This window comes from Schistocerca americana, chromosome 2 (genome assembly GCF_021461395.2).
Source record: "Schistocerca americana isolate TAMUIC-IGC-003095 chromosome 2, iqSchAmer2.1, whole genome shotgun sequence".
Classification (NCBI taxonomy): domain Eukaryota; kingdom Metazoa; phylum Arthropoda; class Insecta; order Orthoptera; family Acrididae; genus Schistocerca; species Schistocerca americana.
The window spans coordinates 653,424,033-653,496,121 of NC_060120.1; positions in this window are offsets into that span (position 1 = coordinate 653,424,033).

The following is a 72,089-nucleotide window of genomic DNA, read 5'->3' on the forward strand; positions in this document are numbered from 1 at the left end:
AGCTCAACTTCGACATCCAAATAACCCCAGTCTCCTCGCTGTCCCCCCACCTTGAAAGGTGGCTACACTGTGCCACTGCGCCAGAGATTGCGCCAAAGAGTACTATTAAGCCGCCTCCACAGTGCGTGTTAGGAGTTCGTGGTTGTCAGTGGTTGTCGAGAGTTCGTGGAAGTCAGTGCTTGTTGAGAGCTCGTTGTAGTCAGTCGTACCGAGATGTGCTAGTGGGCACTGCTTGTCGTGAAGTCGGAGTGAGATGTGGTAGTAAAGAGTGTTGTTTCATGTTTTATGCAGTTATTTGATGGGAGAGATAGTAGATGTTATTGTAATGAGTGCATTTCGTCAATATATATGAAGGTAAAAATTACAATGTTCTTTTATTAATTGTGTGTCTGAAATAATGCGTCACTACAGGTTCAGTCAACAAAGCATCTGGCTTGTGTTCTTGTATTAGAGTGAATTCTGGTTTTCTTGCGTAATTATAGTTTTTCTAAATTTCTTTTGTCACGTCAGCATAGTTGATATTTAAAAATTCTTGTCTTGTTGGAAAAGAACCGTGCCAGATGTGGACGTTGAGTCACACTCCCACATACAGAACAGTTACATTTGTGCTTGGATTTTGTAGGTTTTATAGTTGCTGGGGACTTAATTAATTAACTGTGTTTACGAAAATTTTCTTACATTGTTCTTTGCAGTCAGATAGCGTAATAATACTAGTCTGGGCCAACCGTTTACGAGAAACAGCGTAATCGGACAAACAGCTACAAAAATTAAAAACATTTTCAATCATGTATTTAATTAAGCCCCCATGCATGTGGCGACCCTGCCAGGATCGTCCCTTGGAATCTTCTGACTGTAAAAATAGTAGACTGTAGTATTGTTGTAGTAATTTTGAGTTTAGTGATTGTAGTCGGTATTGAGTGTGTAGATTTGGTAATTGTCATTCTTCTAATGGTATTTTTTTCTCAGAATTGAATTTGTTGTCTTGTCAACGGGTTTGACAATTTAGTGCAATTATTTCAATTGTTCGATTGATCGTGTTTGAGGGAGTCATTGCATTTGAATGGTATTGTTGGAGATAAAGAGTCATTGTGTGTAATTTTCGTACAGTGACGAATTTTTTGTATGTTTTGCAAATGATTACGCGATCGATGAAAAAGGGAAAAATGATGAATAGTGAGGACGAAATTGTTGACATGGCGAACTCGCCAACAGAGGAAAACAGTATGGTGGATAATGAGGTGGAAAACAATGTAATAAGTCGGGAAAATAGTCCGGAACCATTTCAAAATTTTTCTCAATCAGAAAATTCGCAGAATCTGAGATTAACGACAGAAGATTCTGGAATAGTATCGAACACAGATAGCCTTATGGCTATGCAGAAGGAAGTTAGTTTTGCGGGAAATGTTAGGGGCGAAAAGAATTCTGAACAATTTAATATGGAGCAGTTGATGAGTGCTATATTAAATTTGGGAGCACGTATGGAAACACGGTTAGACTCACAAATAGGAACAATTAAAACAGAGATGGGAACTTTACGATCTGAATTAAAAACTGATATGGGAACAATGGAAACACGGTTTGGATCTGAATTAAAAGCAGAGATTGGAACAATTAAAACAGAGATGGGAACTTTGGAAACACGGTTAGATTCAAGAATAGGGACATGTTTCAAAGATATGAAAGATGAATTAAAGAAAGAAATCAGAGAGGAAGTACAACCGATTTTGAATTCTCACAATAATAGATTAATTGCAGTAGAAATCAGACAAAGGGAACAGGATAGAGAACAGGAAGAAAGAGATCGCGTGATAGTACAGAATTTTTCAGAGTTAAATTTACAACGTGCAAAGGATAAGGAAGAAATATTTGAGAGAATCGAGGAATCCGTACCAAATGACAGAATAAATAATCTAACACGACAATATGAACAGTTAACTACCAAATGTGTCAATACTGAAACCCGAGTCGCGACACTTACGGAAGATGTAAACAAACAGAAAGAAAAAATAGGTGACTTATCGGAAAGAGTTGAGGAAATTTCAGATAAATTGACAAATCTTAGTTTACATGGGGACAGAGATTCGGATGATACAGCCCCATTACCATTTGCAGAAACCGAAGAGTATCAGAACATAAATAAGCATGTTGAGAATCAGGGAAAATTTAATGAACGCGTGAAAAGGGAATTTGAGGCATTACGGAAGCAAGTCAAGCAGATCGAAGGCGAAATTGTAGGAAAAGATAGCAGAAGAAATTTAGAATCACAGGTAGCAGAGGGGTTTGAAGAAAATAATTTGTTTCATTTACGGGATGCAACAAGAGAGCGCCAGGCGCGCGAACTTTACAATAATCGACATTCCGACCGGGACAGACGCGGTAGGTCTTTGTCGCCACGAGGCGAAAACTTTGATTATAAACACTTTTTGACTGTCCGGAAATTTAAGATCTTCCGCAATTCTAAGAATGACATACATCCATGTGCATGGCTAGATCAATTTATGTACGCACTTCCACCAAATTGGCCACTAAGTCACAAACTAGAATTCATGTGTGGATATTTAGAAAACGAACCGGCGACGCGGATGCGCGCACTCATTAGAGATTGCAATAATTTAAATGATTTTTATCATGCATTTCTATCGGCATATTGGTCCGAAAACACACAAGACAGAGTCAAACATAGTCTGATTATGCAGCGTAATTTTAAACAGTCTGAGTTCCGCACGCCGGCAGAGTACTTTGAAGATATGATTCGAAAGAATCAGTTCCTGTCCAACCCGTATAGCCCGACTGAATTAATTCGCATTTGTTTAACTAAGCTGCCACAATCTATAAGACAAATTGCTTTGGCCGGAAGATGTAAAGACGACATCGAGACTTTTAAGACTTTGTTGCAAGAACTTGAGTATGACAACGACGATGGGAGTTCTTGTAACTTTTTCAGTAACAGTATTTACAATAGACTTTCAGAGAAAAGAGATAGTGATCGGAACGGGCGTTATATGGGTAATTTTGAGAATGACAGACGTAACAGACACGACAATAGATACCAGCCCTATGACAATAACAGACGTTCTAACAGAAATTACACAGACAACTATAACAACGGTAATTCGTATCGGAATGATCAATCATACGGAAACAGTAATCGGTATTATCAAGACAGAAATTATTCAAACAGTAATAGAAATTCTTACTACAGAAATAACCAGGGTAGTAGATACAACAATAATTTCAGAAGTGACAGTCGAAATTATACAAGAAGTAGTTATGCAGACAGACAGGAAAACAGAAATTTTAATAACAGACACAGCCAAGAATTTGCATCCAACAGACAGGAGGGACCTAATTGGCATCCTCCACGTGACAGAACTTCAGAGAGACAAGTGCAAATCGTAGAAATTGATCCGCGAAATGACGCGAATACTCAAAGACGTGACGCAAACAATCGACAATGACTTGCAGCTTCGGCTTCTGGCAGCAATATAGACGGTTCAGAAAGTAATGACACTACGACTTTACACTACGTACGCCTGGAAGACATGAGAGACATTTTGTTAGATGAAAAGGAAAATAATGTAGACGCATTTTTACATCCTGTTATTGAAGTATGTGTGGGTAAGAATAAGTTTACTGCAGTTTTAGATTCTGGGAGCCCATTGAATGTCATTAGTGAATCAGTTTTTCGTATATGTGAAAGAACTATTGCCTGTCCTGTGTTACCTATTTCTAAAACTACAATTCGAGGTGCTATTTCTGGAAAAAGTGTGGAGGTCAAACAACAGACCAATTTAAATTTCATTTGTCAAGGATACGAATTTTCTGCTAATTTTATTATTGTTCCATTACTCAGTACACAAATTATATTAGGTATGGAGTTTCTTAACGCACATAAGGCAATTATGAACTTTAAAGAAGGAAGTGTAAATTTGACTGCTGCTGGAATGCCGAAATGTTTAAAATTTTTCGAGTGTTTAACAAGATCTGAGTCAGATACAAAATGTTTAAGGTTTCTTACTTCTGATGTTTTCGTTGAGCATTATGACGACAATGTGTTTATTCATGATAATGACAACAGATACAGAGACGCGATGGATGATATAATTAATAGCGAAGAATTAATTAACGAAAAGGTTAAGAAAGCTGAAGTGCCAGATGACGTTGCAAGAGAAGAGCTGCACCACATTTTAACTTCACATGCTACAGTGTTTAGTCATCACACAGGAACTATACAAGGCTTACAATATTTATTTAAATTAAAAGAACACACACCATTTCGCGGAAGAACGTACGCTATTCCTTTGGCTTACAGAGACAAGGTTAAGAATGAACTTCAGTACATGTTAGATCAGGGCATTATTGAGCCTGCAGTCAGTCCTTATACTAGCCCATTACACGTTGTTCTTAAAAAGGATGGGTCAATTCGTTTGGTTCTGGATTCCAGACAGATAAATAACATCATCATTCCTGAAACTGACCGCCCACAAAATTTAGATGAACTTCTTCAACATTTCCATGGAATTAAAGTCTTATCCACGATTGATATGCGCGCAAGTTTTTGGCAAATAGAACTCCACCCTGATTGTAGAAAATACACCGCCTTCTTAGCCTTTGGTAACTGTTACCAATTTCGGAAATTACCGTTTGGACTTACTGTATCTTCAGCAGCATTCATTCGTAGTTTAAATGAAATTTTACCTGTTTATCTTCGTGACAACATTACTTCTTATGTTGACGACATTCTTATTGCTAAACGTTCTTGGAGTGAGCAAAACAAAATTTTGGACTCATTGTTACGTATTTTTGCACGAGTTGGCATTACAGTGAACTTAGAAAAATCTGAATTTGGTCGTTCACAGGTGAAATCTCTCGGTCACATTATTTGTACAGAAGGTATTCTTCCTGATCAAAAAAAAATTAGACGCTATTCGTAATTATGCTGTTCCTACCACAAAACGAGAGGTTCGTAGTTTCCAAAATTTTTGTGGAATGATATACTTTCAAAAATAATTTTTGTGGAATGACATACTTTTGAGAAACTAACAGCTAGATGTAAACATGCGGAGAGTACAAGGATACCGCGCTGTGTTTTGGCGGCGGCATATACTCAAAGCAACAGTCAAGTCTGCGCGCCGCACAAAGCAGTCGTTGACCGCGAACAATTGCTTCCTACGTCACGCGCCTACAGCTGATCGAGCGCTCAGTGCGAATGCACTGACAGCTGTAAACAAATACACAGTTTAATTTCTCCGATTAAATTCAGTATAAAGCTATAGTGACTTGATGAATTATGTTATTAACATTCAGTATTTTTCAGGATACGGTTGTGTAAAATATTTAAGAACTTCAGGTAAATTCTGTGTGTCTCCGACGTTAAGACGACTTGCTATCGAGAAATTTTCAGGAAGAATGTAATTTCGAAGAAGAAACTAATTAACTAAACAAAAAAAAGGGTAACTATTAATTGAGTTCATTTTACAGGTAACCTATTTCCACTTAGGTACGTACTTTAGACGTAATTTGCTGCTTGCGATTACGTGACTCAGACTTTGTGCTAATTTCATGTTCTATGGATTTACTTGTGAAGCGACGTGCTTGTATACATTTACTGAATTTGACAATGATTATTAATGAACTGGGTTGTAACTTGTGTATATTATGCATCGCTTGGCTGCACTGCTATTTCACTAATGTCATATTTTTTAATTATGTGCCTGCTGTGCTTATTTATTTAAATTATAATTGTAACCTGATTAATTGTGCTGACTGTGATTATGTATGTAAGTTATACTTTGTGATTTATCTGCTTGCGCCTTCATGTTTACTTATTAAGATTACATATGAACATTTAATTGCTTAGGCTGAAATGATGCTAATGACTTGTTTATTACGTAAGATATATGTTTGCTGCTTTTTGTATGGATTACATATTTACACATTTCTGTTTTGTTGGCATAACTGCTCTTTAATTTGGTGTATAGAAATGCTGATATACTGTGTATAAACATAGAGTTTAGGTCACACTATGGTATTAATTATAGATTGTTCGCTTGGCAGAGCCTCGTTGTAAGAATTGTGCTGCATCCACTTGTTGACATTCTGTTCTCTACTGGTATATTTACTCGCTATTGCTTGTTTTGCTTACGCTCAGTGCCTTATATTTTTAAGATAGGAAAATGAACTGCTATAATTCGACGAACGACATTAGTACAAGAAAGTCATTGAAGTCACATGAGCTGAGGTTTTATGAAAGCTGTATAAATTTATGCTAATAAGAAGGAAGCTAACGACATGACATACCGAAACTAGGTTTAGACCATTGACAGTCATTACACTGCATTTTTCGTGAGCAATTGAAATAGGAAGTGACACTTGACACAAAAAATACTCCACATGTTTGCTTCTGCCATAATTCTTGAAGTGGTGTACACACTGTGAAATATTATGATCATTCACATTCCGTAATCGTACTTAATTACTGAGAGTTATTCGAACTAAGTCTGTTAGAGGTCAGGTATGCATTTCTTTTATTTAATGATGGACAAGGAACCAAAATGTATCTTATAATTTATAATGAGTAGAAAATTTGGGTCAGATGGATTACACAGAGGTTGTGTGTTGACAATGTGTCTTCGGATTGTATGAGATGATGAGGTTTGCATTAGGATTTTATCTGTACTTGTTCAAGGAGACTGACTAGAGGAAAGAGTTGTTATGGAAGTGAAATGATATTGGTGCTGAGGTTTATATGTAGCGACGTATTATTGAGGTATAGAGATTATATGAAGTTGAAGATTATTGGAGTTTTTGTGGACAAGAGATAAGGTAAATGATATTGATGATAAGAGTTATATGTATCGACGTATTGAAGAAGTATTAGTGACGTATTGAGATTATGTGATGCTGTTGATTATTGGAGTTTTGGTGGATAAGAGGAAAAGTAAGTGAGGAGCATATTTTTTTTGTTGGTCTTATGGAACAAGGAGGATGAAGAGAGCAGACTAGAACACTAAAATAGAAGGAAGATAGTCTATACACACACTTTGTTAAATCACTAAGCAGTATATACTTTTTTTTTTGGAGAGAGGAAGTAATTGCATATCGTGGCTCACTGACAGTTGTTCAACAACAGTACATTTTGATCTGGCTTGGCAAACATTGGTCTTGACATGATGACTATGACGTTGACTTAACCATAATTGACTGTTATACATTGCTGCCAGTACTACTTGATACACATGATGAACATCAGATTTTGACAGAATTTCATTTACACAATTAACACTATTCAGTTACACAGTAGTACTTAATGTGGATGAGGGATGAGTGAGTGTGTTTTGTGTGTTTTCCTTTACTAATCCTACCCACCTATCTCGTAAATATTATTTTATTTGTTTGTAGTGGCTTGCACTGACACCCATGAATATTATAGGTTTTCTGATATTTGAGTATTTGTAATAGTTAATATGAAAATTATCTGACATCATTTGTGTGTTTGTTATGATTTATATGTTACTGTAAAAGCATTTGTATGTGTATTCAAACTATTGTTCATGCCTGAACTGTCTGATTAGTGAAGATAAATATTCTGAACTGTTACCTGCACTTTTCAACATGATGTGTGACATTTGGTCGTGTTTAATTTCTGCTGATGAACTGTGTGATCAGTGATTGTAAAAAAAATCATGGACTGTTACCTGTACCTTTTCTACATGATTGGTGCCACTAGGACATGTTTAATTTGTGCTCATAAACTCTGATGAACAGTGTGATCAGTGCTAGTGAATTTGATGGAACTGCTTCTGCTGAGAGATGTGACTTTTTGCTGTCTGCACCTACTCAATATTGCTGGGTGCCACTGATGGACTGCTTGTACTGAAAAGATGTCCCCTGTTGCTGTGTGCACCTGATCAACATTGCTGATGCCACTAATGGACTGCTTCTACTGAAATGGTGTCACTTGTTGGTGTCTGCACCTGCTCAACATTGCTGGGTGCAACTGATGGACTGCTTCTACTGAAATGATGTCACTTGTTGGTGTCTGCACCTGCTCAACATTGCTGGGTGCAACTGATGGACTGCTTCTACTGAAATGATGTCACTTGCCGGTGTCTGCACCTGCTCAATATTGCTGGGTGCAACTGATGGACTGCTTCTACTGAAATAATGTCACTTGTTGCTGTCTGCACCTGCTCAACATTGCTGGGTGCAACTGATGGACTGCTTCTACTGAAATGGTGTCACTTGTTGGTGTCTGCACCTGCTCAACTTTACTGGGTGCAACTGATGGACTGTTTCTACTGAAATGGTGTCACTTGTTGGTGTCTGCACCTGCTCTCAACATTGCTGGGTGCAACTGATGGACTGTTTCTGCTGAAATGATGTTGCTTGCTGGTGTCTGCACCTGCTCAACATTGATGGGTGCAACTGATGAACTGTTTTTACTGAAATGAAGTCACTTGTTGGCGTCTGCACCTGCTTAACATTGCTGGGTGCATCTGATGGATTGCTTCTACTGAACTAATGTGACTTGTTGCTGGGTGTACCTGCTAAACTTTACTGGGTGCAACTGATGGACTGCTTTTACTGAAGAGATGTTACCTGTTGGTGTTCTTTTTTGTATAAACTAATCATTGAAAGCATTTTATGTGAACATTTGTATAAACTGATTTTTTGTATATTGTGTAAACTATTATGTAAAGTCACATGTATGAAAAGAAGTTGTATTGCTTACTGTATTTCATATATTAGGTTAGTAAAAGGTCAGTGCAAAGCCAAAATTTTTAACTAATTATGTGATATTTAGGTATTAATATTATCTTTTATTTTTGTCTGTATTTTTCTGGACGAATTTGGTGGTATTTTCACCACCAATGCTGGCAAAAATACCATCAAATTCTGGCCTGTGGAGGAGGGGCATATGAAAGGTGGCTACACTGTGCCACTGCGCCAGAGATTGCGCCAAAGAGTACTATTAAGCCGCCTCCACAGTGCGTGTTAGGAGTTCGTGGTTGTCAGTGGTTGTCGAGAGTTCGTGGAAGTCAGTGCTTGTTGAGAGCTCGTTGTAGTCAGTCGTACCGAGATGTGCTAGTGGGCACTGCTTGTCGTGAAGTCGGAGTGAGATGTGGTAGTAAAGAGTGTTGTTTCATGTTTTATGCAGTTATTTGATGGGAGAGATAGTAGATGTTATTGTAATGAGTGCATTTCGTCAATATATATGAAGGTAAAAATTACAATGTTCTTAATTGTGTGTCTGAAATAATGCGTCACTACAGGTTCAGTCAACAAAGCATCTGGCTTGTGTTCTTGTATTAGAGTGAATTCTGGTTTTCTTGCGTAATTATAGTTTTTCTAAATTTCTTTTGTCACGTCAGCATAGTTGATATTTAAAAATTCTTGTCTTGTTGGAAAAGAACCGTGCCAGATGTGGACGTTGAGTCACACTCCCACATACAGAACAGTTACATTTGTGCTTGGATTTTGTAGGTTTTATAGTTGCTGGGGACTTAATTAATTAACCGTGTTTACGAAAATTTTCTTACATTGTTCTTTGCAGTCAGATAGCGTAATAATACTAGTCTGGGCCAACCGTTTACGAGAAACAGCGTAATCGGACAAACAGCTACAAAAATTAAAAACATTTTCAATCATGTATTTAATTAAGCCCCCATGCAACCTTCACTGCTGCAATAACCAAGATTGGCTCGGAGATCACGTCAGAGAAGTGATTTCTGAACTCAATTCCTATCCTGCTTTAGACATCCTTACAGCTCGCCATATCTACAATTAGTCAGGTTCCACCTACCTCATGCAAGCCTTCACAGAGCCTCCCCCCCTCAATCATCTCTTTACAGAGGGAGCCCTGATTCACAGCTTCTGGCATAAAGTCGAACCCTCCCCAGCGCTACTATTCCTAAAAATGTCCTGTTTATAATGACCATATCACACCTGATTGTAAAAATCCTACCACCTGTCCTCCCACTTCTTCAAACAGTTCCCTAATCTCGCCTCCCCTATCATCTGCAACACTCGCAATGATGCCCATCCTATCTACTCTGTCAAGTGCAAGGCTAAATCCCCACATGTCAAACCAGAATTAACAGTACCTGTACATTCTACTGATTATCTTATCCATCCCAACAACTCACTCCACCCAACTCCCACTGTTGAAGAGATTTTCAGATTCCTCACTGTTGTCCTCCACAATATCCACCCCTTCCAATGACCATGTACCCTAAGTCAAATTTCTCTTGCCACTTGCTCTTTTCGCTGCCTCAACACCTAGGCCACCTATTCGTGAAATCAACTCCACTTCGTTTTCACCCATCTCAACACCCTAATTTAACCTCTCTACACCCTACCCACATGATCCACTCCCTAAGCTCCTATCATGGTGGGACAGCAATACAGCATCTTATACCAGGAACAATCCCCATTTTATGCATACCCTGCCTGAGCACAACATCAATACTTTCATCCTTAATTAAAATTCCTCCAACCGTATCACGCCATCCAAATTTCTTCCTATATCCCTTCCCCTGGCCAGAGATGGAGCTGCAGTCAGCCAGCTCAAAAATGTCCCTGCTCGGCCACAACCTTTACTCAATACTCCCACTGAACGCCTTATCCATAACCTCTTATTCAAAACCTTAAATGTTACCTTTGATACTAGCTACATACGACCTAATAATCTTATCCCCTATGATTATTTGGCAACGGCCTTGCCGCAGTGGATACACCGGTCCCCTGAGATCACCGCAACCGCAGTTAAGCGCTGTCGGGCGTGGTCGGCACTTGGATGGGTGACTACCCAGGCCGCCTTGCGCTTTTGCCATTGTTCGGGGTGCAATCAGCCTCGTGATGCCAATTGAGGAGCTACTCGACCGAATAATAGCGGCTTCGGTCAAGAATACCATCATAACGACTGGGAGAGCGGTGTGCTGACCTCACGCCCCTCCTATCTGCATCCTCCACCGAGGATGACACGGCGGTCGGATGGTCCCGGTAGGTCACTCGTGGCCTGAAAACGGAGTGGTATGATTACTTCATCCAAATCGACCATACCATTTCCGCCTTTGATTTTGTCACTGGCCTCAATAGTAATCCCCTGCAGAACTCAGGTTGTGATGTCACTTTACCAACTCCCTCAAAAGGGCATTATTCCCATTACACAGCACACCTGTCCTGGAAGCAAGACCACCCCAGAAGTCCTCCTCATATTTCCCAAACCTCTTGGACGCCTCACTGCAGAAGCTCTTGATCCAATTGTAAGTTACCACCTGCCTGTTCCCCTCACCATCTCCTACACTCAACCTCATCCCTATGCACCTCATCCCTCTCTCCATCAAAAAGTCGTCCATGACTACTCCTGTTCCAACGATATTGTTTACTAGACATCCATAGATTTCCACATAGGAAACCACCCTCTAGCCTTCCAGCAACCCTACGATATCTCCCATGCCACGGCCTTCCTGTAGCAGACTTCGTCAGATGCAATACCTGCCCACATCCCTATCAAGGTCCTATATCCTTATCACCCCACTCTCGCCCCACAAGCTCTACTCCCTCTCTGAGAATCCCATCGCCTACACCACTCCTTCCTATGGAATGGTGACTGGGATACACTCATTCGCCACTGGCATAAACAGAGAGACTTCAGCAACTTAGTAAATGCTAAAAACCGCCGGGATTGGTGCCAGACGTGCACTAGACTCAACGCTACACTTCCTCCCATCAATTCTTTCAGTTATTGGAAAGGTTTCCATCGACTCTCTGGCAGTAATCTCATACCTCATTACTCGATCTTCCACAACAACCACCTCTTACCTGACAAGCACAGTAATGCTGACCACTTTGTATCCTGTCTCTCCTGATGACCTCGTTTTGATTACTCCCCATTCCCTACCATCCATGATTGTACTAATACTGCTGTCTCATCCCTGGCTCCCAGCTTCCCATACTTGGACAACATACCACAAACAAACTTAAATACACCCTTCACAGCACAGGACATAAAACAAGTAATTCACAACAAACGCAACATATTCACTGGTCATAATAACATCATCTATCGACACCTTAAAGAATGTCCCCTCTCATTTCTCATCACCCTTGCAACCCTTTATATCTATTTTTTCTCCACAGGCTACTATCCTGAGCTGTGAAAACCTCCAAAATCCTACATTTCCTTAACCAGAGAAACCCCATAGTGATACCTGCCTCACTTGACTATTCAGCAAGGTCTTCAAATCTATCCTCTTCTGACGTATCCAACAACACCTGAACCAACACTGTCTCCTCCCATTAACCAGTATGGCTTTCATCACAATTTTTCCTCTGATGACCAGCTCCAAAGTGCATTATACAGTTTTAACTACTGCAAGATGACGAGCAAACTGCACTGGAACATAATGGTGCGGATTATTCATCGTAAGTACCCGAAACATCTTCCCTTTAATAGTAATAATTTGTTTACATCACTTAAAATCGTTGTGAGGCACAATTACAGTTAAAAAGACGTTGTCTCACATATTGCTTTCGTTGTAGGGCACCAGCGCCCTAAGGAAATTTCGTTAGGTGGGGAAACAAAAAGTGGAATCTAATGTAAAACGTGAACTAGCTGTCTGAAGATGAACCTTTCGGTTCGAAACCAGTGACAGCGCTGTTTAAATCAATAAACAGCATTGTAAATAGTGGCTGATTGCTGTAATCTTCTTTGTAAGAGTCAACCTATATTTTATACATAGCCAAGGGCTCAAAATATCAGTTTTTGACAAAATATCAGAAAGAGGATATTAATAGTAGACTGGCAGTGGCAAGGAAGGGTTTTCGCATACAGAGAAGTATGCTAGTATAGAACATAAATTTAATTAGTAGGAATTCGTTTCTGAAATTATTTGTCTATGATGAAGCTTTATCGAAAAGACGCTTGGATGATAAACAGTGCAGGCAGGAAGAGAATACAGGGCGTATCATGATTAATGGCTTAAATACACGCAGTTGAAAGTATACGATACTAGAAACGAAAACATCTTCGCTAAGTGAAACACATCTCTTCTACTGCAAGCTCTTTGCTTATTACATTTTGGGAGGAGGTGGCACAGACGAAAATAATGTCCCGTAAACATGGGCTCTGAAGTGCATACTTTAAGAGCTATAAACACATGGTCAATAGAAGATATGTGCTTCACGTACCGAATATGAAGTAGTGCTCGTAGCTCTGAAGGTACGCATTGTAGGGCCCATGTTTACTGCGACAGTTTTTCTTCTAGTATCGTGTACTTTCAGCTGCATGTGTTTACGCCATTATATATCCATCTTTCAGCTTCTGCAAAGCTGCTGATTAAACAAGTAGACGGGATGACTAATAAAGCGATACTGAATCTGATGTGGAGAAAAACAAACGTAAAAAAAGAGAAACGTTGATAGGAAAAGTTAAGTGAATAATGGAGGAGGAGCAGTTGAATGCAGCTCGCTCCACAAGAGACAGCATTTAGCAGTATTCGTAGGGATGTTCCGATATTGCTGATGTAAGTAAGAAACAATACTTCCGCTATGATAGTTATGATAACGGTTTCAAATGGTTCAAATGGCTCTAAGCACTATGGGACGTAACATCTGAGATCATCAGTCCCCTAGACTTAGAACTACTTAAACCCAACTAACCTAACGACATCACACACATCCATGCCCGAGGCAGCATTCGAACCTGCGACCGTAGCAGCAGCGCGGTTCCTGACTGAAGCGCCTAGAACCGCTCGGCCACATCAGCCGGCAATAACGGTATCCAAACCAAGAACTCAATAATTTCAAAGTTTCGTAAGAAATGTCGTAGCATCAATACCGTAACTATCGAATAAAGTTGGGTAAAATAATTGCCTCTCACTATTAGTTTTGTCGGCCACCTTAGCTGAGTAGTAAGCGCGTCTAACTATCATGCAGCGGGTCCGGGTTCGGTTCTTGGGCGTATCGGAGATTTTCTCTGCTCGGGACCCGGGTGTTGTGTTGTCCTCATCTACAGGCAAGTTGTCCTTTGTGGCGGCAAGTGGCAAGTGAAAAGATACGCGACCCGGCAGCCGAACATCGCAGCCGTCAACGCCATACGACCATTTTATTTACTACTATCTTCATGAAAACTAAAATGTATGCAGTATGTATTTATTAGAGAGTAAGCACACGTACATTAGTAACAATTACATACCACAAACAGGCTTGTCATACGTCTGGGATTAGTGTGGAATGTTCTGGCGTAACCACAAGCGCCGGACCAAAGAGGAAGAGCAAGATGAGAGAAGGCGGTGCGGCGACGTCAGGCAGTAGCCCGCTTACGAGGACCGCGCCGCGCCAGGAGCGACCTCTGCGGGATGATAAAAGCACCGCTCCTGCCAGCCTCGGCGGACATAAGTTCCAAAACGTGTGTGAAATCTTATGGGACTTAACTGCTAAGGTCATCAGTTCCTAAGCTTACACACTACTTAACCTAAATTATCCTAAGACAAACACACACCCATGCCCGAGGGAGGACTCGAACCTCCACCGGGACCAGCCGCACAGTCCATGACTGCAGCGCCTAGGACCGCTCGGTTAATCCCGTGCGGCGGCGGACATTAGTGTTCAGATCGGCTCCGTGTACAAACATTAGTGGACGGTTGTACACCGGGACTCGCAGAACAGGTTGTAGTGATCCGTATCAAGTGCTTACTATGACTTTGTCTATAGTGAAGATAATTTACTGTTTGCATGTCGCTTATTGTTTGCGACACTTGTTCTAAATCCAAAGTTAAGTATTGTAAATCTGCTTTATAGAAATAAAACTACTAATGTATTTGCTTGAATTGTTGCATAGCATTCCGAGAACGCAGCATCCCTTAGGCACCCTATACGAGACGAGTGGGCAAGATCCAACATGGGCAGTAGCCGTTTTTAGTGTTTGCCAGGACAATACCCAGGTTTGCAAAAATGCTCGGAGTTTGAGACTTTTATGACAGATGAGGATTTTCTAATTTTAGATCTGTATGTTCGAGACTACTTCTTTGAACATTCTCTTACTGCCGTGCCTATCTCCACCGACCCTCAGACAAGCGCTGACAACTTTTCTCTTACTGTTTTTCATTTGGCAGCGCAAAAGGGGCAATGTGTTTACGTTGTTTTCGTGTGCGAAATACCTCCTCTACACGTTTTTGATCATTTTATCTCTATTAATTTCTTCTCTCATCGTTTACTACGGATAAAAGAAAGTGTGTGCTTAATGTTAAGTTGCAACAAGAGTATAAACTTTTGAAAGTGTGTGATGATAGAACAATCTACATATTTATTGCACACAATGTACTGGAGAATTTTCTATTGAAGATAAAGGAAAGGATGATACTAAAGACCATGTGAAAGAAGTTAAACACGGAAGTGTTATTAATGCTGCTGCTTCATCATCAAACATAAGAGATTTTTTGAAAGCCGAAGATGGGACCAACAATTATTTCGAGTGTGCTACTAAAGAAGCTACACTTTCATAACACACTGCTAGACGCCAATATAATTAAAACAAACAAATCATCTCTGAAAATGTCATGTCTAGTGAAAAATGCAACTGAATAAATAAAGTTTAATGTTTCAATAAGCTGTTAAGATTTCTAAGTAATTTCAAAAACGTGTTTTGGATCGGACACAAAAAACAAAACAAACAAAAAATACGCTACACCCAACCACAAACGTATTAAATTTCAACAACATATAGCAGTAATATTATTTATGTACCTCCCACTTTGAAAAAGTGATTCGACTATTCATTTTATAGACGACCTTTCTGTTTGCATGTTTGTTGATTACTGGTTGTGTTGGCAAATCAGATGGCAGACTTCAGTTCATTGACTGGATACTAGCAAAATTCAATCAGTATGTAAACTACAGTAGATTACACTGCCTACCAAACACTTGTGTGAACCGTCCTAGAATATTGCTGAAGTACGTGGAATCCATATCAAACAGGACTAACAGAGGTTATTGAACATATGCAAAGAAATGCAATACGAATGCCTATAGAACTGTTTGTCCCACGAAGGGTGTCACTGAGATGCTGAAGAACCTGAATAGGCAGACACATGCAGGTAGACGCCAACTATACCGCAAAAGCCTGCTTTCAAAGTATCAAGAAACAGTATCAGGGGTGAGGAGGGCGGCGGGGGGGGGGGGGGGGGGACAATGAATATACTACAACCCAACCCCCCATACATCGCTCCCGTAAGGCCTGTGAAGACTAGGTGTTAGACTGATTACTGCTGCCATAAGACATTTAAGCAGTCGTTCTGCCCCCTCACAATACGCGAATGGCTGGGAATAAAGCTTACAGTGAGATGTACCCTGTGCCATGCACTTCACTCTGGTTCGAAGAGCGGGAATGTAGATGTATCTGATTTTATACTAAAAGAGGATGGAAGGCGAGAGTTTAATGTCCCGTCGACAAGATCAGGTTGGGTAGGGACTCGGCTCGGCTCTCTCGAAGGTAAGATTTGCCTCAGGCGATTTATAGAAACAACAAAAAACCTGGTCGTGGATGACTGGACAGGGATTTAAACTGGCGTCCTCTCTCTCATCATTCCAGCGTCTTATCACTGGGCCACCTGCTTCGGGTTTTGTACTCAACTTGCCTCATGAAAACATAGCATGATTTCCAAATTTCAACTTGTGTGCTGCACAAGTCTTTTTGCGTTAAAGGAAGCTCGAAAATACCTAAGCATTCGATGGCTTGTAATATTTTCGTAACGATAATTTTGTTTCGAACTTAACGAGGCAACGACATAATTTCAGGTACTGTAATCGATACCACACATTCCATCGAAGCATGAATTAGAACAGCGCGTGAAAGTGTCTGTGGAAGTGGAGATACTCTAGTTTTGTGAAGTCACAATTTGGAATTTCACATTCCAGAGTATTCCCAGGCATGAAAGGTAGAATCAGACACGTCAAAGGTTATCTTTGTGCGCAGGAACACGGCCACTGAGATAGAATATCGCTTTCTGTGTCTCAAACCGAACTTGAGAAACGCCCTAATGCCATACTGGATTACGTCATTTGCAGTGGCAGTCCACTGAGATAGAATATCGCTTTCTGTGTCTCAAACCGAACTTGAGAAACGCCCTAATGCCATACTGGATTACGTCATTTGCAGTGGCAGTCGGTATTTGGTGGTTTTTTATCGTAATTTATGTGCTAAGTGTTGTGGTCGGCAGGAGAGCCAACACCGAGCTACTAGAGGAGGCCGAAAGGCACGCGTTTTAGCTCACGCAGGCTGGCGTGAGGTCTGGAACAGGACAAGGAAATTAGAATTTAGAAAAACGGACGTAGCTGGTGGAATACTTAACTTTAATCCATTAATGATGAACGTCGGTTTTGACGGTACATGATTCACAATATCAATAGTAACTGATAATGGCGCCTTGCTAGGTCGTAGCAAATGACGTAGCTGAAGGCTATGCTAAACTATCGTCTCGGTAAATGAGAACGTAAGTAGGCAGTGAACCATCGCTAGCAAAGTCAGCTGTACAACTGGGGCGAGTGCTAGGAAGTCTCTCTAGACCTGCCGTGTGGCGGCGCTCGGTCTACAGTCACTGATAGTGGCGACACGCGGGTCCGACGTATACTAACGGACCGCGGCCGATTTAAAGGCTACCACCTAGCAAGTGTGGTGTCTGGCGGTGACACCACACTAAGAATATATGGTATTCGAACATTGAGGATCTCTCAAAGCGTCATTTTTGTCACTATTTGTTCTGATATAAAATGACGGTGGTTAAAGGCTTTCGTAAAAGCTACTTTTCGTATTATACACATGTGTGCTATGAAGGTATGTTGTTTCAATATCCGGCGCACTGAAGATTCAAAAAAAAACGTTGCGTTTTTGGTTCAGTTTGCTGCAATTAAATTTCAGTTAACGACACTTCAGTCGTGAAAGCCTTTAAAAATGATAAGATTAGTAATAGTCTGAAATACACAAGTTGCAACTGTTTCGCGACCTGCTTTTCGCTTTTTTTATACATCTTCAAGCTTTGTAAAAGACTCTGGGACTTCGTTATTAATCTCTAATATTCAGTGTTAAGTATACGCAAGAGCACTCTCCGTTCCAGAAAGGGTTTGTGGACTTACTAGGAGTCATACACCAATGAATTGAAAGATGGCTGTTTACTTCATTGTGTGACTCCGTCGCAAATCCCTATTTATTTTTTATTGAACCAAGAACTTTCCAGAGTGTGGGATTCATCCTGCCTTCACTTATACTATGTATGAATATTTACACTCACACGCGCCTATTCTTACACTAAATACAGAGAAGTTACCAGTAATATTGGAGTAAATAAATAGTTTTTAGGTGTTATCCACGACAGAGTTTTCGCTACTTGTAGTAGGAGATTTTGACCTTTCTTGTTCAATGTCATTTGATTTCACGAGTTCTAAAAATTATACTACTGAATAGAAGCAGTTTTTTATATGATGTGGAAGATTACTCTAAATTTGTATCATACAGTTCGTAATTTTGGCGTACTTAATCAGTGAACATTGAACGTCCGTTGATGCATTCTGTCACGTTTATGGGTATCGACATTTTATATTTATTTATATTACAGGCAGAACAACATGGATAGCATTCGGCCAAGGAAAAAAAAACATGAATCTTAATAGAGCTGACGTAAAAATATCGCACGTTACCCTTTCGTAAACAAACTGTGTGGACTGAGCGCGAGATTGTAATATTTCTGGCTTATTCAGCCATCATATTAGGCTCCAGGAAGCCATTCCCAGGGCAGTGGAGATGCAAGAAGCATAGAGATGACGCAATGTGGGATAAGGTACCGGTGACATATGTTAGATTCGGTACCATTCCCGTGAGAAAGACAGCCTGCATGATGCTGCTGCTCTGTGATTGGCTGCTGTGTTCGGCGGTAGGGCGCCAAAACGTTAAACTTTAGCTGCTATTATTAATTAAACCTGTCATCCATATTACTTCATTTTTTTAAAATAAACATCTCTCAACAGCCAGCTATCAATCAGTCATTTCAAAATTATTAAAATCAAAGTATTACTAAAACAAAAGACTGACGATATTACTGCCGATGCACTTCGGTAGCGTTCGGGTCACGCCTTGCTGGCTTGGCGCGCGAAGTCTTTCGGGCAGTCCGGCTCTCCAGTTCTGACCGTTCCAGTAGACAGACATGTTGTCTGTTATAGCAGTATTTGCTTCATGCAATTTTATTTACTACAGTTCCGGCCGTCGCTGGGTACAGACATGTTGTCTGTAATAGTAGTATTTGATTTATGTAATTTTATTCTCCAGTTCTGACGGTTCCAGTAGACAGACATGTTGTCTGTGGCAGGATGTATTTCATGTTATTTTAGCCAGATGTAATGAGTGTGGAAAGATATGTTCAATACGTTGTGATCAAGAATAGTTTCTCGTGTCTATATCAATAAAAACGCGAGTGGCATCCCAAATGAGTTATAGTCTATTCGTAGCATCAGTTCCTTGCGAAATTAAATTCAGCCTCAAGAAAAAGAATCCACGACCTGCGTGCTGTTTTCTGCGCTGGGGACATCATCATCATGAGGACAGCAGGTTAGTGAAGTGTACAAGAGCTTATGTATTCCACACAGGGCAGTGGAAACAACTAGGCACCTCACGTGTACTGCATGCACAGTACAAATGTGCTCAGTTGCACGTCATCTGCAGTATTGCAGGATTAAAATATTAACACTATCTCACTTTTATTCCTTTTTTCTTGCCGTAAGATGCAGCCATCAGCTGCCACTGGAGAACGTTAAGGTAGCAAATCGTGATGGGATGCACGTTCCGTCTGCTGTACCAGCCAAGAGAGAAACCACGTGTGGCGTGTTGCAGGACGAGAAACACGTCCCGTGTGAGCCCGGCGGCAGCGAGCAGCGCGCTGCGGTGACAGGCGCCAGAAGCGAGCGGCCGCACCAGAAGTGCAGCGCCGCGGCCACCTGTCTTCAGTCGTTGACGGCGGGAGGACCGGTTCCACGCTGCGGCCAGCCTCGGTCCAGTGCACGTGCCAACGCTCTGCAGCGTTCAAGGCCACTCGCGCAAATCACGCACCTGCGTACGTGCGTGTCTGCATGCTCGCGTTTCCTAGACGACGATGCACGTTCCGCTGATGGTGTTCCTCGGAATGCGTTCTCCGGCACGCACGCTGCTCACAGTGCCCTCCGTTCCCCTAGAATTTCAAGCGCGAAATGTCATCAGGCTGCTGCACACCGAATGTCAAATTTGGTGCTGAAGCTCCTGGGAACTGGAGTCACCGATAAAATGTTGTGACCTGCTAGTAATGTGTGGCGCACAAAGTCGTGCCGCATAGAGGTTCAAAATGGTTCAAATGGCTCTGAGCACGATGCGACTTAACTTCTGAGGTCATCAGTCGCCTAGAACTTAGAACTAATTAACCCTAACTAACCTCAGGACATCACACACATCCATGCCCGAGGCAGGATTCGAACCTGCGACCGTAGCGGTCGCTCGGCTCCAGACTGCAGCGCCTAGAACCGCACGGCCACAGAGGCCGGCCGCCGCATAGAGAGCCTGTATAGCGAGAGAGTGGCCAACCGGACGATACGGCGGCCATTTTTCTGCCAAACTGCGGGCGGGACTTTTGAATGGCCAGTAGTGGAGTAGTGGAGTACACACTCACCGAATCAAAAGCACAAGACAATAGGGCGAAATCATTCGTTAAATGCCTTTCTTTACAGCTATGATATACTCATAGTAGCCTACTATGTACTACACAGGAAAATTTGATACAATGGCTGTAAAAATTATTCGTTACTTGCATTTATCTCCTTTAAAGTTCGTTTACTAAACATATTGCAATGAAAGTAACGTAAATAAAAAAATAGTGTATAGCATTTGTTTTGTATCGGAAGTGCATAACGCTAAAGATTTGACGTACCTATATCACGTCAGACGAATGAAAGTCGTAAGCAGTTCTTTTGTTTACTCGTGACATGCAAAAAGTGTCAGACGTGTTAGTACTTCTTGTCACGTCTTCAAACTTTTTGCATGTCACAAGTAAACAACTGCTTACGACTTTCCTTCATATATATTTACTTGTGACATGCATATATATATATATATATATATATATATATACTCCTGGAAATGGAAAAGAGAACACATTGACACCGGTGTGTCAGACCCACCATACTTGCTCCGGACACTGCGAGAGGGCTGTACAAGCAATGATCACACGCACGGGACAGCGGACACACCAGGAACCGCGGTGTTGGCCGTCGAATGGCGCTAGCTGCGCAGCATTTGTGCACCGCCGCCTTCAGTGTCAGCCAGTTTGCCGTGGCATACGGAGCTCCATCGCAGTCTTTAACACTGGTAGCATGCCGCGACAGCGTGGACGTGAACCGTATGTGCAGTTGACGGACTTTGAGCGAGGGCGTATAGTGGGCATGCGGGAGGCCGGGTGGACGTACCGCCGAATTGCTCAACACGTGGGGCGTGACGTCTCCACAGTACATCGATGTTGTCGCCAGTGGTCGGCGGAAGGTGCACGTGCCCGTCGACCTGGGACCGGACCGCAGCGGCGCACAGATGCACGCCAAGACCGTAGGATCCTACGCAGTGCCGTAGGGGACCGCACCGCCACTTCCCAGCAAATTAGGGACACTGTTGCTCCTGGGGTATCGGCGAGGACCATTCCCAACCATCTCCATGAAGCTGGGCTACGGTCCCGCACACCGTTAGGCCGTCTTCCGCTCACGCCCCAACATCGTGCAGCCCGCCTCCAGTGGTGTCGCGACAGGCGTGAATGGAGGGACGAATGGAGACGTGTCGTCTTCAGCGATGAGAGTCGCTTCTGCCTTGGTGCCAATGATGGTCGTATGCGTGTTTGGCGCCTTGCAGGTGAGCGCCACAATCAGGACTGCATACGACCGAGGCACACAGGGCCAACACCCGGCATCATGGTGTGGGGAGCGATCTCCTACACTGGCCGTACACCACTGGTGATCGTCGAGGGGACACTGAATAGTGCACGGTACACCCAAACCGTCATCGAACCCATCGTTCTACCATTCCTAGACCGGCAAGGGAACTTGCTGTTCCAACAGGACAATGCACGTCCGCATGTATCCCGTGCCACCCAACGTGCTCTAGAAGGTGTAAGTCAACTACCCTGGCCAGCAAGATCTCCGGATCTGTCCCCCATTGAGCATGTTTGGGACTGGATGAAGCGTCGTCTCACGCGGTCTGCACGTCCAGCACGAACGCTGGTCCAACTGAGGCGCCAGGTGGAAATGGCATGGCAAGCCGTTCCACAGGACTACATCCAGCATCTCTACGATCGTCCCCATGGGAGAATAGCAGCCTGCATTGCTGCGAAAGGTGGATATACACTGTACTAGTGCCGACATTGTGCATGCTCTGTTGCCTGTGTCTATGTGCCTGTGGTTCTGTCAGTGTGATCATGTGATGTATCTGACCCCAGGAATGTGTCAATAAAGTTTCCCCTTCCTGGGACAATGAATTCACGGTGTTCTTATTTCAATTTCCAGGAGTGTATAAGAGAACTGAATAATATCTCAAATTCCGAAGACAGTATCTACTAAAGTAACAATACGGATTACCATTGTCCCTGGACTCACCCGTTATCCTGTACAGTCCCTCTTTCAGTCTGATCTTCCTCATTTCCCATTGTTCTAAGCCGACGCAGTCTCCTTCAGTATCATTTACCCAGAACTCGCTGTATCAGAATACGCATATTTTGTACACCTATAAATTGTTTTTATATCTGTAACTATCATTATTTTTGTCATTATTATTATTATTATTATTATTATTGTTATTATTATTATTATTATTATTATATTATCACTACTAGTGGCTGCACCTACAGTGGCCCAAGTACTGCCAGTAACAACTTCATCAGTTCATAGTCAGATTAACTTACTCACATCGGCACTTGAATCACACGTAGCATTTTAATAGTATAGCCATATCAAAATTGCTGTTTCTTAAATAACTGTGATGTAAAAAAGGTATTGTATATGCGTAACTCTGGTCCGATGAAAGAGAAGGCCTGAAGATCTGGTTAAATAAATTAATTAATTAAATAAGTAAATAGTAATAGTGTTTATGACTACTAGCTCTGCAGGTGCTGAAGAGATTGAAAGACTATTTCGTGGAATAAAGCCAGTTATTCAGTTCGTTAATGGGGACGAAAATTAAATTGTAATGGTGGACTGGAATTCGACAGTAAGAGAGGAAAAAAAACATAAATTGTACGAGAAAATGGAGAAACAAATGATAGCGGAAGCTATCTGGTAGATCAATGGTAACACTTGGTTTAAGAATGCTGAAAGAAAGCCATATATGTGGAAGAGACCTGGTGACTCCAGAAGGTTTCAGATTCATTACAAAATGATAAGACAGTGATTTCGAAACCACATTCTAACTGAAAAATATTGCCAGGGATACAAGTATTCCCTGACCATAGTTTATTGGCTATCAGCTACAGATTAAGTAGAAGAAATTACAGAAAGGTAAGAAATTAAGGATTGATTGAAAAATCCAGGAGCCGACGAAAGTTTCAAAGATAGCATTAGGGCAAAGACTGACGGAGAAAGAGGAAATAAATACGACAGATGACAACTGGGTAGGTCCGAGAGAAGAAATCCTGAAGACAGGAGAGCATCAAATAGGTAAAAAGACAAGATACCGTGGAAGTTCGCGGATAACGCAAGGTATATTGAAGTTCGTTGACTATATGAGAAATTATATAACTACAAAAAATGAAGCGTGCAAAATGGAATATATGTGTCTGGAACTACGGAACTAGCAGAAAGTACAAAATGGGAAAGCGGGAATGGGTAGACGAGAAATGCAGGATTGTACAAGCAAGTGCAACTATCACAAAGGCAGATACCGTCAATAGAAAAATAAAGCACACCTATGGTGAAATTAGCAGCAGCTTCATAAATATTAGAACCTCAAATAGCACGCCAGTACTAAGACAACAAGGGAAAGCTGAAAGCTAAAAGAGCTATATTATAGACCGGAGAGGTTATACTGGGATAAGAATCTGGCAGAGCAGTGAAAGATCGAAGGTGAAGGCCCCCGTAATAGATGTTACTGAGATCCTTGGGAGAACGTTACAAGACAAAACTATTCCACTTGTCGTAGAAGATATATGAGACATGGGAAATACCCCAACTAACAAGACAGGTGCCGACAGGTGTGAATTTTACTGAACTATCAACCTAATAAATAATGGTTGCAAAACACTGACTCTAATTAATTTATGAAAGAATTAAAAAAATAGTAGAAACCAACCTCGTAGAAGATCAGTTTGAGTTCTGGAGAAAAGGACGAGCAAGTGAACCAATACAGACCCTACGATTTATCTTGAATGATACACTGAACAAAGACTAACGTACATTTGTAGCATTCATAGATTTAAAGAAAGGTTTTGACATTTTTGACTGAAATACACTCTTTAATATTCTGAAAGTAAAAAAAAAGGAGCGTAAATTCACTTACAATATGTACAGAAGTCAGACAGCAGTTGCGAGAGTCAAAGGATATGAAAGGGAAGTAGTAGTTGAGAAGAGAGTGAGACTGGGTTGTAGCCTATCCCCAACGTTTCTCAATCTGTACATTAAGCAACCAGTAAGGAAACCAAGCAGAAATTAGGAAAGATAATTAAAGATCAGGAAGAAGAAATAGAAGCATTGTGGTTTGCCGCTGACATAACGATAAAGGACTTGGAAAATCAGCTGAACAGAATGGATAGACAGTTATTTGAAAAGAGTTTGTCTTCACAGCCTGTGTGGGTACGACATGTTTTCTCTGCGTCAGACAGTCCTCTCACAAATATGTCACAAACTTTATGACTAGATGTTTTCTGCAGTCTTAACTGAATTTCTAAGTGAACTACACCTGTCAGTACAGACTAACACCATTCTTCCTCCATGTATCCACACTTCAACACCTGACCTGCTGCCCAGGGGAAAATAAGCATTAATATGATTTTATCCGTATTTTGCAGCCTAAAACGTGACTGTATTCAAAACACTGGAGGTATGAATTAAACAACGCCTTCAGTCACAACTTTTTCGTGTTGTATTACCTTCACGATGCATTTCGGACCCTGTGGCTCCATCGTCAGGTGTAATTTGTTTTAATACATGTTTTATTTCTTCTCCTGAATAAGGTGAAGTGCATGTTCCACATCATCCAAGGAAAGCATTTTTTAACGTTTTAGTGCCGGCAAACATTCTTTTCTCCGTCGTTGTAGTACATGTCACTTCATTCAAGATGTACCATTGCACACAGGTACAAAAACATCTGTGAAGTGTTTATTAACATGTGTGTGCAAATGTACATCTTGAATGAAATGACATGTACTAAAACCACGGTTCTTCAAGCTTTGTAAGTATACTTTCGTGGCACTTTCAAGCGTCTGCCATTTCAAGTTTTTCGGAATCTCTGTGACGTTATCACCTGGGTGAAACAAATCTGTAACCATCGCCCTTCCTTGTATATGTGCAATATCTCCTGTATGTCCTCGCTGAAATGGGTCCCATGCACTTGAGTAATAATTTAATTTGCACGAACATTTTGTAAGCAATAAAATTTGGCATTGTCGAATTGGCGCACGTGATATATTGTGAAAAATATTTTCTTATTCACAATTGTCTTGGATGAACTTATAGCAGTTTATCAGTTTCGACTCTTGCAAAACTTCGTCAGAGCCAGTATCTTGTTGAGAAACTAACGTGTCAAATACTGACGTAGCGCCCATTAATTTCAAATGACCAAGATGGGCGCTAGATGGGTCAAATGGCTCTGACCACTATGGGACTTAACATCTGAGGTCATCAGTCCCCTAGACTTAGAACTACTTAAACATAAATAACCTAAGGACATCACACACTTCCTTGCCTGAGGCAGGATTCGAACCTGCGACCGTAGCAGCAGCGCGGTTCCTGACTGAAGCGCATAGAACAGCTCGGCCACAGTGGCCGGCGAGATGGGCACTAGATCAGTATATGACACGATACTGGTTCTGATAAATGAAAGTCGGAACGGATAAACTGTTATCCTTACAATACGGATAGTATGTTTGATAACATCCTTTGTTTGGAGATTCTAGTGTAAAAGCACGTATGTCAGTTAGAGGATAGCGTAACCGGTAGTTGGCTGGAGGCACAGCCATTACAGTGCCGAGAATGTGCCCTTTGTGTTAGACAGACGAGACGTGTGTGACGGCACGGCGCTGTCTTCTGGGAATGCTGTCAAGGTCACCCCACAGATTTACTGCACCAATTGGCTGTGGTGCTCCTCCAGCCTCCGTCAGGCTCTGGAAGCTAATTGGCTGAAAGGAATTCAGGCGCCTAAGAAATTAGTGGTCGCCAGATACACAGCTACTCGGCTAAACATTTTTTAATACTGTCATGCATTTCGTTCCTTTCTAGACAACCTACGAGAGTAGAGTGACTCTGTGCTAGAGATCGTAGCTATCGGTGGAACACCTGGTTTTCGGTTATACCGTTTGTTTTTCCACGCCATATTACTCTTGGTTTCTTAAATCGATTTTCGCTTTTTTATTTGTATTATCTCCTGTACTAAACGTAAAAATCGATCAAAGATTGAAAAATGTTGACTCCCTCAGTTTCAAGAAACAGAAAATCAAAATATTAAAAAATAGAGGTAAAAGAAAACTTAGTCCGTCCACAGTTCGCTGCTTTTCTCGAAAACTGATAACTGGCTGAATACTTACTACAAGAAATTGCCAATATTCTCCTATTGATTCTAATTCTTTGAAATTCGACTCGAAAATGGTGTTGTAATCGCGGATCATACCACTGTTTGGGCATTACGAATTGTTTGTACTTAAGTGTGAAAACTGAGGTTGAAGATCTCTGTTTTTCCTGTTAATCTGTACGTTTTCAAGGGCTACAAGTAGACAAAAGCGTATTATGTAGACACAGGCAACAGATCAGCTACTTTCTGCTTTTATTGTATACTGTCAATGAACTATTCTTAATTTTTTAATTTATTTGTCATCATCATCATCATCATCATCATTTAAGACTGATTATGCCTTTCAGCGTTCAGTATGGAGGATAGCCCCCTTATAAAATTCCTCCAAGATCCCCTATTCAGTGCTAACATTGGTGCCTCTTCTGATGTTAAACCTATTACTTCAAAATCATTCTTAACCGAATCCAGGTACCTTCTCCTTGGTCTGCCCTGACTCCTCCTACCCTCTACTGCTGAGCCCATGAGTCTCTTGGGTAACCTTGCTTCTCCCATTCGTGTAACATGACCCCACCATCTAATCCTGTTCGCCCTGACTGCTGCATCTATAGAGTTCATTCCCAGTTTTTCTTTGATTTCCTCATTGTGGACACCCTCCTACCATTGTTCCCATCTACTAGTACCTGCAATCATCCTAGCTGCTTTCATATCCGTAACCTCAACCTTGTTGATAAGGTAACCTGAATCCACCCTGCTTTCGCTCCCATACAACAAAGTTGGTCGAAAGATTGAACGGTGCACAGATAACTTAGTCTTGGTACTGACTTCCTTCTTGCAGAAGAGAGTAGAATCGTAGCTGAGCGCTCATTGCATTAGCTTTGCTACACCTCGCTTCCAGTTCTTTCACTATTTTACCATCCTGTGAGAATATGCATCCTAAGTACTTGAAACCGTCCACCTGTTCTAACTTTGTTCCTCCTATTTGTCACTTAATCCGTTTATATTTCTTTCCCACTGACATTACTTTCGTTTTGGAGATGCTAATCTTCATACCATAGTCCTTACATTTCTGATCTAGCTCTGAAATATTACTTTGCAAACTTTCAATCGAATCTGCCATCACAACTAAGTCATCCGCATATGCAAGACTGCTTATTTTGTGTTCACATATCTTAATCTCACCCAGCCAGCCTATTGTTTTCAACATATGATCCATAAATAATATGAACAACAGTGGAGACAGGTTGCAGCCTGTCTTACCCCTGAAACTACTCTGAACCATGAACTCAATTTACCGTCAACTATAACTGCTGCCTGACTAACCATGTAAAGACCTTTAATTGCTTGCAAAAGTTTGCCTCCTATTCCATAATCTCGTAGAACAGACAATAACTTCCTCCTAGGAACCCGGTCATATGCCTTTTCTAGATCTATAAAGCATAGATACAATTCACTGTTCCACTCATAACATTTCTCCATTATTTGCCGTAAGCTAAAGATCTGGTCCTGACAGCCTCTAAGAGGCCTAAACCCGCACTGATTTTCATCCAATTGGTCCTCAACTAATACTCGCACTTTCCTTTCAACAATACCTGAGAAGATTTTACCAACAACGCTGATTAAAGAGGCACCTCTGTAGTTGTTACAATCTTTTCTGTTTCCCTATTTAAAGATAGGTGTGATTACTGCTTTTGTCCAGTCTGATGGAACCTGTCCCGACTCCCAGGCCATTTCAATTATCCTGTGTAGCCATTTAAGACCTGACATTCCACTGTATTTGATGAGTTCCGACTTAATTTCATCCACCCCAGCTGCTTTATTGCACTGCAATCTATTGACCATTTTCTCCACTTCCTCAAATGTGATCCTATTTCCATCATCATTCCTATCCTATTCTACCTCGAAATCTGAAACATTACTGATCGTATTTTCACCTACATTGAGCAACTCTTCAAAATATTCCCTCTATCTGCCCAAGGCATCCACAGGATTCACCAGCAGTTTTCCTGACCTGTCCAAAATACTTGTCATTTCCTTCTTACCTCCCTTTCGAAGACTGCTAATTACACTCCACAATGGTTTTCCAGCAGGTTGACCCATAGTCTCCAACCTTTTTCCAAAGTCTTCCCAAGATTTCTTCTTGGATGCTGCAATTATCTGTTTGGCTTTGTTTCTTTCTTCAAGATAACTTTCTCTGTCTACCTGAGTTCTAGTATGTAGCCATTTTTGATACGCCTTCTTTTTCCTTTTACAGGCTGCTTTGACTGTGTCATTCCACCAAGCTGTTTGCTTCATCCTACTTTTACACACTACTGTTCCTAGACATTCTTTAGCCACTTCAAGTACTGTGTCCCAGTACCTTGTCCATTCCTTTTCCAATGACTGTAATTGACTACATTCAACTAACTGGTACCTTTCTGAGATCGCTGTTATGTACTTGTGCCTGATTTCCTTATCCTGAAGTTTCTCCAGTCTTATCCTCCTACATATGGACCTGACCTCCTGCACTTTCGGCCTCACAATCCCAATTTAACTGCAGATTAAATAATGATCAGTGTCATCAAAGAATCCCCTGAATACACGTGTGTCCCTCACAGCCTTCCTGAATTCCTGACCTGTTATTATATAGTCAATGACAGATCTGGTTCCCCTGCCTTCCCAAGTATACCGGTGAATGTTCTTATGTTTAAAAAAGGAGTTTGTGATTACTAAGCCCATGCTTACACAGAAATCTAAGAGTTGTTTCCCGTTCCTGTTGGCCTCCATATCCTCTCCAAATTTACCCATAACTTTTTCATACCCTTCTGTTCGATTTCCAATCCTGGCATTAAAATCACCCATGAGCAGAACACTGTCCTTGTCCTTTACTCTAACAACTACATCACTGAGTGTCTCATAAAAACTATCCATCTTATGCTGATCTGTCCCTTCACACTGCGAATATACTGACACAACCCTAATTTTCTTGCTAGACACTGTCAAATCTATCCACATCAGTCGTTCGTTTACATACCTTATTGCAACTACGCTGGGTTCCATTTCTTTCCTGATGTAAAGCCCTACACCCCATTGTGCTATTCCTGCTTTGACTCCTGACAGGTAGACCTTGTATTCTCCCACTTCCTCTTCTTTCTCACCCCTTACCCGAATGTCACTAACAGCTAAAACGTCCAGCCCCATCTTACTTGCCGCCTCTGCCAGCTCTACCTTCTTCCCAGAGTAGCCCCCATTGATATTAATAGCTCCCCGTCTCATTACCATTTGTTTGCCAAGTCGTATCTTAGGAGTCCCTGGTTTGTCAGTTAGAGGTGGGACTCCGTCACCTCCAAAGGTCCGAGGCATTTTGCTCAGATTGTTGCCAGCATCATATTTAAAGTACTAGGGAAGCAGGTTACTAGCCTTACTTGCCCCGAGTCCCATTGGGTTTTACCCCTATCGGTTGAGGGACTAACCGGTGGGTTTGGTAGTCTTTGCCGTATGAGCACAAAGGTGATCACGACTCAGAATATGTCCGAGATGCCCAGCCTTCTTCCAAAGTAACTGGTATCCCGACTGTCGGGACCACTTACTTAGCCACTCATACGTTGCCCGTGGTTCATGAACTAGGACATGACTACAGGAACCCACACCATGTGTGTTACCAAAATTTCGCTCCCCTTTTATTATTTCATAGAAGTGGTGGGCAATTCTTTTATCCTTTAAAGCAAATAAGGTGTTGTACTTCATTGCTACGTCACTTCGTAAACATATTTCCAGACTAGGGTTGGTGCCATTCTGCAATGCAAAGGATGTCCGGCGACTACAGCGAGAAACTACCGTATACACCAGTTGAGGGGAATTTTTGTACACTGTCACGTACACGCGTCATATTCAACCACGACACACGGCAACAGGGACATTATTGTCTCAGCAATGCTGTACCAGTTCTTATGCTACGTGTTTGTGGCTCGTTTATGTCGGCCTTGTTTTTAGAGTAGCAGTGATCGCTTTTCCTGTTTTCTATAATTATGCAATATTTCAAACCAATGCAGACTTTATGAATAAAAATTACTCCTTTTTTTTTTTAAAAAAAAGGTTTATTTAAAAACGAAAAATTTTAGCACAGCGGCTATGTCGAATTAATTTTTCGGTATTTTTTCGGTTATTAGTAATAAATAAAAATCACCTTTTACACCTGGACCAAACAAATACTGAAAAATACCCGTCATTCTCAACTAAAATACAGGTCTCGGTTTTAAGCGGTTGGTTATTCCCATCCCAATATTGTGCCATAGCTGCTCCTGTTTCAGCTCGATGACCTCGACAAATATATGTAAACAGGGTGAGGGAAACCGGCTATACGGCTTAGTGGCGATCGTGTTGCGTGCCCAGTAGCACCGCCTACCATCACGTCAGATACTGGACTCGTGAGGTGATGACGAATGTAGTGTGGAAAAACTAGTTCTCCTCGGTCCCCCTCACAAAGGTACGTCCATGTATGGAAAGACAGCTCGGTGCCATGCGGCGTCCAGGGTTGTCGGTGGGTGGACCCAGTCGTCGTGCCTCTCTCTGCCGCCAGATCAAGGGGAGACCCGACCGCGGTTACCGCGCTGACAATCCGTGGTGCTCCAGGCGTCGTGCACTGCCTGTCTACATCTACATCTACATTGATACTCCGCAAGCCACCCAACGGTGTGTGGCGGAGGGCACTTTACGTGCCACTGTCATTACCTCCCTTTCCTGTTCCAGTCGCGTATGCTTCGCGGGAAGAACGACTGTCTGAAAGCCTCCGTGCGCGCTCTAATCTCTCTAATTTTACATTCGTGATCTCCTCGGGAGGTATAAGTAGGGGGAAGCAATATATTCGATACCTCATCCAGAAACGCACGCTCTCGAAACCTGGCGAGCAAGCTACACCGCGATGCAGAGCGCCTCTCTTGCAGAGTCTGCCACTTGAGTTTATTAAACATCTCCGTAACGCTATCACGGTTACCAAATAACCCTGCGACGAAACGCGCCGCTCTTCTTTTGATCTTCTCTATCTCCTCCGTCAGACCGATCTGGTACGGATCCCACACTGATGAGCAATACTCAAGTATAGGTCGAACGAGTGTTTTGTAAGCCACCTCCTTTGTTGATGGACTACATTTTCTAAGCACTCTCCCAATGAATCTCAACCTGGTACCCGCCTTACCAACAATTAATTTTATATGATCATTCCACTTCAAATCGTTCCGCACGCATACTCCCAGATATTTTGCAGAAGTAACTGCTACCAGTGTTTGTTCCGCTATCATATAATCATACAATAAAGGATCCTTCTTTCTATGTATTCGCAATACATTGCATTTGTCTATGTTAAGGGTCAGTTGCCACTCCCTGCACCAAGTGCCTATCCGCTGCAGATCTTCCTGCATTTCGCTACAATTTTCTAATGCTGCAACTTCTCTGTATACTACAGCATCATCCGTGAAAAGCCGCATGGAACTTCCGACACTATCTACTAAGTCATTTATATATATTGTGAAAAGCAATGGTCCCATAACACTCCGCTGTGGCACGCCAGAGGTTACTTTAACGTCTGTAGACGTCTCTTCATTGATGACAACATGCTGTGTTCTGTTTGCTAAAAACTCTTCAATCCAGCCACACAGCTGGTCTGATATTCCGTAGGCTCTTACTTTGTTTATCAGGCGACAGTGCGGAACTGTATCGAACGCCTTCCGGAAGTCAAGAAAAATGGCATCTACCTGGGAGCCTGTATCTAATATTTTCTGGGTCTCATGAACAAATAAGGCGAGTTGGGTCTCACACGATCGCTCTTTCCAGAATCCATGTTGATTCCTACAAAGTAGATTCTGGGTTTCCAGAAATGACATGATACGCGAGCAAAAAACATGTTCTAAAATTCTACAAGAGATCGACGTAAGGGATATAGGTCTATAGTTTTGCGCATCTGCTCGACGACCCTTCTTGAAGACTGGGACTATCTGTGCTCTTTTCCAATCATTTGGAACCCTCCGTTCCTCTAGAGACTTGCGGTATACGGTATGAACACCTGACTTGCTACAAAGAAGCCCATTTTCTGACTGAAGCTTCGTCATGTGGCTGTACGAGGCTGCGCGACCGAACACCTTCCCCGACACGCCATCCCCGCAAATTGCGCCTCAAACACACGATTTTGAGACTACATTCATTTTATGTTCACCCCATCTTATTTACGCGTCGTGAACACTGTCTCTTTACTCTCGAAGCGTAATATCAGCTGTCTTAAACACTTCCGTTGCAAAATTCTGCAACGCCGATAATAAAGAAACAATGTTCAAGACACTTAAATAAATGTAAACCTCTAAACATGGGATGACAGTCACCTCTAAATGTCAACATGGAAAACTGAACGCCTGTAAAAGCAACTGGTTGCAGCTAATTCATTACCTTCATTTTAAAGAGTTGCAGTGTTCTAACCTGTCCACAATGGACAAGAATTATTTAATAAAGTTAATACGAGAAAGAATAGAAAAACAAAATACGGCGCTGGAATAGGCAACACCAGTCGACAAACAATTGAGGGCCGGGTCCGGCCTGCAGGCTGCCGATGGCCCAACCATGTCTTACACGCTAGACGCGTGGGGCGCTGCGATTCTGTATCATGGTGTTGAATACAGCCCTCCTGAACCCCGTTAATTCCACAAGGGGAAGTGAAACTAAAACAAAACAGGCGGAAATAAGGAAGTGTACTATTTATTATTTCAAACGTAAACACCATAATCAGTAATATGCACTGAAGCGCATGCGTATTCAAATACAGAGATACGTAAACAGGTAGAATACGGCGCTGCGGTCGGCAACGCCTATATAAGACAACATGTGTCCGGCACAATTGTCACTGCTGCTACAAATGCAGGTTACCAAGATTTAAATGAGTTTGAACGTGGTGTTACAGTCGGCCGACGAGCGATGGGACACAGCATCTCCGAGGTAGCGATGAAGTGGGGATTTTCCCGTACGAACATTTCACGAGTGTTTCTTGAATATCAGGAATCCGCTAAAACATCAAATCTCCGATATCGCTGTGGCCGGAAAAGATCCTACAAGAACGGGACCAACGACGTGCCAGAAGTGCAACCCTTCCGCAAATTGCTGCACGTTTCAATGCTGGGCCATCAACTAGAGTCAGCTTGCCAACCATTCAACGAAATATCATCGATATGGCCTTTCGGAGCCGAGTACCCACTCGTGTGCCCTTGATGACTGCACGACACAAAGCTTTACACCTCGCATGGACCCGTCCACGCCGACATTGGACTGCTCATGACTGGAAAAATGTTGCCTGGTCGGACGAGTCTCGTTTAAAATTGTATAAAGCGGACGGACGTGTACGGCTGTGGAGACGACCTCATGAATCCATGAACGCTGCACGTCAGCAGGGGACTGTTCAAGCTGGTGGAGGCTCTGTAATGGTGTGAGGCGTGTGCATTTGGAGTGATATGGGACCCCTGATGCATCTAGATACGACTATGATGGGTGACACGTACATAAGCATCCTGTCTGATCACTTGCATCCATTCATCTACATTGTGCATTCCGACGGACTTGGGCAATTTCAGCAGGACAATGCGACACACCACACGTCCAGAACTGCTACAGAGTGGCTCCAGGAAAACTCTTCTGAGTTTAACTACTTCCGCTGGCCACCAAACTCCCCTGATATGAACGTTATTGAGCATATCTGGGATGCCTTGGACCATGCTGTTTGGAAGAGACCTCCAACCCCTCGCACTCTTACAGATTTATGGACGGCCCTACGGGATTCATGGTGTCAGTTCCCTCCAGCGCTACTTCAGACATTAGTCGAGTCCATGCCACGTCGTGTTGGGGCACATCTGCGTGCTCGCGTGGGCTCTACACGATATTAGGCAGGTGTACAAGTTTCTTTGGCTCTTCAGTGTATTTGTCTCATTGTGAGACGAGACAGTCAGTGGCTTCATGTGAAAATGTTTGCGGGTAGCTACAGAACCATTACCGTCCCCAGGCGTTCACTTCTTCGTCCGACCCAAATCGACGGCCAAGATGTCTTTTCTCAGGGCTCCAAAAATATGAAAATGACATGGGGAGAGATCAGGACTCTATGAAAGGTGTGTAAGAACTTTCCAGCGGAACGTCTGGAGCGTAGTCGAAACAAGCTTGACAAACTGTGAGCCCGCTGGGAGGCCGTTACTTGTGTCCTTCATACAGTCCCGATCTCTTCCCATTGATTTCCATATCACAAATTTTTATTTATTGGACATTCACAACTGCTCCGCAACATGTTCATGGTAAACAAATCCGCCGAAGTTGTAAAATACTTTTATTGACCGAAATTTTACACGACAGAGGTCGGATTTCGGGGTCTTAGCCCCATCATTAGGTGAATATCTGAAATCTAGCCGTAGTAGGCGTCATGTCCATGCTCAAATAACTAGCAGGCAAACATGTACCGCAGGTGGAAAGTCGAATAACATACCATACTGTGGCTGCAAAGAACCCCAATTTTCAAGCACGGCCTGGGAAAATGCCTCTTGTCCCAAAATTGCCACCGGGAATGCACGCAGTCGAAGGCCTGTGTGACCCGCATAGCTACGGCACCCGCAACTGCCGGTTGCTTCACGATAGGGTATGTTCTTCAGTTCTTCACAGCTTCTTGCTATTTTTTCTGCTTTTGTAGTCAAGAGTGAGCACTTGGTAATTGTCCGGGAGAGAAGACGTTGGGTTACTCTCTTTCATATTAAATCTGTTCCGAGCTTGCTCCACAGAATGTGTCTGGTTTATCCATAAATAACATTCTTTGCGGTTCCTAGTATTACGGATACCTAAACAATTTGTAACTTCACCGAGGAATTTCAGCTTAAATTTTTCTCTTAAACTGTTTTTGAAAACTCCTTTCTCTCGTGAACAGTTACTGAAAATTAGCATATCATACAACTATAGACACGAGAGTCAGATGTTGATCTCTTTAACTTTAGACTTAACAGTGTGCTGCCTAATTCAGAGTTCCGGCAGCAGCCACTTTGCTTTAACCCAGATATTGCCCTTTTTAGTCTTTTAATACCAGTATCTTTCACAGGCTTTGTAACAGGGTCTACTTCTGGAACATTCACATAAATCTCTTCGATGAGTCACCTTGTAAGAAAACCGTGACAACATTTAGTTGATCAACGTCAATATCATGGTTAGCAGCCATAGCAAATAAACGTATGAATGAGCTAAATCTTATAACTGATGCATATGTTTTATCATAATCCAAGCCTCTCATCTGAGCCCAACCCTTTATTACTAACCCTGAGTTATAGCATATAATAGGGTCTTTCAATTCTTTCTTTGTTTTAAAACACCCATTTCGCATTTATTGGTTTCTTATCTGAAGGTACAACAGCTGACTCCCATTTGTGGTTCTCTTTGTGAGATTGTAACTCTTCTTGTATTGCTTTCAACTAGTTTGCACCATTGTCTGCTTCTTACAGTGACAAAGGATCGTTGTCGGGTGACTGTTTAGACCGATAAGTTAACGAAGTCATGTAGCTTCTTTGGTTTCAGAATTCTGTATGACTTTCGTAATGACTCAAGTTGCTGCGGATGTTCATTATCATTATTTGCGTTATCTGGACTTGGTTCCTCATTGCAGCTAGTATTCCTCAAACTACTACTTGGTGTGGTAATCCCAGGTTCGGATTCAGTTTCTTCTCATTTTGTTTCTTTTCTGTCATTGGGAGAAACAATCGAATTGGTTCCTATGATTCAGTTTCTTCTGTATACTGTTTAGAAGCACCTTCGTCAAAAATAGCTCGTTTCATTTTTGTGATTCTCTGACAATTAGGTTCAAAAAGCCTGTATGCTTTCGATTCTTCACAGCGTCCTACTAAGGTACATTCGATACTTTTTTGTCGAATTTTCGTCGGGTGGCTCTCGGAATGTGAACATAGGCCTTGCTTACAAATGTTTTGAGATGTCGAAGATCCAACTTCTTGCTTTTTAGTGCCTTAGTCGGAGATCTGTTAATTAAGTAGATTGGAATGAAGACTGCTTCTGCCCAGCATGTATTTGCTAAATTTGCTTTCAAGAGCTGGCATCTCGCAGCTTCTACTATTTTACGGTTACAACGCTCGGATACTCTGTTTTGTTCTGATGTATATGGCGTTATAGTCTGACTTGTATCCCTTCTTGTTTGAAAAAGATTTCAGATTATCGTCACATATTCTCTGCCATTATCTTTGCGTAGAGGACAGATCTCTTTTCCAGTCTGTCATTCAACTAGATTTTTAAAGTCTCGAATCAGCTGTGGTACTTTATTTTTGTTTCTGAGAATATATACAGTCATGAATTAAAGTAAGGAAGTATATGGCTCCTATAGTTGATCTAGTTTGTGTAGGCTCACACAAATCTGAGTGACGTAGCTCGAGAATATCCCTGGATCTTGGGCCAGATCGTGAAAAAGGAAGTCTTCTTTGTTTGTCCTCCAAGTAAATTCCACAAGGAGCATTAACTGCTCCCTCAAATAAAATTCCAGTAGCCACGCCTATGCGAAGTGCATCGTAGCTTCAGAATACAAGTGACTAAGTCTTTTATGCCACAAATCTGCGCTGTTTCACTGTAATACTGATTTTGCTTAAAAATTCTACCATTTTGTCTGTCTCATTGGTACATACTATTTGCTAATGACGCACATTTTTGGATACGTCGTACATGCGACCTTATATATTAAATATAATCGAATGACCCTTTTCTACTATTTCACTAAGAGATGGTAGATTTGTGCTTAGTTGAGGCATATGCAGGGTATCCTCTACTTTCATTTTGCCTTTCTAGTTGCTCGCGACTGCAAATGAAAGTCCTGTGCCTTTTACGGGTAAGTCGTCATCATTTGCTATTACAGGTTGCGGGTCTATCACTGTTTCAACGTTACTTTCATCACGTGGATATTTAGACATTTTCGCTGACGCCCCAGAGCCCACCCATCATTCTGTCCGTCCATCTTCACAGGCAGCTGCATTTGAAAATAATGTCTGGTAGTTCGCTGTCTTAGCCGAACTTTTTACTCTTGCTAAGACAATTTCTTTGCCATATGCCCGTATTTGTTATAGTTATAGCATCTGGGACTTTTTTGAACGTAACACCAATCTTTTTCTTGATGGCTCGAAGAGCTGGGTCGCTTGTCGATGGTTTATTACAGGCATCGTCGTTTACTTCTTGCAGTAATTTATTTTTTACGATGTCTCCTGTGATTGGCAAGTTTGAATTTTCCAAGCTCATAATTAGAAGTTTATATTCGTCTTGTAGTCCTGCAAGTAGAATACACTCAATCCATTGTCCTTTGTCTTCAATGCTCAAGCCATTTAATTTTTGTGACTTGGAAATTATCTCTGACGCGTATTCCTCGCCTGACGAACAGTTTTCTAGTTTGGTTGTCAGCAGTGTCTTTAGCAAACCTATTCGTCTTGTTTTAACTTGTCCCACATTTCTTTACTTGTAGACGTGTCTTGCAAATAAGCATATATCGGTGGATGGATGGAGAATGTAATTTTTGCTCTCGCTGTGCAAACTTTAGTCATATCCATCACTTAAAACTTCTAGGCTAATAGACCGTGGTCGATGAATAAAACTTTCTCCTAACGTTTCCTCTCAGATTGCGGGAGACATCTCCAAAGATAAAGCGGCTATCTGAAGATGTCTTCCGTAGTCGGAGGGGCAGCGTTAGGAGAAAGTTTAATACATCGACCACGGCCTTTTAGCCCGGAAGTTTTCAAAAAAATGGTTCAAATGGCTCTGAGCACCATGGGACTCAACATCTTAGGTCATAAGTCCCCTAGAACTCAGAACTACTTAAACCTAACTAACCTAAGGACATCACACACACCCATGCCCGAGGCAGGATTCGAACTTGCGACCGTAGCAGTCCCGCGGTTCCGGACTGCAGCGCCAGAACCGCTAGACCACCGCGGCCGGCCCCGGAAGTTTTAAGTGATGTTAGTACCAGCCATAAAATGTATGATTTAGTTACATCCGTTATTTCGCCATTGACGGAATCCCACAATTGTTCGTGTTCTAGATATGTTCGTATAGTGAACTGACACGTACTATAGTTTTCTCTTCCCATCAGTTTCTCACTCAGAGACAGTGAATTGGAATATACAGAAACCATTGTATTAGCTGTTACATGCTTCCAAATTGCCGCTCACTGCTGCTAATGTCCGCTAACCAACTATCTCGCATTTTTAGTATTACGCCGAATTATATAGCCTGGGCTATATAGCCTGGGCACCTGTCAGCAGGGTAATTTTCTGGCGGTTTCTGATTGGAACTGTAACATTTATCATACACATTAACAACTAAAACATAGTCACACGAATTATTGTATTACACAGTCCACAGAATAAAGAAAACAGAATCCACAGCAACACAAAAGATGTTTACACAACCAAGGCACATATTCTAAATTCTCTCAGTATACAGCCATCGTATGACAAAAAGTATCTATGTGTGTACGATCCACACGTCTTCCTAAACCACTACTGGACTTATTTCTACCAAACTTGTTTCAAATATCCCTTACTATCAGGCAACAATTATTGTGGGGGTAAGAACCACGTACTTTTCAGAGGTCAGGACATATGATGTCGTAAACACTGAGATGCGTGTAAAATTACTGCATCATGCATGACGTTTAAATTTAGAGATCCTTTGGTGCTAACCCTATTCGCAACATATTCCGCAGACAGTATCTACATATGTCGTTGAATGTACCTACATAAATATGTCATTGTACGACACATAGCTCAAAAGATATGACGTCATAAACTCTGAGATCTGTCAAAAAACGCCGCATCATGAATGAAGTTTTAATATATTTATTCTTTACCACTGTCGAGTCAACTTAAGGATATCCCTGACATCTGGCAGCGCTTTCGACAGCTTTCAACTGTGAAGCGCCAACGGCTTGAGGCGAAAACAGCAGCCGTCTATACAGCTAGAAGAGACGGTACATATTTAATAATGTTGTGATAGAACGCGATAAGTGGAAGAAAAATGATATACGAATGACGGCTTGAGGCGAAAACAGCAGCCGTCTATACAGCTAGAAGAGACGGTACATATTTAATAATGTTGTGATAGAACGCGATAAGTGGAAGAAAAATGATATACGAATGACTAGTGATATTTATGATTGTGTCTCATACTGCACAATGGTTCAAATGGCTCTGAGCACTATGGGACATAACTGCTGAGGTCATCAGTCCCCTAGAACTTAGAACTACTTAAACCTAACTAACCTAAGGACAGCACACACATCCATGCCCGAGGCAGGATTCGAACCTGCGACCGCAGCGGTCGCGCGGCTCCGGACTGTAGCGCCTAGAACCGCTCAGCCACTCCGCTCGGCACTGCTCAATGTATTTAAAAATAAAGACCATTACTGTTATTGGCTCAAGTTGTTCAAATGGCTCTGAGCACTATGGGACTTAAAATCTGAGGTCATCAGTCCCCTAGAACTTAGAACTACTTAAACCTAACTAACCTAAGGACATCACACACATACATGCCCAAGGCAGGATTCGATCTTGTCACCGTAGTGGTCGCGCAGTTCCAGACTGAATCGCCTACAACCGTTCGGCCACACCGGCCGGCATTACTGTTATTAATCAGTTAATCATCTGCGCACACAAACAACACAACAACACTTCCTCAGGCAATTACAGGATCAGTACTTCGGGGACGCTGATGGTAGCAGCTATCCGAAACAGAACCGTGCGAATGATACCAACTTTCAATAATCCTATTTGGGGGCTCGCTGCCATATTACCGCTCCCTTACTGTAGCTAGTATATTGGGGGGGGGGGGGGGGGGGCATAACAGACTACATTTATGTAGGTTGCCAGTTAATAAGATCGGTACATACGTAGCCTAAGGTACACAACGTCAAGTCTTAGGCAAAAAAAGTTTGACGCCGACAGGTGTACAGTATCATTTTTAGCAATGTGATGTGTTAACAACTCAACAACTATAAATCGTACTAAGGAATGTAAGGTAGCTCATTTACAAACTTTAAAAAGTTACCAGAGCTATGAAGAAACCGAGCGGGGTAGCTCAGTGGTTCGCACACTGGACTCGCATTCGGCAGAATGATGGTTTAATCCCGCGTCCGGCAGTGGTGTTTTATGTTCTCCGTACTTCCCTAAATCGCTAAAGTCAAACGCCGGGGTGGTTCCTCCAAAAGGGCACGACCGGTTTCCGTCTCTATCCTTCCCTGATCCGAGCTTGTGCTCCGTCTCTAATGACCTCGTTGTCGACGGGACGTTAAACACTAATGTCCTCCTCTAGCGATGGAGAATATTCCGCAGTTTTGGGAAAACTGGTCCGCAGCTCGTGGTCGTGCGGTTGCGTTCTCGCTTCCTGCGCCCGGGTTCCTGGGTTCGATTCCCGGCGGGGTCAAGGATTTTCTCTGCCTCGTGATGACTGGGTGTTGTGTGGTGTCCTTAGGTTAGTTAGGTTTAAGTAGTTCTAAGTTCTAGGGGACTGATGACCATAGATGTAAAGTTACATAGTGCTCAGAGCCATTTGGAAAAACTGACATTTTGTCAACGGAGAGTAACTAATTGGCTAATTATTTTCTTTTACTTTCTTGGGACAGTTATCAAAAATACATTTAGATATGCACGTATCGATTTCCACAAGCAAATACTCATCATCAAGCTGTGTTGGACAAGGGCAATAACTAAGCACAAAAGAGCTACGTAATAAAGTAGGAAAAATAATTAGTTGCATACTATATTCGTTAATGAAAATGAATGCATGGCGGACACTGACGTCTATGTGGTGTTGTATTCTGTCACGGAGCGTAGTCGTTTGGGTCAAGGGCGTAAGATAAGGAGGGGCGTGGGGGCAAGACGACGAGGTATGGAGTATTTTTAATGTTTTGGAAGACGAATGGCGACTTGTAGTTAGAAAAGTTACAGTTCCGACCTTGTTAAAAACCTGCCGCCGGGCGGTGTGGCCGAGCGGTTCTAGGCGCTTCAGTCTGGAACCGCGCGACCTCTACGGCCGCTGGTTCGAATCCTGCCTCGGGCACGGATGTGTGTGATGTCCTTAGGTTAGCTAGGTTTAAATAGATCTAAGTTCTAGGGGACTGATGACCTCAGATGTTAAGTCCCATAGTGCTCAGAGCCATTTGAACCATTTTTGAAAAACCTGCCTAATATCGACATGTAAATCACTTTCTGAAAAGAAAAGCACATGACTGCACCATTTTTTCCCTTGAGAGCTAGCGAAGGGGGCAGGGGTGCAGACCACCTTGCCCCCGGGTGTGGGTGCCCTTGAGTACGGTGCTATTTCCTCTCAGCATGCTGCACTGGGACGGACGGCAGTCGTCGAATGTGCAGCCGCATGCGAGGCACTAACAGCGAGCGGCTGCACGCAAAGCACTAACAGCGGAGGCTGCGCAGCGAACGTCAAGTCAGCAGCTCGTCGTATGTTGAAACAGGCGTCATGGTAAAAACTCGTTCTGCTCGTTCGGCATTGTATCACGTTCCTTTGCTCCTTGAAACATAACTCTTCATTTCATGCAAGATGTCTGTCTACATATTCGTCTTCGATGACAAATGTTGAACATCTCGTGAACAGAGCTAAGGTAATGTTCTAGTTTTGCAATACGTGTGCCGAAAGCAGTTTTGTTAATTGGGTACTTCTATTTGTAGTGTTACGGCCAGACCGGATCTAGGGGGTGCGGAGGTGGGGGGGGGGGGGGAGAGGGTGGTGGGGAAACCGGGGTATCTGCCCCGGGCTGCAATTTCAGGTGGCACGAAACTCATATTCCTAAAGGAAAATAACCTTGTTTCACAAAGCGCCTAACAACCAGCGCACGTTCGTCTATCGAGTATTCATATGATTTTGACAAGCATCCCTGTTGATTTTTCAACATTTTTAACACATTCTAAGTTGATTTCTGAAAGAATCGTAAGTTGATTTTTGAGTGCATGCATAGTGTACGTGATGTTTCTGCTAGGGGAATCCCCGTCGCGTCTAGAAGCAAAAAAACTTCCCCGCAGAGAAAAGGGGTCGGGGCAATATGAGCTGAGCCGAATAAACTCGGAGGGTGAATGCAAGTCGCTGTTTATTCATATGGTTGATTGGGTGTGAAAATGATCAGGTTGTTACAATTATTAGCTAGTCAGGCTAGCAGAGTGGAAAGAAACGGCTAACAGGAATACCAGACAAGAAAGCTTACATATTATCTTCTCGGTCTATCCAAGAAGACGAAATTTTGACAGATGACTTTTGCTAGATCGCTGCAGTACTAAGGGCCAGTTGTACAGTACACGATTAGCAGATGCTTAAGTTCTGTTCTCGGAATAACGCGGAAAACGCGTTGTACGAACACGCGTTAATGCCAAATAGGAGTATACACACGGGATAACTGAACCGCTGATTCTGGCAGAATCAGAGAATAAGTTTTGACAATGGCAGAAATAGTTACAGAATTAGTGATGACAAGATTGTTTGTTAGAACGAGGAAGGAAGAGAAACGGGGACATCACACAAATTATATGCAAGAATATGACGATTCCAAAATTATATAAAAATTTCGCACTACTACTTTTCGACCTCATGTTTGAGAAACTGGAGCATATGAATGAAATATGAAACTATTTCCTAACATAAAATTTTTTGCTTGTAGTAGCCTAATAGGCATTTGATACTGGTACTTCGTGAATTATATTCTGTCTTGATATTTTCGTAAATGAGGTACATAAAAATGACCATACGTAACAAAAGAGTCTCGCTTATTCGGCGTGTGTTTGAATTTCTGCAATATTAGAAAGCCTATTTCGTTTTATCCAGCAGACAGTGACAAAATAGACGTAATCAAGTCGAGAAACTACAGCAGTATTTTTCAGAGTTACCCAACGACATTTCAATTTTTCATGTAACAAAATATTTGACGAATTTTGATGAGGTAATAGATGCTTTCGCAGAAAGAAAAGCACTCCGTATAAACCTGTAGCAAGATTAGAGAGAAAAAATTCTGGTACCTAAGGATTGAAGAAATGTGTTCTGTCTGCTTGTTTCTTGTCTTTATTGGTTTGATATTTCCTGTATTTAATTTTATGTCACACAAAAGAGAAAGTTATTTGCTAATAGGCAATAAAGAGTGCAAAATTTTATGAAGCGTTCCTATCTTCCCAGTCACAAATAATCCCATCCAGTATTAACTGCGAATTTTTTTAAAGGCTGGCAGCATGAGAGGCACCACAGGGCATTTTTATTTCCACTGTCCTGAATATAGGTCTCATGGCTTCCATTACAAAATACACACGTTTGAATTCCACAGAGCCAAATACAGTGACGTGCGATAGAAGAATGCTGTGTGAAGAGGTGTGGGATTGCGCGTTGACAAAAAAATGGTTCAAATGGTTCTGAGCACTATGCGACTTAACTTCTGAGGTCATCAGTCGCCTAGAACTTAGAACTAATTAAACCTAACTAACCTAAGGACATCACACACATCCATGCCCGAGGCAGGATTCGAACCTGCGACCGTAGCGGTCACGCGGTTCCAGACTGAAGCGCCTTTAACCGCACGGCCACACCGGCCGGCCTGCGCGTTGACACACTTAAGGTCAAATAACAAGTCTTACATTTACTCGGGCCTACATTTTTTATATATCAAACTCTTCAGACAGATGTACGCTCCAAAATGAACATATTTTCGAAAAATCGATTTTTTAAAAATTTTGTGACGTCGTATCTTAAATGCTGGAAGGGGGAGGGGGTAGTATGAAGTTTTTACCCAGTCCGGAAATATCATACGTCCGGGGCTGGTTATGGGCACATTATAGTAAGGGGTTGAAATTAGAAAAAAAAATTATTAAATCTGACTCACATTCCCTCAGACAAATTCAAGTCATGCCAGAGAGAAGGTAGAAGCAGAGAGCGAGCCATTGTGTCGCAAGAGGGTCACGTCGACAACCACTGGCTGCCGAGTAAGGGATAAGCATTCAGCAGAAAAGAGACGGGAAGTCAACCGAAGCGACACAAGCATATTCGTTAGCTCTGAAGCATGATACAAGAAGCTGCATCTACTTCATAACAGCACATAGCAAGGGAACGACACAGCAGTTAACAGCATTTTAAGTGAATGTAGTAGGATAAGGAGGACACATTCAGTCATTACTAACCGATCGCCGGCCGGAGTGGCCGAGCGGTTCTAGGCGCTACAGTCTGGAACCACGCGACCGCTTCGGTCGCAGGTTCGAATCCTGCCTCGGGCATGGATGTGTGTGATGTTTTTAGGTTAGTTAGGTTTAAGTAGTTCTAAGTTCTAGAGGACTGATGACCACAGCAGTTAAGTCCCATAGTGCTCAGAGCCATTTGAACCATTTTGCTACTGCACAGTTCATGAACTAGCCAAAGATGTACTCAAGATGATGGCTTTCGCCCATTGAACTTCAAGCTGCTCGCCGAAACCCATTTACCGATTGAAAAACTAACTGTCTTCTGACAACAGCACATCGCAGAGTGCTGCCCATTCCGGACTTAAACAACGAAGCCATCAAGACGGCCTCTCGGCATCCATGTTCCTGTTCAACATTCAGGCGCCTTTGGCTGCTGAAACCTACCAGGGGTGGGGAGGAGATAACCGGCCACACGACTACCGACTCCAGGTACATCTTGGCTGGGTCATCAAGAAATATCATAGGATTCGGAGTGGGATTGAGTACACTCCACAGCCGGCGCGAGAACCGCTCCGCGCTGGGCAGCCGCCGCGCCACCGGGGTTGCTGACATCTCCTCTTGGGCGTGCAGGCACTGAGCTGATTCGATGCATTTCAGCTAGAATCCAACACGCAGCTGAATTAGCAACAGCCGATGCTGCTGGAGAAGAACGACGACTTGTAAACGTTGCGAATAAATAACTAAACTCTAATACTGTTTTACTGCCGTCGTTGTCGCTTCGCAGGTCCCCAACACCTATGCTGACTTCAAGCAGAGGTGTCTCCACTCGGTCCTCTGAAATACACACATCAAAAAAAGTTTGGCATTACCTCGTTTCCGAGAGTTCCGGAACCTGTACAGAAAATTGGAATAGAGATCAACATAAACATCATTTCCGCCCTTTTTATGACTCATGAAAACCGCACATTCCATGTTGTACCACAATACAGCGAGACTTTCAGAGGTCGTTGTACAGATTGCTGTACATACCGGTACCCTAATACCCAGTAGCACTCCTCTTGCATTGATGCATGCCTGTGTTCGTAGTGGCATACTATCCACAAGTTCATCAAGGCACAGTTGATCCAGATTGTCCCACTCGTCAACGGCGATACGGCGTACATCCCACAGAGTCCACAATCAGCCCTTTTCAATCTATCCCAGTCGTTTTCGATAGGGTTCATGCCTGGAGAACATTCTGGCCACGCTAGTCGAGCGATGTCGTTATCACAAGATGTGCGCGATGGCTGCGCAAATTGTCGTCCATGAAGACGCATGCCTCGTCAATATTCTGCCGATATAGTTGCCCTATCGGTCGGAGGATGGCATTCATACGTCGCACAGCCGTTACGGCGCTTCCATGACCACCAGCGGCGTACTTCGGCCCCACATAATGCCACCCCAAAAAAGCAGGGAATCTCCACCTTGCTGCACTCGTTGGACAGTGTGTGTAACGCGTTTAGCATAACCGGGTTTCCTCTAAACACGTCTCCGACGATTGTCTGGCTGAAGGCAAATGGCACACTCATCGGTGAAGAGAACGTGTTGCCAATCCTGAGCGGTCCATTTGGCATGTTATTGGGCCCATTGCACCGCGCTGCGTGGTGTCGTGGTTGTAAAGATGGACCTCGCCATAGGCATCAGGAGTGAAACTGCGCATCATGCAGCCTATTGCACACAGTTTGAGTCGTAACACGACGTCCTGTGGCTGCACGAAAAGCTTCATTCATATGGTGGAGTTGCTGTCAGGGTTCCTCTGAGCCATAATCCGTAGTTAGCGGTCATCCACTGCACTATTAGCCCTTGAGCGGCCTGAGCTTGGAATGTCATCGACAGTTCCTGTCTCTCTGTATCTCCTCTATGTCCGAACAACATCACTTTGGTTCACTCCGAGAAGCCTGGACACTTCCCTTGTTGAGAGCCCTTCCTCGCACAAAGTAACAATGAGGACGCGATCGAACTGCGGTATTGACCGTCTAGGCATAGTTGAACTACAGGCAACACGAGCTGTGTACCTCCTTCCTGGTGGAATGACTGGAACTGATCGGCTGTCGGACCCCCTCCGTGTAGTGTGCACTGCTCATGCATGGTTGTTTACATCTTTGGGCGGGTTTAGTGACATCTCTGAGCAGTCAAAGGGACTGTGTCTGTTATACAATATCCACAGTCGATGTCGATGTTCTGGGAACCGAGGTGATGCAAAACAAAAAGGTTCAAATGGCTCTAAGTACTATGGGACTTAACATCTGAGGTCATCACTCCCCTAAACTTAGAACTACTTAAACCAAGATCGAATCCTGGCGGTTTACTAATCACCGCTGCTAATGCACTGACGAGGCTAAATCTGGTTTTCAGGCGGATCCCACGCTCGTTTAAGCAAATCCTGGGCTGTTCCTCAATATCCACCTCACAAAATACGATACACAGATAGTTAAAATAAGACCAATCCATCACGCACAGAACAAAGTTCACACAATGCACACGACTTCCTTCCTGTAGGTAACTGACGGCTACAGCGACAGGACCAGCAACCGGCCGCATAAGGTAGATACATCTGAACGTCGAAATCTTGAGTACGGCGGACTTCGTACTAGAAGGGACTAACGCAAAGTAGAGGAGGAAGTAGTAGCAGCCTACACACACACACACACACACACACACACACACACACACACACACACACACACACACATATTAAAAAAAGTTTTGCGTCACCCCGGATCCCAGAACTCCTGAAAACAGACGTTGACTATGGATACTGTATCATGGACACAGTCCCTTTGACTGTTCAGAGATGTCACTAAACCCGCCCAAAGATGTAAACAACCATGCATGAGCAGTGCACACTACACGGAGGGGGTCCGACAGCCGATCAGTTCCAGTCATTCCACCAGGAAGGAGGTACACAGCTCGTGTTGTCTGTAGTTCAACTATGCCTAGACGGTCAATACCGCAGTTCGATCGAGGCCTCATTGTTACTTTGTGCGAGGAAGGGCTCTCAACAAGGGAAGTGTCCAGGCTTCTCGGAGTGAACCAAAGTGATGTTGTTCGGACATAGAGGAGATACAGAGAGACAGGAACTGTCGATGACATTCCAAGCTCAGGCCGCTCAAGGGCTAATAGTGCAGTGGATGACCGCTAACTACGGATTATGGCTCAGAGGAACCCTGACAGCAACTCCACCATATGAATGAAGCTTTTCGTGCAGCCACAGGACGTCGTGTTACGACTCAAACTGTGTGCAATAGGCTGCATGATGCGCAGTTTCACTCCTGATGCCTATGGCGAGGTCCATCTTTACAACCACGACACCACGCAGCGCGGTGCAATGGGCCCAATAACATGCCAAATGGACCGCTCAGGATTGGCAACACGTTCTCTTCACCGATGAGTGTGCCATTTGCCTTCAGCCAGACAATCGTCGGAGACGTGTTTAGAGGAAACCCGGTTATGCTAAACGCGTTACACACACTGTCCAACGAGTGCAGCAAGGTGGAGATTCCCTGCTTTTTTGGGGTGGCTATGCAAAACATTTTTTGATGTGTGTAATATGGGGACTGTAATGACAGTGGTAGGGAGGTGGTGCTGAGTGGTAATATGCTGAATCAAAATAACTTGATTCAAATTTAAACAAACCACTTTATTTAAATAGTCAAAATTTTTCACAAGAGTGATCTGAGCAAAAATCGAAGCTGTAACTAGTCACACAATTTAGAGTTTCACTTATTGAAAGCAAGTGGCAGCAGAGTTTAAAACAGTAACAATCCACTGATGGCAGAATTTCAAGTCTAATTATTGCAATAAACGAAGTAGCAATTGCCCAGCAGCTTGCTGTTAAAAGTTACAGAAAGCAACTGATGACAAAATTTAAAAGATTAATTAATGCAATACACAACTCAGTAGCTGATCACCTGAGTTACAGTTGCACCTACAGAGAGCCACTGGTGTATAATTTAAAAGAGTAATGAACAGCTGGTGGCAGAATTTCGTAACTAGTAAAATTCCAATAGAAAAACTGCAACTGCCGACCAGGATTACAGATATACTTATAGAAATCCACTGGGGGCACAATTTAAGAGAATAATGAGTAACTAGTGGCAGAATTCAATTAAAAAATCTAGTTAATTCATAAAAAGACATCTGCCAGCCAGGGAATCATTAAGAAACTGTGGTAGAGGTATGTATAAATATATACTGAGGTGATAAAAGTCATGAGGTAGCGGTATGCACTTACATGACGTACACAAGATACAAAAGTCCGCGATTGATGTGAAAAAGTTTCCTACGTGATTACGGCTGCACGGCGGGAATTAACAGACTTTGAACAAGAAATGATGGAGTTAGACGCATGTACATTCCATTTTGAAAATCGTTAGAGAATTCAGTGCTCCGTGATCCACAGTGTAAAGAGTATAACGATAACACCAAATTGCAGCCACTACTTCTCACCACGGACAACGCAATGGCCGATGGCCTTCACTTAACTACCGAGAGCAGCGGCGTTCGCGTAGAATTGTCACTGTTAACAGATAAGCTACACTGCGTGAAATAACCGCAGAGATCGATGTGGGACGTACGACGAGCGTATCCTTTAGACCAGTGCGGCGAAGTCTGGCGGTAGTGAGCTATGGCAGAACACGACCGACGCGAGTGCCTTTGCTAACAGCACGACGTCGCCTGCAGCGCCTCTCCTAGGCTAGTGACCACATCGGTCACGACTGGAAAACCGTGACCTAGTCAGACGAGTTCCGATTTCAGTTGGTAAAAGCTGATGGTAGGGACTGAGTGTGGCACAGACCCCACGAACCCACGGATCCAAGTTGATGGGTGATGTCTCTATAATGGTGTGGGCTGTATTTACATGGAATGGTCTGGATTTTCTGGTGGTTCGGCTACTTGGAAACCATTTGCAACCATTCATGGACGGCATGTTCCCAAATAAACGATGGAATTTTTGTGGATGACAGTGATCCATTTCACCGGGCGACAGTTGTTCACGATTGCTTTGCAGAACGTTCTGACAATTCGACTGAATGATTTGGCCACCCTGATCACCCGAAATTAAGCCCACCGAATATTTATGGGACATAATCCAGAGATCAGTTCGTGCACAAAATCCTGCTCCGGCAACACTTTCGCAACTGTCGACGGGTATAAAAGCAGCATGGGCTCAGTATTTTGCAGGCGACTTCCAACGACTTGTTGAGTCCATGCCACGTCGCGTTGCTGCTTTACGGTGGGCAAAAGGACGTCCGACACGGTATTAGGAGCTACCCCGTGACTGCTGTTATATCAGTATAATTTAGAACAGCAAAGATCGTTAAACTGAAGGTAAAATGTTATTGAGAGCGGGCCTTCCACAGAAATATTAGAGCACAGACATTCATTAATAACGGCCCTACAAGACACTCCTTTACATAATGACGCGTAAACAGTACACGCCTTCAAGCTAACAATACCAAATTCCATCTGTAAGCTATGGGACAGTCAGTTGTTAACCTAAACACAAGCGGAATAGCAAATTGATTTAGGGGTGGTAGAGTAAACGGCAGGCCAGCTTAACAATTTTTTTTTTTTTTTGCTTATGAACAACGAAGATTTTAGGAACAAGTGATTCATCTGTTTCAGCAGAAGCGTAAAAAATTACATGCTGCGTCCGGATCCGGGGCCCATGAGTACGAAACCATGCAGGCGGAATTACAAGATCTCCTTCACATGAAACAAAGATGAACAATCAAAATAAATTTACAAATTAAACACACACAGGGCAGACCGATTTGAGACGAAGGAATCGCTCGTCCACATATGGTACAATGAAGAAGAGTAAAGCTTTAATTACTACGTCACAATGTTGATTCACGTTACATAGGGCGTTGCCATTTTAAGCAAAGCCGAATGATCGAACTCGGCGTAGGCCTTCATTGATGCCACAAGATTAATAAGAAGCAATTATTAAATAAAAATGTTTAAAAGTAAAAATTTTTAATGCCTACATCGCTATTTTCCTATTACAATTAAAGTTCAATAACTAGTTTCGGTTACTATCTGCAACCATCTTCAGGTCTGTAACACGAATAGGAAACACAGCCCAAGAAAGTTACGTACAATCAAGTAGAATACAAAAACATTGTACAACATCTGAGCAAAAATAATAAGGAGCCAATTCTAGATGTAAAAGAGAACGTTTGACAAAGTCATTTAACAGCGTAATATAAACTATGTTAACGCTTATCAAGTAACATACCGTTCAAAATATGAAAAGGCGGTAAATAAGCACTGGAAAGAATCATTAGCTGCAGTCACGCAACAACATGCATTCATAAGTATCAAAACAATAACAGTACGTAGTTGCAACCGTCACCGTGAGCAAGCCAGGCTGTAGACTTATCGAAAGAATTTTCTGCCTAAAACCGTTCAGTTTAACCGCGCAGTTTATCCTGTGCGGCGTCATGTATGAATGATAACAGATCTATACACCTTCAGTTTAACCGTGCAGTTATCCTTTCAAATGAAAAGCTGTACAGTTACTCGAACTGAAGGTGTGTGCGCGACATTTAGTTTTCCCCAACACGATACGAACAGAGTCGAGCGCCAGCACAATACCGCGACAGCCTACTGGACTCGAAAATGGGCAATATGATAACTATAAGATGAAATAAAAAGATGAAGACTGAAATGGAAGTTCAGGAGTGGAACTCTCTCAGTAATATATTCCTCTAAAATAGGAACGTTCAACAAAGAAGACAAATAACTGAGTGAACGACGTCCGATAAATGAGGTAGAAAGTGTGAATATTTAGTCATTACTGATAGGTACTTCTTTCTATTTTTCTGTCATTTGTTGCGCTTTCTTATGCTACGTATTCGTATCTTTGATGGTATAGCGATAGCTGGGTCTGATAATAATATTAAAATATAAATGCAGTTTATTTCTTTTTTCTCTAATGAGTAAATATGGTTTCTTATTATTACTTGAATATAGAAATACTTTGAATTTTTTGTTTATTTTATCTGCATTTTTAGTATTAGCTTGATGTAAGAACTACTATGTAAATCGTACACATGAAAGCACAGAGAGTGATATCAAGCGTAACACTTGTGCAGCGAATATATAGTGAGGGAATGTTAGTGTGTGTGCGGCAATATGGCGGAACGCGCGTTGTTGATCTTAGATGCAAAAACCCGCCGAGAGCCGGCCGCGGTGGTCTCGCGGTTAAGGCGCTCAGACCGGAACCGCGCGACTGCTACGGTCGCAGGTTCGAATCCTGCCTCGGGCATGGATGTGTGTGATGTCCTTAGGTTAGTTAGGTTTAAGTAGTTCTAAGTTCTAGGGGACTGATGACCACAGAAGTTAAGTCCCATAGTGCTCAGAGCCATTTGAACCATTTTTTTTGAACTCGCCGAGAAGAAACTTTACGAGCGACGTTTGGTATTACCGTCGCAGTCTGTAATGAGAGTTGAAGTGATCGTTACGAACAGAAAGATCTTAAGGTTTGAATATTACTAGATGGACTGTGTCTCAACTGGTACTGACAATGCTTTCACGAGTAGACATTAGAGTTATTGATACCGTGTGAGTGAAACTGCTTTTACATTTAACCGCATCGCGAGAGGTCCCCATAAACTGTGTAATATATTTGTCTTCTTAATGAACAGCCAAGTGTTGCAGACGTGACTGCCACTGTGAAAATCAATTACAGTTATTGATCAGGTCCAGGAACGATTTTGCTGACAGTGAATTGATGTTCGTACGCAAATGTGACGAACAGTTATAGCGCGGTCGGAAATGATCACGAACAGCGCGTTAAGTTCTTAAAAGAGCATTAGGTATGTATAACGAGTAACAAACTTGCACATGCTAAACTTGTGGATTATCTCCATCACTTATGTCTATTCAAGGAGCGGCCTGTTAAACGTCACTGCGGATGACTTTGCTGACTAGCCGAGAAGAGACTTCGTCAGCATACTTCGCCGAGGAAATACGACAAGCAGAGTTCCTGTAATAACTTCGACTGCAGCATCACAAGCCACTGCTGTCATCTCAACACGTCGCCACGCCTCTCGAACGACTAAAAGAAATTTTTGCAAATTTGTGGTAAGGTCTTACGGGACCAAACTGCTAAGGTCATCAGTCCCTAAGCTTACACACTACTTAAACTAACTTACGCTAAGGACGACACACACACCCATGCCCGAGAGAGGACTCGAACCTGCGACGGGGAAGCCGCGCGAACCTTGTCAAGACGCTTTAGACCGCGCGTCTACACCGGGCGGCAGACGAAAAGATAAGCTGCGCATTGCCGTGCACTCTCCCCTGTTAAAGACTAACATAATTCATCAGGTCAGATTGTAAATCATTTGTTTCATTATAACTTTTTTCGTTTCCTCTTCTTAACTTTTGCTACGTAAATAAAACTGCTTGAAGTGAACTACTAACTTTCAATGTAGCTTTGTTGACCCACCATTAGTTATGAGTATTTTTTCTTTTAATTAAACTATCTCTTTCTTTTAAATTAATGACGCTACAGTTGTATGTGTTTAATGTGGCTTTTGGAGGGAAGTGTTACAAACGGGTGTGCAGTGGTACCTTCAGAGTGAGTTGGCATATCTTAATGTCTGATCCGGTCGCGCGTGTAAATCGCGGTGTCCGCCATTAGTTTCTGGTCACCGACCAAATATAATTAAAGCTGCTTGTTCGCCGTTGGTCTAAGCTTCGCGGCGAGGACAAATTGAATTTGACAGCTGTCAAATCACGCAGCTTATGTTTACATCATACTTAGCATTATGTTACCGCACTTTCGCAAGTACTAACTTGCTTTTTTATGACCACAGGGATAAATGAACAGATGTGTAGTCTAATCCTACAATGTGTACCGGATTAGTAACATAACTGTGTATGATTTAGATGATTTAGGGACTAGGCTGAATCACATTCTCCAGGTACACAGTCTCTAGGAATAAAACGAGTTCTTCTGGAGCGAAATAATCGGACATCATCTCAGGTTATTTCTAACAAAACCTCGTATAAGTATACGGTCTATAATCTCAGGAAGTACACTTCTGAGAATCGTCTTCTTCTCCTTTTGTCTACAAAACCAGTCATGAAAACAGACAAATACTGATTCCTCCATATGGGCATTATAAGCATTCACTCAGAGCAGCGGACCAAGAGAAATATTACTACTGCTCGACCGTTCGGAAGCAATCGCTTACACCTGCACTTCGCTTTAGGTACCTTTTCCCCCTGATACACTTTTTCCTATGAGCCAAAGGCGTGGCAATTTCATCTGTTGCTTGCAGTCTCGCGTGTGCTTTCCCATAACAGGTTTTCATCCTTTTAAGCTGTGAGGTTGCGCACAAATGTTCACACTTCAGGCGCTTTCGCCACAAGATAGATGATTACCAATTAACGTCTAGTCTACGGAGAAGTCATTGGAGACGTTGCGCATGTCCGCTTTGGGGGAGAAAATCGTACGAGGCCTTTTGAAGATAGTTACTATTAAAAACAGTCTTGATCACGATTTACTTAACAAGGTGACCGGTTTCGACCACTACTGTGGTCATCTTCAGACCATTGAGTAAGAACCTCTTTCTGTTGTGATTCTCCAACAGAAAGAGGTTCCTACTCAATGGTCTGAAGATGACCACAGTAGTGGTCGAAACCGGTCACCTTGTTAAATAAATCGTGATCAAGACTGTTTTTAATCGTAATTATTTATAAGACATTGATCACTGCTGTTCCCATAATGCATTCAAAAGTAATGCCTTTTGAAGAAATCATCCCAGAATTTTCCTTAAGCAATTTAGGGAAATCATAGGAAATCTAAATGTGGATGGCCGGAAAGGGATCTGAACCGCCGTCCTCCTAAATAACGAGTCCAGTGCGCCAACCACGCGCGACCTCGCGCGACTTCGCGGCACGTAGCCTCTCGAGAACCTCGCAGCACACTCCATTGTTTCCAGTAGATTCCGGTGGGAGAAACACACGCGCTACAAGGCCTCGACAATCCTCAACTACAATAAGAATGAAAGGGGGCCATATAGCTTAGACATTGACCTCAAAAACAGTCAAAGTATTGTTCTGCGGCAACTTTTCAATAAATTTCGTACTTATCATCTTCAGGCGAAGTGACATGACCCCGACACTTCGCCTGAAGATGATAAGTAGGAAACTCGTTGAAACGTTGCCGCAGAACGAAGCCTTGACTGATAACCAGAAAAGACTTCATCATCGAGATTCGCTAAAAATGTCTAAATTCGCATAAAGTCAAAGTGTAGGGGAGCAGATGCACGAATCTCGAATCCTGCATCGCCGTTCAAGGTGAGATCCTAGTGGAGATAGTTTGCCAGTGCTTTCCTCCGACCTGTTACGAAATGTCAAGTGTGTATCTGTGCACTGTGAATGACTGCGATGATTGCTTCGTACAGTGTAGTGTTGGGTTTGCGTTGTTATGTATAAACGGAAGGGAGACGGCGAAACCCTGTACCGGCACGTAACCTAATCTTCTCGAATAGCACCAAGGGGCGGTGGGGGCACCGAACATTACATCACCATCCGTCCGACAGATCACCGTCAACTGTGTCACATGCACTCACTTCAAGAGACACTGCCGAGAGGCAATCCGAAACTTTACACCACCACCTCTCCCCCCACTACCGGCTAAACACTGACTGTGAAAAGTTTCTTCCACCAGGATTCGAACCGGTCTACCTCCGATTCGAGCGCCACCACATGGGCGTGCTTTAGCGACCTTGGCTATAGAGGCGGATAGACAGTGACCTAATGAAAGAAAATCTGAAGATTCTCAGTTATAGAGGACACTAGGTAAGTACAATTTAGAAAGCGAGCATTAATATCATCGAGGATTTCAAGAAAAAAAACCCTGTAAATACTGGTCCGCTGTAGACATCTTAGCAGAACAACGGAGGACAATAGCCAGTTAAAAAGGATGACGACTTAGAATTACGTTAGATAATCTATATAGGAAAAATAAATGTAATTTTACAAACCTGTGGCTCTTCTTCCAATGTGGCAGTGTACGATGGGCATGAAAAAAGATAACAAATGCTGAATTCAGAGTATAAACATTAGATTTCTCCGGTCACTTCTGTATGTAGAATGAAAGGACAGAATAAGGAACATGGACATGCAGCAGCAGCCGGATATACGAAATGTAGAAGAAAGTCTTATTGATTACAAGAAACGGATAGTGAATGCAGTGGTTTTGCAACTGTTTAGTATCCAATAGACTGCTCCAGTACCATCAAAAGAACGAAGAAATATTGGCTACTCCAGTAAAAGATGTATCCTACAGATACAGAACAACTTCTAAAAATCATAAAATCACTACTTGTGTAAAAGGAAGAAGAAGAAGCGAAAAGGAGGTCCAAAACATGGTCAGATGGCGACGAAAAAGATTGGTTGCAGCAAATCGACAGACGACTGACACTAATTTTTGTAACTGTTATCCTACAATCTATTAGGAAGTTTTATAATTTCCAGAGGTAGAATTAAGAGAATGGCTACATAAGTTTGGTAATTAAAATCCAGAAAATAACTTTGTATGAAAAAACGCTTCAACCATATCTTAATGCATTTGGTCTGCTTTCTGTGTTACTCAAAAAATGTTCTTCCCTGTAACAAATTTTCGGAGTTATGCCACACGAGCCAAATTTGGATAACACAGTTAGTGTTGAAGTGTTTCATTGTAACTGTTGATGGGTGACCAACTGCACTGTCGCACTGAAAGAACACATCTTGCAGGATATTCTGATCACTTTTGCTTCAAAGTACTAACAAACAGCCGAATAATGTTGTTTAGTGTGAGCTAAGCACCAGTTTACCCTTTTGCCGTCCGTCAAGAACCATTATGGCTTCATGTGAGTCCGCCTTGTGGTATCGTAGTCAGTTCGAAAGAGAAGGGTAAATTGGCTGGGATGATAGGAAAATCTTTAAGTGGGGAGGAGGAGGGGCAGAAACTCATTCGAGTTCTTCTCTTTTAGGCTAAGTTCAGTGTCCAATGATCCAACACTGATTCAAATTAAGCTTAATGAGAAGCTCAGACAGACAGTTACTAGAGACGTTAAAATATCAGAAGATTCTCATAAAAGTACAGTGAATAATAATGTTAGTGTGTCACAAGATTTTCATAAAAACACAGTGAAAAATAATATTAGCATATAGCATCAGAATATCAGGGGATTAAAAAACAAATTAGATTAACTTCTTTTTTGTTTAGAAGATTTAGAAACTGAGAGTGGAATAGGTATACTATGTCTATCTGAACATCATATAGTCACAGGTATGGAAAGGGTAAATGTAGGTGGATATAAGCTTCCAGCACATGTAAGCAGAGACACTATGGAAACAGCAGGAGTTGCCATGTACGTTAAAATTTTTGAATGTGTGAAAAATTTCGAGACTAAAAATGTTTGTGTAGACCAACATATAAAAGCATATGCTTGTGAGCTTAAACTAAATAATGATAGTTTTATAACTGTAAGCGGGTATAGGGCCCCATTGGGAAATTTTGAGATATTTTTGAAAAACTTGGATTCTTTGCTGTGCTATCTGTCAGACAAATGGAAGCAAATTATTGTTTGTGGGGATTCCAGTGTAGATTTCCTGCAAGAGTCCGATAGAAAGCTTGATCTTGTATTACTTGTTTTTTTTTTTCAATTTGACATCAGTTATTGATTTTCCTACTCGGGAGGTACAGGAAAGCAGCACACCGATAGATAATGAGTTTATAGGCCAAGATAAATTTAATCAAATAAAAATTTTTCCTGTTACGAATGGCCAGTGCAATCATCATGCACAGCTAGTTACAGTATATGACGTAGCTCCATAGAGTAATGCAAAACAGTCCTCCAAAACAGTGCGTTCACTTAACAATTGAAATTTTAGAGAAAGTTTACAACAGTTAGACTGGGATGAGATGTACAGGGAACCTGATACTTATTTAAAATTTAACGTATTTCATGATACCTTTGTGAGTATATTTGAAAACAGTGTCCCTAAGGAAATAGTTAAATATAATTGTAAGAAACCATCTAAAGAGCTGTGGTTTACAAAAGGAATGAAAAAATCTTGTAAACAGTAAAGGGAAATGAACGAGTATCTTATAGATAGGAGGAGTAATGATCCAGAAGCAGTGAAGGGTTATAAAAACTACTGCACTTTATTAAGGGGAGTTAGAACGGAAAAAGTTTTTCACATTTTTGGAGTTTTATCTCATTATAAAATTTGCAATTTTGTAAATTATATATATCACTTATAAACTCACATGGGAAGTATTTTATTTTATTTTTTCATATATAATCTACACCGTATTAAAATGTTAACGTTTTTACGTGCATTACTTTAAGATCTAATAAAAACGGTATTTTTTGTATAGAAATGAGGATGGCTATGTTACAAAGGTTAAATTACGTGTTTGTACTGGTAGCACTGTCGAAAATAGTATCGTATCGTTTCATAGTATAAACAAGCGTTGTATGTCGAAGTGCTAACGTTTTTCCGAGGAAAAGTGACGAATAGATTGGTAAATCTCTCAAAAAGTAAAGTATGACGCCGAAACGAAGTGTTTTTAGAAACGTGGGTTTCATGGTAATAGATTTTCGAATGAAGGGGTTGGGTTGGGTTGTTTTGGGGAAGGAGACCAGACAGCGAGGTCCTCGGTCTCATCGGATTAGGGAAGGAAGTCGGCCGTGCCCTTTTCAAAGGAACCATCCCGGCATTTGCCTGGAGCGATTTAGGGAAATCACGGAAAACCTAAATCAGGATGGCCGGACGCGGGATTGAACCGTCGTCCTCCTGAATGTGAATCCAGTGTCTAACCACTGCGCCACCTCGCTCGGTCGAATAAAGGGAAACATTATGTTCAACATGTGGCGTGTGAAGCTACAGACAGTGAAATACAGGCAAACTCGCCAGTCCTAGAGAAACACCCATTAGTTCTTCGAAGATTCAAATAAAACGCTATGGTACACAGTTTTCTCAAAACGAAAGTGATTTAAATGGTGGGTTAGGTTATATTCTGATAGATTTACACATCCTGACAAGGCTGTTAGGTGAATGTGTGTGTTGTAAAATATGTGGGGGCCAGTTAGTTTACACGAAGACAGTGAAGTATCAAATCGGCTAGCCAGGAAACTTATCATTAATTGTGCCAGTTGTAAATTTACTCATTCATTTTGGAATTCTGATAAGTGTAAAGATAATTATTTCGAAGTAAATGTTAGGTGGTTTTATGGATTGAGAGCTATTGGCAAAGGACACACTGCAGCATAAACAGTGGGTGCCGTAATGAATATGCCACGCCCATCTTGTAAAATCGACAAGTATGAAGGATTTATTGGAGCTGCTGTGGAGTCTGTTGCATGTGAGTCAATGAAGTGTGCTGCAAACGAAGCTGTTGACGTAAATGTTGGTATGACTGACATACCAGCAGCTTTTGATGGCACTTGGCAGAAGCGTAGCTACAGTTCTAAGAATTCTGTTACTATGGTTACCAGTGTGGATACTGGTAAGGTGATAGATTTCCAGATTTTAACCAAACATTGTTATAAGTGTAAATCAGGGAATGAAGAAGGAATATCTGTGACAGAAATTATGAAGGAACAAATGGTGGTATGGAGGCCTGAGCAGCTATTGAAACTTTTTGTCGATCTGTGAACGACAGGGGAATGTTTTACTCTAATTTCTTAGGTGATGGAGACTCAAAAACATATAACAGTGTAGTAGCCGCTCAACCTAATGGTGAGAAGATTATTACAAACCTGGAATGTATTGGTCATGTCCAGAAGAGGATGGGCACCAGGTTGAGGAGGTTGAAACAAAGTTTGAGAGACAAGAAACTTTCTGATGGTAAAACCATAAGAGGCAGGCTGACAGACAAAATGAAAAAAAAAATGGCTCTGAGCACTATGGGACTTAACATCTTAGGTCATCAGTCCCCTAGAACTTAGAACTACTTAAACCTAACTAACCTACGGACATCACACAACACCCAGCCATCACGAGGCAGAGAAAATCCCTGACCCCGCCGGGAATCGAACCCGGGAACCCGGGCGTGGGAAGCGAGAACGCTACCGCACAACCACGAGATGCGGGCAGGCAAAATGATTGATGAACTACAGCTGTATTATGGCCATTAGAAATAATACTGAGGATTTGTTGAAAATGAAGCAGGCAGTATGGGCTACCTTTTTCCGCAGACTGTCAACTGATGAAAAACCAGCACACCACCTTTGCCCTCCTGGACCTGATTCATGGTACAATTAATGCAATGCCCAGTACTAAAATAGTTCATACAGCCATGAACATTCCATCCCAGCAGCAGTCATGGATATCATAAAACTTGTTTACAGAGACCTGGCAAATCCTGAATTACTGAAGAAGTGTCTGCATGGTCAGACTCAAAATCCCAATGAGTCGTTCAATAATCTTATATGAACTCTCTTGCCAAAAAACGTTTTTGTTGGAATGAAGACACTGAAGTGGGGGGTCAGTGATGCTGTTATTGTTTTTAATGATGGCAACATTGATAGGGTGAAATTGCTACAGCATATGGGAATTAATACTGGAGCAAACTGCATCAGAGAACTTGAACAGATGGACAAGGTTTGCATTGATAAAGCAAAGTATGCAGCACAGTTGGCCACTAAGGAGACCATAAAGAAGACAAGCAGAAAAAAGATCATGAGGATGATATACAGTATGGTGCAGGGTGCTTCTGAGTCACTAAAAATAAAAAAATTAAGCATATATTAAGTGAGTTACAGTCTTTTGAAACGTTAGAAGCCGTTCCTGAAAATTTACATTTTCTGTTCCATTCTTCCCTACATCTCAGAAACCACTTCGAGTAGAGTATTCAAATTTTCAGGGAGTAATAAAATACATATTCCAAGTGTACTGAACTAAAAGAAGAACGTAATGTTATGTATAATTAAAATTTTTTAGGATAATGTACAAAAAATTACACAAAATTTTAACTGTGTAATTAAAAAATTGTATTTCCAAAAGCAGTGGCTGAAATGCAATTATTGTACTTCAGTAGACTCAGAACATACAGTTTAATGTCCTGTAAAAGTTTCATGTCAGTGACTACAGTGGTTCCTGAAATACAGGGAAGCCAAGTCACTAAATTTAACGTTGTCAGGATAGAGTGTTCCAACTCCACTTCAGAAAACTTATTAAAATGTCTATAAGTGTGTGCATTATGTCTGAGATTAGCACATGTGATAATAAAATTAAAACTGTTTGGAATATTGTTAAAAGGGAGCATTGCAACCAAGAGCACAAGAAGACTGTATTTCTATCAAACCAAGAGCACAAGAAGACTGTATTTCTATCAAACTCAGTGAAAAGTTTGTTAACAAGAAGTCAGAAGTAGAAAACATTTTTAATAGTCATTTTTAAGTGTTGTAGAGAAAATATCATCCAAATATTATTGTAAAATGCAAGGCAGTATATGGAGGATACAATACCTATGTAATTTGATAAAATTGAAATTCAACCGACCTCTCTTACTGAAATTAGGAAAATAATAAATTCGCTCAAAAGTAAAAGTTCACATGGAATTGATGGCATTTCCAACGGAGTACTAAAAGCTTGTTCCCAGCAGATAAGTAGGGTTCTCAGTCACATATGTAGTAGCTCACTGAAACAAGACTTTTTTTTCCAGATAGACTGAAATATGCTATTGTTAAACCATTGCATAAAAAAGGGGCTAGATGCGATGCTAACAACTATCACCCAATCTCACTTCGGACAAGTTGATCCAAAATTCTTGCAAAAGTGCTGTATTCAAGAGTAGCATCACTTATTTGTAAAAATTAAGTACTAAAAAAATGTCAATTTGGTTTTCAGAAAGGCTTTTCAACAGAAAATGCTGTATATGCTTTCACTGATCAAATATTAAATGCACCGAATAACTGAACATCACGCATTGGGATATTATGTGATCTATCAAAGGCTTTTGATTGTGTGAATGATGAAATTCTTCTAGATAAGCTTGAGTATTGTGGCATGACTGAGACTGTGCACAGATGCTTTAATTCATATTTAACTGATAGAATGCAGAAGTTTTAAATTAACAGTACAAATAGACTGCAAAAATCAGTAGAGTCCTCTAACTGGTGAGGTATCAAGAATACTGTCCACAGGGTTCAGTCTTGGGTCCCTTATTTCTCTTAATATATATTAATGACTTGTCACTTTATATTCATGAAGATGCAAAGCTAGTTCTTTTTCTTGATGATAACCCAAGAAACAAGATTCAGCTGATGAAATTGCAAATAATGTATTTCAGAAAATTATTAAGTGGTTATCTGCAAATGGATTCTCACTGAGTATTGAGAAAACACAGTATATACAATTCTGTAGAGTAAATGGCATAACACAGTTGATAAACATAGCCTATGAAGAGAAGTCTGTTGCTAAGGCACAATATACAAAATTTCTGGGTGTGTGCAATTATGAGACATTGTCTTTCACGGGCAAGTGCTCTACCATCTGAGCTAACTAAGCACGACTAACGCCCCATCCTCACAGCTCCCGAGTTCGAGTCTCGGTCCGAAACACAGTTTTAATCTGGCAGGAAGCTTCATATCAGCGCACACTCTGCTGAAGAGTGAAACTTTCATTCTGGATAAGAGAAACTGATTTGGAAGAAACATATCAATGACCTGCTGAAACGGTTAGGTTCAGCTACTTATGCTATTAGGGTTATTGCAAATTGTGGTTATAAACATAACAGTAAATTAGCATACTATGCCTGCTTTCATTCACTGCTTTCATATGGCATTATGTTTTGGGGTAATTTATCATTAAGAGAAAAAGTATTCATTGCACAAAAGCATGTAAACAGAATAATAGCTGGAGCCCTCCCAAGACACCTTGCAGACATTTATTTAAGGAACTCAGGATATTCACAGTACTTTCGCCATACACACACTTCTGGAAATGGAAAAAAGAACACATTGACACCGGTGTGTCAGACCCACCATACTTGCTCCGGACACTGCGAGAGGGCTGTACAAGCAATGATCACACGCACGGCACAGCGGACACACCAGGAACCGCGGTGTTGGCCGTCGAATGGCGCTAGCTGCGCAGCATTTGTGCACCGCCGCCGTCAGTGTCAGCCAGTTTGCCGTGGCATACGGAGCTCCATCGCAGTCTTTAACACTGGTAGCATGCCGCGACAGCGTGGACGTGAACCGTATGTGCAGTTGACGGACTTTGAGCGAGGGCGTATAGTGGGCATGCGGGAGGCCGGGTGGACGTACCGCCGAATTGCTCAACACGTGGGGCGTGAGGTCTCCACAGTACATCGATGTTGTCGCCAGTGGTCGGCGGAAGGTGCACGTGCCCGTCGACCTGGGACCGGACCGCAGCGACGCACGGATGCACGCCAAGACCGTAGGATCCTACGCAGTGCCGTAGGGGACCGCACCGCCACTCCCCAGCAAATTAGGGACACTGTTGCTCCTGGGGTATCGGCGAGGACCATTCGCAACCGTCTCCATGAAGCTGGGCTACGGTCCCGCACACCGTTAGGCCGTCTTCCGCTCACGCCCCAACATCGTGCAGCCCGCCTCCAGTGGTGTCGCGACAGGCGTGAATGGAGGGACGAATGGAGACGTGTCGTCTTCAGCGATGAGAGTCGCTTCTGCCTTGGTGCCAATGATGGTCGTATGCGTGTTTGGCGCCGTGCAGGTGAGCGCCACAATCAGGACTGCATACGACCGAGGCACACAGGGCCAACACCCGGCATCATGGTGTGGGGAGCGATCTCCTACACTGGCCGTACACCACTGGTGATCGTCGAGGGGACACTGAATAGTGCACGGTACATCCAAACCGTCATCGAACCCATCGTTCTACCATTCCTAGACCGGCAAGGGAACTTGCTGTTCCAACAGGACAATGCACGTCCGCATGTATCCCGTGCCACCCAACGTGCTCTAGAAGGTGTAAGTCAACTACCCTGGCCAGCAAGATCTCAGGATCTGTCCCCCATTGAGCATGTTTGGGACTGGATGAAGCGTCGTCTCACGCGGTCTGCACGTCCAGCACGAACGCTGGTCCAACTGAGGCGCCAGGTGGAAATGGAATGGCAAGCCGTTCCACAGGACTACATCCAGCATCTCTACGATCGTCTCCATGGTAGAATAGCAGACTGCATTGCTGCGAAAGGTGGATATACACTGTACTAGTGCCGACATTGTGCATGCTCTGTTGCCTGTGTCTATGTGCCTGTGGTTCTGTCAGTGTGATCATGTGATGTATCTGACCCCAGGAATGTGTCAATAAAGATTCCCCTTCCTGGGACAATGAATTCATGGTGTTCTTATTTCAATTTCCAGGAGTGTATATTGACTTACGAAATTTGTTTTTAAAAAACCATCCCAAATCAAAAGTAACAGCGAAGTGAATAGCTACAACACTAGAAGAAAGGATGATCTTCACTATTCTGGGTTAAATCTGACTCTTGTACTGACTCGGGTGAATTATGCTGACACAAAAATCTTTGGTCATTTGCCAAATAGTATTAAAAATCTCACAGATAGCAAATCAACATTTAAAAACAAATTAAAAGATTTTCTGAATGACAACTCCTTCTATTAAATTTAGATATGAAGTAGTACCTGCAAAAAGAAAATTAATTATTTTGTGTAAGAAAACTTATGTTAAAGTGACACGTTCCATATCATTAGGTGACGTGGTATTCATGATATATGGAACAAATATTAATGTATGTATGTATGTTGATACCACACAGGAGGCTGCTGTTCCGTGTGTAGAGGATTCCGTTGTTGTCCAACAGCAGCAGCAGCAGCTAAAGTGCCACGCCCCCTAAGCTGAGGATCGCGAGGATAAGAGACCGGTTCTAGCCAAACTGTCGAGAAGCTCCAGTTAGCAGCAGTCGAGGACTATCATACTGCAGTTGCAACTTTCTCTACAAAAGTAGTGATCAATAATGGCCTCAAGACTAATGTTTACTTCTGTACTGTGAACAGTTAAAGTGTTTAACTTATCCCATCTTTGCCAAGAACTTATGTGCGTATTTTTCCGATGAATCTTTTGTACCAAAGTTGAGTATATTACAATATTTCTCTCAGTGAGTGTGTTCCCTCATTCTTTTGATTTCTGACTCAGACCCCACGCATCGTCCCAAATGGACAAGAGTACATTTGGCGAAGAGATTTAACTTGGTCACTTCACACCCCACCACTAAAACCAAAGAGAAAAGTCGCCCCAATTTTTGCCTCTAACAAACAAAATTTCTTTTTATGGAATATTTAGCTTCATGAAATCACTATTTTGACTACAGTTTTATCTCAGGGATATAACGGTGGTTCAACTTTCGCATGCAGTCACACAAAGCTGCCAAGAGTCTTTAGGATTACTCTTGAACTATTTCAAATATGATTTTGAAATTTTGATGTGAACGAGAAGATAAAGGGTGAAACACACTGCCGGCAAAGAGCCTATTCCTGTGGAATAACACCAATAGGGCTGCCAAGCTTAACGCCCCCTTCCGTCGAACAGATTACCGTCAACAGTGCCACCTGCCTACACAGCACACATAGAATTTAAATCACTGCTCTCATCTTGCGTTATTCTGCCGATGAATACGCCTGTATGGTGTGATACAATTTTTACATGCCATAAAAATGAATGTAGTACTACATTGTCCTGTAGTCTTATTAAATGTTGCCCAAGACCAACGTCTGTAGACGAACCCCACATACTTTGCGCCATAGAACTTCGTAGAATTCACCGAGATAATATCAGCAGCTGATAAGCGACTGACGTTCAGAAAGAGCTTCCTTAGATCCATGGTGTCTCTAAATGACATCCTGAGACACGGCATAAGGTAATTTGCAGAAATAAGTTAGCTCAACAACAGTTTATTACTCAACAGAATCTTCAAACGCTGGCCACCAAAAGGTAAGACCAATCCAGACAGTGCTAAACATGTTGTACATTGTAACTGGTGATACCAAGGACACTATATTGAAGCGGAACTGCTTAGACTTGGACATGAGCGATCAGTGTTCTTGTGGTACTGAGGAAACCACGTCCTATTTGCTGTATTCTTCCGATCGTCCCTCCTGATACACACACGAGCTCATCTCTGTCTGCTTAAAGCCAATACATCTAGCCAGACAAATGGAATGTATGAGAGAGAGTTGTCGATTCAGAAGATAAAGAAGAAGACTTGAGTCTATGAATGACAAAGCAAAATTAGACAACTTATGGTTCCCATCTACATCTACATCCATACTCCGCAAGCCACCTGACGGTGTGTGGCGGAGGGTACCTTGAGTACCTCTATCAGTTCTCCCTTCTATTCCAGTCTCGTATTGTTCGTGGAAAGAAAGATTGTCGGTATGCCTCTGTGTGGGCTCTAATCGCTCTGATTTTATCCTCATGGTCTCTTCGCGAGATAGACGTAGGAGGGAGCAATATACTACTTGACTCCTCGGTGAAGGTATGTTCTCGAAACTTCATCAAAAACCCGTACCGAGCTACTGATCGTCTCTCTTGCAGAGTCTTCCACTGTAGTTTATCCATCATCTCCGTAACGCTTTCGCGATTACTAAATGATCCTGTAACGAAGCGCGCTGCTCTCCGTTGGATCTTCTCTATCTATTCTATCAACCCTATCTGGTGCGGATCCCACACTGGTGAGCAATATTCAAGCAGTGGGCGAACAAGTGTACTGTAACCTACTTCTTTTGTTTTCGGACTGCATTTCCTTAGGGTGCTTCCAATGAATATCAGTCTGGCATCTGCTTTATCGACGATTAATTTTATATGGTCATACCATCTTAAATCACTCCTAATGCCTACTCCCAGATCATTTATGGAATTAACTGCTTCCAGTTGCTGAGCTGCCATATTGTAGCTATATGATAAAGGATCTTTCTTTCTATGTATTCGCAGCACATTACACTTGTCTGCATTGAGATTCAATTGCCATTCCCTGCACCATGCGTCAATTCGCTGCAGTTCCTCCTGCATTTCAGTACAATTTTCCATTGTTATAACCTCTCGATATACTACAGCACCATCCGCAAAAAGCCTCAGTGAACTTCCGATGTCATCCACAAGGTCATTTATGTATATTGTGAATAGCAACGGTCTTACGGCACTCCCCTGCGCACACCTGAAATCACTCTTACTTCAGAGGACTTCTCTCCATTGAGAATGACATGCTGCGTTCTGTTATCTAGGAATTCTTCAATCCAATCACACAATTGATCTGATAGTCCATATGCTCTTACTTCGTCCATTAAATGACTGTGGGGAACTGCATCAAACGCTTTGCCGAAGTCGAGGAACACGGCATCTACCTGGGAACCCGCGTCTATGGCCCTTTGAGTCTCGTGGACGAATAGCGTGAGCTGGGTTTCACACGATCGTCTTTTTCGAAACCCATGCTGATTCCTACAGAGTAGATTTCTAGTCTCCAGAAAAGTCATTATACTCGAACATAATACGTGTTCCAAAATTCTACAACTGATCGGCGTTAGAGATATAGGTCTACAGTTCTGCACATCTGTTCGACGTCCCTTCTTGAAAACGGGGATGACCTGTGCCTTTTTCCAATCTTTTGGAACGCTACGCTCTTCCAGAGACCAACGGTGCACCGCTGCAAACTGGAGGGGGGGGGGGGGGGGGCAAGTTCCTTCTCGTACTCTGTGTAAAATCGAACTCGTATCCCATCAGATCCAGCAGCCTCTCCTCTTTTGAGCGATTTTAATTGTTTTTCTATCTCTCTGTCATCTATTTCAATATCTACCATTTCGTCATCTGTGCTACATTCTAGCGAAGGAACTACAATCCAGTCTTCCTCTGTGAAACAGCTTTGGAAAAAGACATTTAGTATTTCGGCCTTTAGTCTGTCATCCTCTGTTTCAGTAGCATCCTGGTCACAGAGTGTCTGAACATTTTGTTTTCATCCACCTACCGCTTTGATATAAGACCAAAATTTCTTAGGATTTTCTGCCAAGTCAGTACATAGAACTTTACTTACGAATTATTGAACGCCTCTCTCATAGCCCTCCTCACACTAGATTCCGCTTCGTGCAATTTTTTTTGTCTGCAAGGCTTTGGCTATGTTTATGTTTGCTGTGAAGTTCCCTTTGCTTCCGTAGCAGTTTTCTAACTCGGTTGTGGTACCACGGTGGCTCTTTTCCAACTCTTACGATCTCGCTTGGCACATGCTCATCTAATGCATATTGTACGATGGTTTTCAACTTTGTCCACTGATCCTCAACACTATCTGTACGTGAGATGAAACTTTTGTGTTGAGCCGCCAAGTACTCTGAAATCTGCTTTTTGTCACTTTTGCTAAACAGAAAAATCTTCCGACCATTTTTAATACTTCTATTTACGGCTGAAATCATCGATGCGGTAACCGCTTTATGACCGCTGATTCACTTTTCTGCGTTAACTGTTTCAAATAGTTCGGGTCTGTTTGTCACCAGAAGGTCTAATATGTTATCACCATGAGTCGGTTCTCTGTTTAACTGCTCAAGGTAGTTTTCAGATAATGCACTTAAAAATTTCACTGGATTCTTTGTCCCTGCCACCCGTTACAAACGTTTGCGTCTCCCAGTCTATATCTGGTAAATTAAAATCTCCACCCAGAACTATAACACGGCCGGGAAATCTACTCGAAATATTTTCCAAATTTTCCTTCAGGTGCTTTGCCACAACAGCTGCTGAGCCACGGGGCCTATAGAGACATCCAGTTACCATGTTTGAGCCTGCTTTAACCATGACCTTCATCCAAATTATTTCACATTTCGGATCTCCGTCAATTTCCTTCGATACTATTGCACTTTTTATCGCTATAAACACGTCTCCCCCTTCACTGTCCTGCCTGTCTCTGCGGTATACATTCCAGTCTCAGTTTAGAATTTCATTACTGTTTACATCTGGTTTCAGCCAGATTCCCGTTCCTAGTGCTATGTGGGCGTTGTGACCGTTACTTAATGAGAGCAGTTCTGCGACCTTTCTATAGACGCTCCTGCAGTTTACTATTACCACATTAATATTGTTATTCCCTGTTGCGTTCTGCCTGCTGCTACCCTGTCGCGTCTCAGGAGGCGTCTTGTCGGGCCTAGGGAGGGAATCCTTTAACCTAAGAAACCCACATGTGAACTCCACGCGTACTCCTCCATCCTTGTAGCCGCTTCCTGCGTGTAGTGCACGCCTAACCTATTCAGGGGGACCCTACATTTCTCCACCCGATAACGGAGGTCGAGGAATTTGCATCCCAGATCTCCGCAGAATCGTCTGAGCCTCTGATGACCTACGAACCCAGACGGCAGGAGTCATTGGTGCCGACATGAGCAATTTGCAGTCGGGTGCACCCAGTGCTCTCTGTCGCCGCCGGCAGAGCCTCATCCACATCTCCGATGAGACCCCCGGCAAGCAGACAGAGTGAACACTGGCCTTCTTCCCCGACATTTCCGCTATTTCCCTAAGGGGCTCCATCACCCGCCTAACATTGGAGCTCCCAATCACTAATAAACCCCTCCCACCGTGTGCCTGCTCGGACCTTGCTGAAGGACCGGCCACATGTCCACTCACAGACAGAGCGAGCGATGCCACCCGGCCAGCCTCCACATTGACCCTCCGCCTCCTGCGACCCCAACGACGCCGAACCCGCCACTCCCCTTGGGGAGAGGGTGGTCCAACCACGCCCGGTACCCGCGAAGATGTCCCGACAGCAGGGACTGTGGGTGAAGCCTGTAACACACTGTGCTAGTGAGGATTGTCCAAGCTTTGTGAGAACAGCGCAAGCATCTTATTAGGCTGTTTACTATTCAAATTACACAACGAAATTTACACAGCTGTAATTGTAATTCTCCCTGAAGTCAGTTTCTCACTACTTTAATTTTCTTTGGCATCGTCTGTAAAACCTGTCTCAGAAAATGAACCCATAATCCGATCCAACGACGTCCTGTCTCAATGAATATTTTCTGGATTTCTTAAAAGTTTTTGCCGTTCTTAAAGATAGCATTATCTGTTTATGACACCGACGGTTCCAGTTTCACGACCTACTTCTAAGACTGTGTTTGCAATATAATTTATTGGTTAAAAATGGAAAGACAATTCAGATGGCTTCACTTTTGATTTGCTATGTTGGTCCTCACTTATTGATGCTGACAGTCTTAGTTTGAATTTCTGACCGTAGAGCACTATATTAAAATATACCTTTCCGAAGCTGTGTGGGCCTATATATCACTCTTCAAGAATTTGCCATATGCCTTTCTTGACACTTAGCTGTAATTGCTTGGAGCCTATCGTATCCCTACCCTTAATTATTCTGTGTAGTTGATATCTGAGTTCTATATAAGTCACTCCCTCATCATTGTTGTTTGAACTGGAGAAACTGTTGCGTTAGCTTTAAACCTTATATACGGTACACGCTTAATACCTTTCGCCATGCACTTCACAGTGATTTGCAGAGTATGTATGTAGATGTAGAAACACTGATGAGCAGAATCATGTCTGTTTCTTTCGTCCACTTTTTTAAGGGGCTGTGAGGAACAGGGAGAAAGATAACACTTAATCGATAACGCGGCTGTTACCGACAAAGCTCTGACCCCATATGTACAGTCTTAGACATAAAAACTGACCGCCGGCTGGCCGCCACAGAGACTAAGTCCGAGTCGTTCACTTAAGGTGGCCAATAAAACTGACCGCCCCTGACAACTCTAAGTCCGGCCGTCTGCACAATCTGGCAACACTGTGAGATGGGGAAGTGTTAGGAGGAAGTGAGCCTGTGGTCTTGCGGTAACCGTCGTGCATTCTGAACTTGGAGTCGCATGTTCGCGTCCAACTGTTTTTTTTTTAATCACATTTCGGTGTAAAGTGAAGAGTCTGATTGAACATCGAAGACAATTCGCGTAACATTCTACGCACCCGCAATAACAAGTATTCCAGAAACAATTCCGCAGGACAGCTCGTGGCTGCGTCGCGATCATTAACAGCTTACGCTCGAGCGTTTCCTCGCGCTGCAGCGGCTACCGGCCACCGGCCAGACGCCAGCCGCCGCCTGAAATCCGGTGCCGCCCATGTGAAGGCGGCGCCACGCTGTCAGTGTATGTATCAATGCCATTTTCGAATTTGAAGTTCTAGTTATCGTCTTGCAGCTACGCATTGGATTTTGCATACTTGAAAATCATGAACTACAGTTAAGCCCTGTAAAATTGAGTCGCAAGTGGAAAAAGGAGTAACATCTGCAACACAACGTTTACTTTTGGTATAACAGAGGGGTGAATGTAGAGGAGGCAGCTAGAAAGATTTGAACTGTGCGTGGAGCGAGTGCCTTTGGGAAAAGTACCCCAGAAAAAGATATTCTTGTTTCAATAAAGATCGTTCTGGCATGAATGATTTTCCACATTAAGGTAGTCTCGACTACTGATATATATACCATTTTACCATCATGCGACATTTGCATTCAACAGGCAAAGTTCAGAAGTCTGCTGTAGGAGTACTGCGTGCTCTAATTCGAAACAACAAAAATTAACAGAGTGACTATTATTGAACGTCATCAGGTCGCTCATTGAGCATTCCTATGCAGTACTGTTATGATGCCTTTATCGTTAACTTCCTAAGAAGAAATGAAAGACTGAGCCCCACCAAAAGACGTAGACTAGAGTAAAGTGTAGTGTGAACATAATATTTTACATTTGATAGCTCCATAAGTGTGTTTTGGACTACGAATTCTGCCCCAAGGGGTGTGTTCAACACAGCTGGAATTTGTTGTCAACAACTGAGACACCTTTCGGTCGCAGTGTAAGAAAGTCGAGCAACAAAACTACATCACCTGTGCTACTGCATGATACCTCACTCTGTTGATTTCAGAAACAAAACTATCCAGGAGATTGATAGGAAAGTCGCCTCTCAGACACTTGTATTGATAGGGAAGTCCTCTCTCAAGCACTTGTCCCTCTCGTCATATATTCGAAAAATATTACCTTTCCCGCTCTTGATCGATCAACCGCCAAGGCAATTCATTTCTAGACGAAAATACTCTTAAAACTAGACTGGTTTAATGACATCGT